Genomic DNA, 60,948 nt, shown 5'->3' on the forward strand with positions numbered 1-60,948 from the left:
GGGTGGGTGTACGGGGACCTGGATGACTCGTAGAGTGCGATATTTACATACAGAACCAGAGTTCTTCCAAAACCATTCTGCTTTTCCTTTGAGCTAAGCTACCACCTGCCTTCCCAGCTTTGTCCTGGCCCATTCCTCCTGACCCTTGGGTCTCCCAGCCCAACTACGAGGACTGACTGCTCCGTCCTAGCCCACGGCCTGAGTGTGGGTTTGGACTCGCTGAGGCAGAGCATCCCCGGCCCTGGGCGGCAGAGGGGGAGGCTCCGCATTACGGGCGCTCCATGAATATTTACTGAGCTTCTGAGAAGGTGCCTGGAGACACGCCAGCAGGATCGGCTTGCACTGAGTATTGCAGATGCTGATAATGGAAGCCAGGCCCCTCGGTCTGGGGAAATTGGAGCAGGAACTCCTGGATTGATTCTCGGCCCACCTACGCATTTGGATCCGTGAAAAGTCCAGGCTGGGGTTTGACTTCAAACCAGAAGATCCATTTCCTCCTCCCCCCCCTCCTCCTCCTTCTCCATCCTCCCCCCCCCCCCCCCCCCCCCCCCCGCTCGGCCTCCATGCCTAATGGCCCGGCTGGCCACGGCTCTGAGCACCGAGCACCGAGCACCAACCAAGAACACTGCCCATCAACTGCTTGCTGGGGCCAAGTAGACCAGATGGTCAGGAGCACGGGAGGAGGCGTGCGAGGAGAGCCTGGCCTGACGTCCAGCCCGCCACCCCACGCCCCTACCTTCCCTCCTTTTCCTCTCAGCATCCCAAATCTCTTAAGCCTGCGGACCCGATCTCAGCACAATGAACTGGTTTGGGAGGTTTTGCTTTTGTGCTGAAGTGCTGAGGTTTGAACTCGGGGCCTCATACTTGCTTTACCCCTTGAGGCATGCCTCTAGCCCTCTGGTTCTTTTTGAGAGAGCTCACATCTTGCCCAGTCCTGTGCCTGGACTGTGATCTGCCTGTTTTATGTCTCCTGTGGTAGCTGGGATGCCAGGCGCACACTACAATACCCAGCCATTTCTGATGAGATGGGTCTCATGGACTTTTCCTCCCAGGCTTGCCTGGAATGGTGATCCTCAATCTCGGCCTCCCAGGTGGCCAGGATTACAGGCATGAACTGCCAGCACTGGCCTCTAATACAAAGCTCTTCAATGCATAAGATAAACTCTGTAAGAATACAGAGGAGCCGGGCGCCTGTGGCTCACACCTGTAATCCTATCTATTCAGGAGGCTGAGATCTGAGGATCTCAGTTCAAAGCCAGCCCAGGCAGGAAAGACCATGAAACTCCTATCTCCAATAAACCACTAGAAAACCAAAAGTGGTGCTGTGGCTCAAGTGGTAGAGCGCTCGCCTGAAGCTGAAGAGCTGAGGGACAGCGCCCAGGCCCAGAGTTCAAGCCCCATGATCGACCAAATAAAAAGAATATAGAGGAAACAAATTTCATAGAAACCCAAGTGAAAGCATGTCAAAACTTCTCAAATCCTGCCAGCTGCCCGGACTCACCCCTGTAACCTCACTCCTCAGAAGGCTGGGCTGCAAAGGATCCCAGTTTCAAACTATTCTGTGCAGCAAAGCTCTCAAGATTCCATATTTAAAATAACCAGCAAAATCAAGGCTGGAGGTGTGGCTCATGTGGTACACACCAGTCAAGCAAGTAAGGTGAGGAAGCCTTTAGTTTAAGCCCTCCAACCAACCAAAACAGTCTCAAATGTAAAACCTGTGCTGCGTAATATTCCTGCTTCTTTATGAGAAGAAGTGTGTGTAGATTGCATCTGCACACAGACTTATTTTTTGGGAGAGGGGGTCCGGGCGTGGGGCCTGAGCTCTGGGCCTGGGCACTGTCCCTCAGCTCCTCAGCTCAAGGCTAGCACTCTACCACTTGAGCCACAGCGCCACTTCCAGCTTTTTTCTTTTTGCTTATGCGGTGCTGAGGAATCGAACCCAGGGCCTCATGCATGCAAGGCAAGTGCTCTACCACAGAGCCACCTTCCCCTACACACAGACTTTATAAACACTTTTTTTTGTTGGTCATGGGTCTTGAACTCTGGGCCTGGGCACTGTCCTTCAGCTCCTCAGCTCAAGGCTGGCACTCTACCACTTGAGCCACTGTGCCACTTCCTGTTTTCTGGTGGTACATTGGAGATAAGAGTCTCACGGTTTTTCCTGCCCAGGCTGGCTTTGAACCGTGATCCTCAGATCTCAGCCTCCTGAGTAGCTAGGATGACAGGTGTGAGCCACCAGTGCCTGGCAAGCACCACATTTTTATAAGTACCACATACTTTATAAGTACCACAATTTTTCCTAATGAAAAACTTTGTGGGGGGGAAATAGTACAACTGTCACGTGACAAAATGGCTGTGATTTCTCTTGGTGACAGACGTGGGGGGGGGGGCTAGAGTTCACGCGTGAGGGAAATGTCAGATTTCACATGGGCGCACTCTGACGGTGAGAGGCTGAGGCGGGGGGCGTGGAGACAGAGGCGGATGGACACAGGGATGCAGCCAGCCTTCCGTCCTGCCAGTCGGCCTCGGCCTCTGCAGACCATCCACCGGGGAGACAGCGCCGGCCAGGAGAAAACATGGTGCTCTAAGATTCCTTATAAGATAGCATGTAAGGAGTAGATGGAGGAGGTGTCGATGGGGAGAGAAAACCCATGTAGGCCTTCTCTTCTGAGATTTTCACTTCAGAATCATCAAAAAAGTAACTACTTCTCATATTCCTTTCAGTTTTGCACTCTATAGCAAATTTGTTCTCAAATCCACTAATATTAACCCCTGTTTGGGCATTGGATCCCTTGTTTCTATCAGATTCATGGGTCCCATTCTTCTTCGCATTTTCCTTGTGTATAAAACAGACCTGGACACACATTGGTAAAGTTGATGATGACAAAGTCTTTAGCTATCTTTTGAAGCTATTGGATATTGTTGGTCTCTCTTGGTTTGTATTTAATGAAATTTGAAATACTGAAGACCATGTTAATTTTTAGAATTCGTTTTCCTTAGTAGAGACTATTGATGCGTTCATTAGCTTCAGGGAACAGACTTGTATAGGTTCTTAATTACCCAGGATGGAATGAAGCATTTGAACACTTTTGGATTTACGCCGTTCTTTCGTGTTTGCTTTTTAAAAGTGCTGTGTTTGTATTCTCCATATTCTGCAGCCGTTACCTACATGATGTTCACAGGTCTGCGGTTTTCCACTCACACAGAACCTCACACGGTACATTTAGTTTTTATAAGTCATGAAGCCAAATCTTCAATCGGAGGCACAAAGTCTGGAATGTGTATATTCACCATGACGTACATTTTGTGCCTTGAATCACATTGGAAAGTGTCTTGGAAAACCTGGACAGTCCCTCTATCTTTATAAGCATGTATATATGTATTTATGAAGAAGATGATTCTGTGCTCTAATAAACATTTTTGGACATGGGGAAAAAAAGAAAATATGGTGTTGAAATGTGGGGGGAGGGGGAGAGACAGTGAAGATGAGGAAGATGGAGAGGGATGGGAAGGAGGGGGGAGAGGGAAGGAAGGAGGGAGGGAAGGGGGGGGACACCCACTGTCACCAATCTGTCCCCTCGGCCATGTCCCAGGGTCACTTTAAGAACATGAATTGCCAGAAGCTTTTCCCAAGCTCAGTCTGCTCGGACCTGTGTGGTGGCTGACTCTCCGGGGCTGGCCGTCTCCGCCATCTCTCTGCTGCTCGGGTAACCATGACAACACAGATGGCTGGACCTCAGGGACCCTGCCGGCCAGGGAGCCGGCCTGGAAGGAGCACTTCTAATGAGTCCTAGCTTACCTTACCCCCATGGGCCCAGGGCCAACACGTGACACACACATTCTGGATTATTGAGCAGATTAGAAGAAGGTGATGAACACACTGGATATGCTAACTCTGAGGTACCTATAAGACAATGAACAAGAATGTGCTAGAAAAATCCTGAACCATGCCAGGTTCCAGGGGCTCACGCCTGTCATTCTAGCTACTCAGGAGGCTGAGGTCTGACGATCATGGTTCAAAGCCAGACTGGGCAGAAAAGTCCGTGAGACTCTTATCTCCAATAAACCACCAGAAAACAGGAAGTGGTGCTGTAGCTAAAGTGGTAGAATGCTCACCTTGAGCTGAAGAGCTGAGGGACAGTGCCTAGGCCCAGAGTTCAAGCCCCACGACCAACAAAAGAAAAAGAAAAAGAAAGAAAAAAGAAATCCTGAAACACAAAGTCCTAGCTCATGAGAGGAAAATGGAAGTTAAGCAAAAGGAGTTGAAGAAACAGCCCAGAGGAGAAAGCTCTAAAGACACAGAAGAATCTGGCAACATTCTACAGCTCCTCTAGAGCTCAAGTCCAGTTTAACAACAGTGGGGCAGGGGGCTCCCTGGCACCAGCACTCATGTCTATAATCCCAGCTACTCAGGAGGCTGAGATCTGAGGATCATAGTTTGAAGCTAAACCAGGCAGGAAAGCCTCTGTGAGACTCTTACCTTCAATTAGCCAGCAAAATTAAACAGTAGTGGTGGTCCAAGCAGGAGAGTGCCGGCTTTGAGCCAAACAAGAATACACACACACACACACACACACACACACACAGAGAGAGAGAGAGAGAGAGAGAGAGAGAGAGAGAGAGAGAGAGAGAGAGAGAGAGAGAGAGAGAGAGAGAGAGAGAAAAGAACGAAAAGACAACAAAGAAAGATGTAGAAACGGCGCCTGCTCCCTGCCCCTATGGTTTCTGTGAGAACAACTGAGAGGCTACCCGGATCTCCACTCTCCACCTCCTCTCCTCACCCCGGGGCCAGCAGCTCAGCGTGGGGGGCGGGAGGACTTGCTGCCCCAACCTGGCCCTGCTCCAGGGACAGCTCCTCTCCAGGAAGTTGTGCATGTGTGCTCTGAATGTGTCATGGCTCAGAAATTGTCCCCAGAGAGAGAGGAGAGAGACACCGCGACCCATGAGTCACCGCCAGAAGTCACCATATCCACCTTTATCCTGCTCCGGGCAAGTGGGACGCCAGTGCACATCTCATTCCAGAACACGGCCCTGCTGTCCCGGGCCTGCCCAAACCACCCCAAGCAAGCAGGATCCGGACCGGGCAGCCAGAGCCCTTGCCTTTCCTTCCGGAGGCTGCCTTGTAGATGATTGTTTGTGTCGGTCCTGGAGCTTGAACTCTGGGCCTGGGTGCTGCCCATGAGTTTTTTTCCTTTAGGGCTGGTTCTCTACAACTGAGGCACAGCTCCACTTCTAGGGATTTTTTTTTTTTTTTTTGCTGGTTAATTAGACACAAGTCTCACAGGTTTTCCTGCCTACACTGGCTTTGAACCGTGATCCTCAGATCTCAGCCTCCTGAGTAGCTGGGATGACAGGTGTGAGCCACCAGGCTTGGCCCTGGATTTTTGCATAGTCCAACCCACAGGAGAGCAGTGTTAAGGGTGACCAGGGTGAGGTGTGGGCCGGTGGGGAGTTAGGAAGGCGTCTGGGCTCTACAGTGCAGACCCAGACCCCCCACCTGTGTATGGAAATCAGGGGGATACAGGCAAGGAACCCCTTTGGGGAAGTGCACAGTTCATACAGAGCCAACCCGAAGATAAATTAGAAAGCAATGTCCATGTCTTTCCCTCCCCTGAGGAAGGAATCCAAGCCTGCGCCCCTGATTTCAAATCCTCCCTCATTTTGGACAATATGCTATGTAAAGGTGAAGTGCACCCCCCATACCTGGTGCTCAGGCTTTGGCCCCCTCGAAAGGATTTCCTTAGGCAGAGAACATGGGCTCCAATGTATGTGTGGCTCAGTGAGGCCTGGGGCCGGGCACGCAGGGGCTATGCCCAGCTGAGGAAGGGACACGAGGCATACAGATGGACGGATGGAAATCTGAACCGGGCAGGGGGGACAGGTCTCCGCCCAGCCGACAGGCACGGGCCAGGCCTACCCAGACACGGCTGCCCGGGCTGGCCCAGCACTGTGGAATTCCAGCTCCTAAGTCCCTGCAGCTAGAACATACTCTTCCCACCCAGGCAGCCCCTGTGAACGCTCTAGAAGAATGTGTCCTCATTTTGATTACTCGTAGGAATGTGGAAGCTTTCAGACCTGGGCCCAAGCGCCCCATGTCTCCCCAGCCAGTGTTCCATAAAAAGGGAGCGGCAGGAACTGGACCGGGGCTGCCGAGACCTGGGGACAGGAGGTGGTGGCCTAGCACTCAGGCCAGGTCTTGGCTTCTCCTTGGCAGAAGTTGTGTTCTGGGGCTGGGAAGGTGGCTCAGTGGTAGAGCGCTTGCCTTGCATGCCTGAGGCTCTGGGTTCGATTCCTCAGCACCACATAAGCAAAAAGAAAAAAGCCGGAAGTGGTGCTGTGGCTCAAGTGGTAGAGCGCTAGCCTTGAGCTGAAGAGCTGAGGGACAGCACCCAGGCCCAGAGTTCAGGCCCCATGACCGGACCCAAAAAAAAAAAAAAAAAGAAGTTATGTTCTGGCCCTTTAAAAGCCCAGGGGGCGTGGCCCTCATCTGTCAATCTGCAGCCTAACCTGGAGACCCAGACCCTTCCCAGGTGGGTAGGTTGGGGTCTCCTAGAAGGGGTAAATCCCCCTTTCCCTGGGACATGGAAAAGCCTTGGGCACGCAGAGCCAGTGTTCTACCACCCAGCAATACCCCAAGCCCAATAGTCTAAGCTTTTATTTATTTATTATTTATCTGTTTTTGCTGGTACCAGAACTCAGGATCCCACCCTTGCTCAGCTTGCTTGCTCAGCTGGTGCTCTACCACCTGAGCCAAGCATCCAGCCCTACTTTTTGCTGCTTGTTTTGGAGATGGAGTCTCATGGGCTTTTCTGCTGGTCTTGCACTGTGAGCCTCTAGATCTCAGCCTCCTGAGTACTGAGACTACAGGCGCAAGCCATCAGGACCTGCTGTCTAGAGCATTTAAATAGGCAATATGGCTCCCTGTTCCCCCTGGGCCTTTCCCCAGCACCCAGCAAGCACATGAGCCATCCAAGTGTGCACCTATTTTTACTAAAGTGTGAAGGTCTCTGAAGACACAAATTATATTTAACAGAAGCTAGATTTTTTTTTTGTTTTGTTTTTTTTTGGTCTGTTGTGGGGCTTGAACTCTGGGCCTGGGCAATTCAGCTCTTCAGCTCAAGGCGAGTGCTCTACCACTTGAGCCACAGCACCACTTCCAGTTTTCTGGTGGTTCATTGGAGATAGGAGTCTCACAGACTTTCCTGCCTGGGATGGCTTTGAATCGTGATCCTCAGATCTTAGCCTCCTGAGTAGGTGGGATTACAGGTGTGAACCACCAGCGCCCGACCAGAAGTTAGATTTCACATAGCTAATTATTAAAGCCTTAAACTGTGATCCTCTTGATCTCAGAGTCCTGAGTAGCTGAGATTATGGCCTTGCACAACACACCCAGCCCATGACTGAGGATTTTCCAGGAGTTATGAATATGCCAACATAAATTGCAATTTTTTGCCTATAAAATTAGCAATCAAGCTGAGCACCCGTGGCTCACACGTATAATACTAGCTACTCAGAAGGCTGAGATCTGAGGATCACAGTTTGAAGCTAATCAGAGCAGAAAAGTTCATGAAACTCTTATCTTCAATGAACTATTCAGAAAAAAACACAAGTGATGTTGTGGCTCAAGTGGTAGAGCACTAGCATTGAACACAAAGAGACTCAGGAACAACGCCCCAGCCCTGAGTTCAAGCCCCAGGACCAGAAAAAAAAAGTTAGTAATCAAAAGGTCATCACCATCTGACATTAGATTTAACATGTTAGTTGAAAAGGAGGGAGAAGTTTGGTGAAGGATAATTAGGCACTGTCTATCCAAATTTTAAAGTTACGCTCCAATTAAAGGGTTCTCCTACAGAAATATTTATGTAGAAATGCCCACAGATCTGGAATAATGAATAAGTGCACTAATTAGTAAAATAGCATGCGTTATTTGCTGATGGAATTACGAACACCACGTGTGGACAAAGCAAAGCATGCCTTCCAAAGCAAAGCCCCTGGGGCAGAGTCTGCTGTTGAGGTCCACCATGCAAGTATCATCCTGTGATAAACAGAATTGTCAAACAGCACACACAGGTAAGCTGGGGTGACAACACCATGTTCCTGATAGTCAACCAATAAGAGAACAAAAGCTGGGTGCCAGTGGCTCATGCCTGCAACCAATCAGTCATAGTTCCTCCTTCCTCCTCCTCCTCCTCCTCTTCCTCCTTTTTCTTCTTCTTTCTTTTTTGATTCTTCCTCCAGCCTCATTGCTCTGGCTGGCAATTCCAGCACGACATCACATAAGAGAAGGGAGGGTGCACAGCTTTGTCTCCTTCCTCCTGACTGTAAGGAAAATGGTTTCAAGTTGTTATCTATAGTGTTCATTAAGTACAGATATAATCCCTTCCAGCCCAAGTTTCTTCAGAGATTTTGTCAATTGAGATAATCAGATGAGGTTGTTTTTTTTTTTTTGTTGTTTTTAATTTTTGGTCCTGGTAATGCAAGGTCTTACATGTATTGATTGGTGTGTGTTGAACCATCCTTGCATTCCTGAGATGAAACCAACTTAATCATGGTTTATGATTTTTTTTTAGAAGTCATTTAATTTTATTTGCAAGGATTTTACTGAGAATTTTTGCATCAGTGTTCATTGGTGAGATTTGTGGTCTATTGTTCTCTCTCTTTTAATTGCATCTGTTTGGTTTGGAATGAGTACAAGGCTTGCTTCATAGAGTAAGCTCAGTAAGCAGCATTCCGTCCTTTTCTGTTTCATGGGAGAATTTGAGGAGCAGGGGGAGGGGAGGGGCGGGGCGGGGAGCTACAGCCAGCCTTTAATCCGTACAAGTCAGCGCAAGCTCCTCACTGCGGTGGAAACCACCTTGGCTGTGCAGATCAGGAGGAGGAAGTGCCTGTGTGCTGCCCACCAGCAGTCTCGGCTCCTTGCATGACCTGGTACCTGGGGCAATGGAAAAGACAACAGGGCTCCCGCACTTCTGTGTCTCTGCACTCATGCAGCAGGAGAGACTGCGGGCCAGAGCACTCCAGCCTCCCAGCATCCAGAGGGACCTCATCGCAAATGATATGGATGGAGAAGCTACACGCTATCAAATGGGATGGGGATTCATTAAGTCTTTCATAACAACCTTGTTGAAATAGGAAGAAGTAAAAGTAAGAGTTGATTCAGCACAGATTGTGCAATCCCTATATAAAGCGCCGAGTGACTCATCCTTGGCAACTTGAGGGAGGTGAGGTATCCAGGGGCTTTGCGGCCGTCTGCCCCTTCCGGGTTCTTTAAGGGCTACTGGGAGAAAGACAAAGACCATGGATGGGTGACATTTTCCAAGACTGCCTCTTCAGAGGTGAAAACAAAGAAACTGAATTATAAAATCAGACCTTCCTGACCGTCCCCAGACAGCTGGAGGGGGGTGGGGTCAGGACCCCCAACAAGGAGGAAGAAACACCATGAGATCCCGCCCAGGCCCCACCCAGAGGCCCTGTGCAATCAAGCTGCCTGTGGAAAAGCTCAGGACAAATCTGGAATGAGCCAGCCTTTTACCACCGTAGCCAGGAAAGCGATACAGGAAAGCTAGTTGTGATGAACATGGTGCTGGGGGTGCTGGAGATCAGGTCTGGAGAGTCTGTTCTGTAAAGCAGAGGTGGTAGGTGGTAGGGGAGCCTTCTTTAGGCCTAAGATAACACTGGTCTCTGCTTTGGACATCTTTCTTAGAGAACAATCTAGTAATCCTATCCAGGAAGAAAGGCACAGAGCAGGGTGTTAGTGGCATCTGTGATTGTAGCTGCATGGGAGGCTGGGCTCAGGGGGACGGTGGGTGGAGGCCAGCCTGGGTAGAAAAATCCCAAAACCTCGTCCCATGGAGAAAGGCTGGAGATGGTGGTGTCTGTGACCCCAGCAATGTCATGGAGCCTAAAACGGACACACAGGACCTGGGTAGGGAGCCGATGCCGCACGACCCATGCCCAGTGACATCAGGTACCCTGGCTCACGCCTGTAACCCCAGCTACTCTGGTGCTGACAGCTGAGGATTCTAGTTCAAAGCCAGCCTGGGCAGACACATCCAAGGCACTCTTACCTCGAATTAACCAGCAAAAAGTTGGAAGTGGAGCTGTGGCTCACATGCAGAGTGCCAGCCTTGGACAAAAATAGCTAATCAAGAGCACAAGGTTCCCAAGTTCAAACCCCAGTACTACCAAAAAGAGGGGGGGGGTTAGGGAGAGGAAAGAAAACACAACAAGAATTTTGTCTTTTTTTTTTAGTTCCCACAGTATTTATTAGGAGGAAGCGCTGGCCAGGCATTCTGCTGGTAGCGTGGCATGTGGGAGCGATCGATGCCGGGTCCAGACACTGCGGCAGGGATCTAGGCAGTGATAGGCTGTCTGTGTCCATACCTCAGATCTTTTCGAGGGCCGTACCAGTGAATCAGCTCCCCTGGCTAAGGCCCACAGGGGTTTGTCGGTTTATTCTTTTCGCAGCGAGGAGGCTGGGCAGGAAGGAGCCATCTATGAGGTCAGGAGCGAGGCCCCTCGACGCCAGTCTGCGGGAGCCTTGCCTAGGAAGGTTGGGACCTCCTGGCGTCCACAGCTGAGGACTAGAAACCTGAGGGGTATAAACCACCCAGCCTCAGGCATTTCCTGAGAGCCGGGGCGGCCGCAGGCAGGGCCTTCCCAGTGGCCCTCCTCCCAGTCCTGAGCTTCCTCCCAGGCACCAGTGTCACCACTTCTGCAAATGGATTTTGTCGGTGGCACTGGGGTTTGATATCAGCTGACCGTAAGCTAGAGAAGGGAAGCCAGCTGCCAGTGGCTCCCGCCTGTAGCCCCAGCTACTCAGTTACTCCCCTCAGCTGAGACCTGGGGGAATCAAGGTTCCAAGATAGCCAAGGCAGAAAAGTCTGCAAGATTGCGTCTCTAAGAAGCCAGCAAAAACCAGACTGGAGGCGTGGTTCATGTGCAAAGTGCCAGCCATAAGTAAAAACAAAAAACTAAGGGAGTATGCAAGGGTCCTGGGTTCAAACCTCAGTACTGAACCAAAGCATGAGGAAAGAGACAGAGAGACAGAGAAGGAAAGAGGGAGAGAGGAGACAGGGAGGGAAAGATCCCAGGCCCTGTTTCACAGACTTGGGGGAGGAGAGGGTCCGGGGTAGTGGGGGAGTCCCGGGGCGGGGGCTGCGGGCACAGCTGAGCTCAGGCCGCTACCCGAGGCCCTGCCAGGAAGCCCAGCCCTTGGCCCACAACCATAAGGAAAGTAATCCCCCAGTTACACTAGTGAGCCTGGAATTGAACCCAGCGCCTCAGGTGAGATCGGCAACCCCAGCCTGTTATCCAGACCCATCGTTTGCAGCAAGGAGGCGCCTAGTTACACCAGGGTGTGCGTACACACACACCCTCCAGTAGCTGCAAGAGTTTACAGTCACAAAGTTCCTGGAAGAACCAAGATTCCACTGGAGCTCCTGGTTGGCCACAGAACGGAAGTCTGTGGAACGCTGTGGAACACCACCTTGGGCAAGCCGACCTGTCCCCCCATTCGCTGTGGTGTGTACACACTGAGCCCCGTGGGTGCTTCCAAGGAGCTGCTGACACGGACCAGGCCTTACTACGCGCCACATGCCGTTTTGAACCTTTGTTTTGTGTGTGGCAGGAATGGGGCTTGAACTCAGCTCTGGTGCTAACCCTGGGCATATTTTGCTCAAGCCAGGCAGTCTACCACTTGAACCACACCTCCACTTCCAGCTTTTTGGTGTTTAATTGGGTTTCATTGCTAGGACTGGCTTTGGACCGTGATCCTCAGATCTCAGCCTCCTGAGTGGCTAGAGTTTCAGGCGTGAGCTACCAGCGCCCAGTTTAGGCCCAGTTTTATGACTGCAGATCTTGAGCGTCAGAACGCTGGAGTAAAGCATTCTCCTTCCACAGCGCTCCTCTGAGATCTGTGCTGCCCTCCCAGATGCCAGGGCTCTCCACACCGCGCCCTCCTCTGCCCTCCCTGGGACCCCAGGGTGAGGAGGAAGGGCTCCTGCGCAGGTCAGTATTCTGGACAAAGAGGAGAGGGAGGAAGAGGATAGGAAAAGATGGCTTCAAACAAAACACTTCCACATGTGCAAAGGGGTGGGTTCTGGTTTGAGTTGTCATATTCTTGAAAGGTTAAAAAAAATGACAGGGGATTTACACCAGGCACCGGTGGCTCACACCTGTCATCCTAGCTACTCAGGAGACTGAGATCTGAGGATCGCGGTTCAAAGCCAGCCTAGGTAAGAAAGTTATGACTCTTATCTCCAATGAACCAGCAAAAAGCCAAAAGTGGAGCCGTGGTTCAAGTGGGAAAGCACTGCCCTGGATTGAAAAAGGTAAGGGACAATGCCCAGGTCTGAGTTCAAGTCTCAACACGGGCACAAGGGTTTTACTTTCCCCATATGTCGTGTGCTTTAAATAGTTCTTTGGAATAACCGTGTGATTGGAGTGGAATGAAAGCAGACGCTGCATCCAGAGACCTCTTATCTTCCCTGTTTGAAGTTTCAGCCTCCTAAATGGAAACCTATCTTTAGTTCCACACGCCAGAAAGACCTTGGGGCTATTCTTGTCAGAGTCTCTGAGAGACGCCAGACAGGACTGGAGAGGAATGGTGCCCGAGTTCTTCAGACATAGATAAAAGGGTCAGCAGCCATGGGGACCCTAGTAAGTCCAGGCTCTGATTCCCAGGGAGAGGCAGATGCTATGTGGATGTTCAGGGCTGCAGCGCCATTTCCACAACTCTGGGCATTTTTACCTTCATGATCCACTTCTTCTACAAAGAAAGAAAAAAGTCCTATTCTAGGATCATGCTGATATGCATACACATGTAATCCAGGTTGCGTCCATATCTGCTTGCATTATTTTATTGTGTTATGGTCGGGTGTGTGTGTGTGTGTGTGTGTGTGTGTGTGTGTGTGTGTGTGTGTGTGTGTGTGTGTGTGTGTGTGTGTGTGTGTGTGTGTGTGTGTGTCCTGTGTGCGCGCACGCACTGCTACAGGGGCTTGAATCCAGGGCCTGGGTATTGGCCCTTCACTTTTTCTCTCCAAGCAGTATTCTTCTACTTGAGCCACAGCTCCATTTCCAGCTTTTTGGTATTTAATGAGAGATATGGGACCCACAGACTTTCCTGCCCAGGCTGGCTTCAAACTGTGATCCTCAGATCTCAGCCTCCTGAGTAGCTAGGATGACAGGCATGAGCCAGCAGCACTTAGCTTTCTCACTTTAATTTTTGGTGAGGAGGACAGAATTGGAAAGGTGGCAGAGTTCTAATGAAATCATGATTTAAAAAATAATAAAATAAAATGATAAATCTCCTAAAACCAAAAGGCAAACCAGTAGGGGGTGATCAATATAAAATCCCCGCTTATAAGTCAGTGGAAATGTAATTACCTGCAATTATGCCATGTTCTCTGTTTCCCTTGTAAGTGAATTGACCTTTAAAAAGAAAATTGCTCTTGATTGGTTTTCAGGTCTCATTTTCTGTGCTTCTAAGATTGTTTCCAACTCTTGTCTGTACACTTTAAAAAAAAATCTCCAGCTGTATCATCATAAATAATATGAAACAAAATTTTTTGCATGATTGACTGCCCTATGTATTTTAAATATTTGTATTTATGGTATTCCTTACCACGAATAAACAAGTCATAATAGCATCGAGTTGAATATCAGGCAGTCCTGACATAGTGTGTTTTAAAGGATGCTTAAAAATAGGTGGAGCATGGGCTGGGAAGTTGGCTCAGTGGTAAAGCGCTTGCCTTGCATGCTTGAGGCCCTGAGTTCGATTCCTCAGCACCACATAGGCAAAAAGAAAAAAGCCAGAAGTGGCGCTGTGGCTCAAGTGGTAGAGTGCTAGCCTTGAGCTGAAGAGCTGAGGGACAGCGCTCAGGCCCAGAGTTCAGGCCCCACGTCTGGACCCAAAAAAAAAATAGGTGGAGCTGTTCATTATCTGATTTGTTTTTTCTTTTTGTGCCAGTACCAAGACTTGAATTCAGGGCCTTGTGTTCTTTTTTTTTTTTGGTGGAGGGGTCCGGTCATGGGGCCTGAACTCTGGGCCTGGGCGCTGTCCCTCAGCTCTTCAGCTCAAGGCGAGCGCTCTACCACTTGAGCCACAGTGCCACATATGCAGTGCGGAGGAATTGAACCCAGGGACTCATGCATGCAAGATAAGCGCTCTACCACTGAGCCACCTTCCCATGGGCCTTGTGTTCTTACTTGGCTTTTTCCTCTCAAGGCTGGCACACTACCACTTGAACCACACCTCTACTTTCAGCTTTTTGCTGGCAAATTGGAGAAAAGAGTCAGATGTTTCTGCCCGGGCTCTCTTTGAGCTATGAGCCTCAGATCTCAGCCTACAGGCGTGAGCCACGTCACCCACTCATGATAGGATTTTATGTATACATAAAAGCCAGGATGTAAACGACATAAGAAGAAGGTTGTTCGTGTCTGTTATGTTTAAAATAAGGATTATAGGATTGCAAATATGATTATGGCTGAGTTTTATTTTCTTCCTTACGTTGTAGAATGATTCCTCTGTGAATTCTGAATCCTTTGCAACAAATATATGGCTCTTAAGTCAAGAATAAAATCCCTAAAAAGTGTCTTTTCAAGAGGGCTGAATTTGCCCTCAAGTACCTTAGCAAAGTAGGCTGGGAATCAACATTGTTTTTACTTTCTAATTTAAGATAGAATCGCTGGGCTATCATGAAATGTGTAAAGTGCCCTGTCCCTGCTCACACCCCTGCCTCTGCTCACGCACCCCTGTTCACACACCCCTGCCCCTGCTCATGTGCCCCTGCCTCTGCTGACACACCCCTGCCTCTGCTCACTCACCACTGCCTCTGCTCATGCGCTTCTGTTCACACACCCCTGCCCCTGCTCACACAGCCCTGCCCCTGCTCTCGCTCTCTCTCTCTCTCTCTCTCTCTCTCTCTCTCTCTCTCACACACACACACACACACACACACACACACGTCCCTGCCCCTGCTCCCGCACCCCTGCCTCTGCTCCTGCACCCCTGCCTCTGCTCACATGGTCCTCAGCACAGAATGGAGTCATAGGGCAGCACACCCTCTTGGGCTGAGAGTGCTGTCTGCACACACCTGGGATGGGCTCAGCAGATCTAGTCCCCGGTGGCCGATTTCTGGGACAGCCCCCGGGAGGCAGAGCCTGTGGCTGGGAACTCTCAGCTAGGCCACGCTGCCAGGGAAGAAGGGATCCTGACATGTTTCTGCATCATCCTAATTGCCGAGTACTGACATCAATCGTGTGACCATTCACGCACAAACACTGCTGTTCACGTACAAACACTGCTGTTGCAGTAGATTTCTAGAAGTCTCTCTTTTGCATCATCAGGCTCTTCTCTCCTTGAATGCTTTTTTATCCTAGTAGCACTAGGATTTGAACTCAGAACCTGGTCCTTGCTAGGCAGGCCCTGTACTGCCTCACCCCGCCCCACCGCACCTCACCCTGCTGCAGCCCTTCTTTGAAGGAGTCCTGAGAACAGAACCATGCCCGTTCTTTTCCTGATGCTGCCTAAGGAACACTCACGAGCCCCCTGGTCCTGATCTCCAGTCATCAGCAAGTTCAAATCCAGACACGGCGCACAGGGTGGGGACCAAGCCACATCTCCCTACCTGGTAGGATGACTGTGCATCACAGCGGGTGTCTCGAAACTTCCATCGGAAGGATCAAAATGTCTTCCATAGAATCACCAGTGGATCTTCCAAGTTTTCCAAGTGCTAGGAGACAATTGATCTTGGTTTATGATAAACTACAGCATTAGATGGAAAGAAGATGGAGGGAAAGAGAGAGAGAAGGAAAGGAAAGAAAGGGAGGGGAGGGAAGGAAAAGGAGGAGAAGGAAGGAAGGAAGGAAGGAAGGAAGGAAGGCCGGCCCCAGGCCTATCCATTTTGTAACATTCCTCTTGGACAGTGCTCTCTGCTCAGCAAGTTTCATTGTGAATCTTTGCCTCTAGGACATATTTAGTGTATGTGAGTTTTCTGGTGCCAAGTCTCCAGTCAGGAATGCAACATCCAATTATAATGTGGCTCCCACGGGGAAGGTCAGTTTTAGATTTTTCCATGTGGTTTCCAGAAATGCACGCCAGAGCGCATCAGGGCATGTTGGACATTATATTTTCCAAACTCCCAATGCCCCAAGAAGTACCTAGGAGAAAGCTGTTTTCCTGGGTTTTTAGGGACAGTTACAGAATCTAACCTTTTCTTATTGGTGGTGCTAAAGCAAGACATCCTTAAGAAGACCAGATGCTGGCACTGGTACTCATGCCTGTAATCCCAGCTGCACAGGAGTCTGAGATCCGAGGATTATGCATTGATATCAGCCAGGGAAGAGAAGCCCATGAGACTCTTGTCTCCAATTAACCAGCAAAAAGCCAGAAGTGGAGGTGTGGCTCAAGTGGTAGAGTACCAGCCTTGATTAGAAAAAAAAAGTGAGAATGTGAGGACTGAGTTCCAGCACTACTGCCATCACCCCAATAAAGACCCCACCTGTTGCTGGGGGGAGGGGAAGCATGCTGAGGCCTGTCCCCTCAGGCCCCGCTGGACTTTGAGCATCTCGACCCCACTTCAGAGTGCCAGGATCTGATTTTGTGCACTGAGCAGAGCTGCCCTGTCCACTCAGAGCCAGAGCAGGGGGCTGGCTTCACAGGTTGGGGGGGGGGGGGTCAGGGGGAGGCTGGGCATACAGAGAAAGGAGGACAGCATGGGAAGGGAGAGTGGAAGCAAGTGGAAGGGTGGCGAAGAGACCTCGGTGTCTCCAAGACCAGAAAAGGGAGCCATTCTAGATCCGCAGGAAAGAGCTCTACTGGCCAGGAGTTCGTTTTGAGAAGGGAATTCATGAACTTCAAGGCTTGAGGACAGGATGTTGGGGGTGAATAATACGGTGGCATGTGTTCAAACTGCAGCCATTTAGTGGATTGGAGAAAGAGATCTTGAGGCTCTCATTTTTCTAAGTGAGCTGCAGGGAGCCAGCACTGACCATGAGGAGGTCATTGGCCAGGCCCAGCACTCCACCCTGCCCAATGCCACCCTCCCCCCAGCTTCCCCACCCTATCCCAGCTCCTCCACCCTCCCCCAGCTTCTCCACCTCCCCCAGCTCCTCCACCCTCCCACAGCCACTCCACCCTCCCCCAGCTCCTCCACCCTCCCCCAGCTCCCCCACCTCCCCCAGCTCCTCCACCTCCTCCAGCTCCTCCACCTCCCCCAGCTCCCCCACCTCCCCCAGCTCCTCCACCTCCCCCAGCTCCCCCACCCTCCCCCAGCTCCCCCACCTCCCCCAGCTCCCCCACCTCCCCCAGCTCCCCCACCCTCCCCCAGCTCCCCCACCTCCCCCAGCTCCTCCATCCTCCCCCAGCTCCTCCACCTCCCCCAGCCCCTCCCCCCTCCCCCAGCTCTCCCACTTCCCCCAGCTCTTCCATCGCAGCTCCTCCACCTCCCCCAGCTCCTTCACCCTCCCCCAGCTCCTCTACCCAGCTCCAGGAGCTTCCATGCCTCCATGGCCTGCCTGCCCACACTCCCATTTTCCACGTTCTCCTGGCGGGGGGGGGGGGGGGGGGGGGGCTTCTGGTGCTCCTCCTAAAAAAGCATGATGAGCCCTGAATCCTCAAATGTTGAAAACAGTAATGAGGCCAGGCACCAGTGCACAGGCCTGTAATCCTAGCTATTCTGGAAGCTGAGATCTGAGGATCTCAGCTCAAAACCACCCTAGGCAGGAAAGTCCACGATGTAAAGTTCACCAAAAAGAGACTGCCATGAGGCTTAAAGAGTTTGTTGTGGGAGGGGGGAGCAAAATGCCAGCCTGCACCAGATGGAGGGGTGTCAGGGGGCAGGGAGACCAATTATGTAGGGGGAGAGGGAGGAAGTGTGGCCACAGTGAAGGGCAGGGAGGAGGTGTGGCCACCGTAATGGCCTCCGATGGGGCCCTTCCCAAGGCCCCTCTCCTGGTTAGGGATGCTGGGCAGGGACTTCTAGGGAAGGGGTCACGGGTACCTGGGGGGTGAGAGAAATAAAGGGAAGGGCCATTTTTCCCAGGCAGACTTAACACGTGAGACTTATCTCCAATCAACCAGCAAAAAGCCAGAAGTGGAGCTGTGTCTCACATGGTAGAGCGCCATCTTTGAGCAATAAAGCTCAGGGACAGCACCTATTTCTGTTCTTGGGGGTGATTCTTTTCTAGTTGCCTGAAGTTGGGGAGAGCCTCGTGGCCCAGGAGGAAGAGAAGGAGTAGGACCTGGCCGCAGCCGCCGCCAGGACCCTAGGAAAGCCTTTGCTCTCTCAGCCTCCACTCCATCTGTGCAGCGGGGTGGCGGGGCGTGGCTCCGTGTTCTGTGTACAATCCAGGCTGCGTGGAGCAAGAGAAGCTCCCCGTGAGCGGAGCTCTGCACACCCACCCCGCCCCAGTGTCAGGAGCATGTCCCTCAGTGCCAGCTCCTGTTGGGAGAGTTTCCAACATGGAGAAAATGAACCCAAAGGAAGCAGACCACCAGACTCAGAGCACCTCTGTTCCTGGCTCCTCTTTTCATTTTTCCATTCATTTTAACTAGCATTTATGAACCGTATGGCTATCACAACCTCTGACCTTCACCCTTTCCTGCCCCTCCTCCCCCCTCTGTCCCCTTCCCACTCTCCAGTAGCCCCTCCCCCTTGCATCTTTTCTTCTTAAATCTAGATTCTGCATATGAGAGATGGTGGGCCGCGTGTCTTTCTGCTTCTGGCTTCTGCCACTGACCATGAGAATCTCCAGCTCCTCTGTTTCCTGTAAATGACATAATTTCTTTCTTTTCTTTCCTTCTTTTTTTTTTTTTTTTTTTTTAACAAGCCTGAGTGGTATTCCACTGTGTGGGTTTATAACACTTTATTTATCCATTCCACCTTTGGTGGACTTTGAGGCTGCTTCCGTGCTGCTGGGAGGTGGGGGTGTCTCTGTGGGGGACCACCCCCACACACACCCCTACCCCGTTCCGGAGCACCCAGCAATGGTATAGCCACATCATCTAGTTTTCCTTTTATGAGAAATCTCCACGCGGATTTCCGTAGTGGCTGCACTCATTTACACCAACAGTGTGTAAGGGTTCTCTCCCTCCCCCCTCCTTACCAGCATCTACTTGTTTTCTTGGTGATAACCATTCCACGGGGGTGAAGAAAAACCTCAGTGTAGTTATTTTGTTTTTGTGCCAGTCCTGGGGCTTGAACTCAGGACCTGACACTCTCACTTGGCTTTTTTTGCTTACGGCTGGTGCTCTTACCACTTCAGCCACACTTCCACCTCTGGCTTTGTGGTGCTTAATTGTTAATAAGAGTCTCCCAGATTTTCCTGCCCCAGCCGGCTTTGAACTGAGATCCTCAGATCTCTACCTCCTGAGTAGTTGGGATGACAGGCATTTGCATTCTCCTGCAGAGTAATGATGGATCCAGGGGCTAATCAAACCCTTCCTCCTAACATCAGCTCCGGCTGTTCTCCAGGGATGTGGAGGTCTGAGGCTGGGAACAGCATGCCCTTCACACCGTGCGCTGAGCCAGGAGGCCCACAAGTGGCTGGCCCCTGGCTGCAAATCCTCAACCTGCTAGTTCTTGTAGCACAAGGTGATTCAAGTCTCGCATATTTCCTTGACAGGGATGTCTAAACAGGAAGCCAAGGAGAACGGGCTTTGGGGGTTTGTGTGGAAGGCAGTTGGTGCTCAGGAATGGATCAGACTTGCTGGAATTCTTAGCAGCCTAAGAAATGCCCGTGCGCACTTGGGGGCGTTGTGTGATGGCTCAGGACAGAGGTTTCCCCAGGGCTCATGGTGGGTGCGAGCCTGCGTGGAGAGGTCAACTCAGGACCTCAGCTGACACTCTTGTGACGACAGAGAGCCACTGACAGGGACCAGGTGCCCGTCCCGGACACAATTCAATTACCCAGATGACAGAACTTGAATGGCATCTTTCTTTTCCATTATGAGAAATGAGAGGGGAGAAGAGAATACCCGGAGGTGGAGGATGTCTGTTTGATGAGATTAGTGTCAGGGGCGGGAGGTGGCTCCTTGAGGCTCCAGCCCCCGGCGCCAGGCCCAGGCCTGCCCCAAGCCCAGCCACCAGGCTGCTTTTCCAGGAATAGAGCTGATCAGCAAGAGAACTCAGTATCCTCTTGGGTCTGTCCTTAGCAAGCCTGCATAGCTCTCCCCAGCCACTTAGCAAATGCATTCGAAGAGAGCGTCCCCCCTCCCAAGAAAAAGAGGAAAAAAATAAGAAGTGGCATTTTCAATGGCACTAGGAGACAAGGCTTCTCCTTTTCCTCTCTAGGTAGTTCGGCACCAGCCTGCAGGCCACACCTGAAATTTTCAGCTTTCTTATCCTGAAGGAGATTTAATGAGTGCTTATCTCAGTCCTCTCCTGGGGCTGGGTAATAACTGGGCCAGTTCAGGCAGGTAGAGTGTTCCCTGACAGCTCCCCTGAGCTTGGCACGCAGCAGCTGGCTGTGCTTCCCAACATGGGGCTCTGTGGTGGGTGAGAAATGGGGGGAGGGAGAGGAGAGGCAGCATTCCCCTCCTTCATCTTCTTTTTGTTGTTGTTGGTGGTGGTCATGGGGCCTGAACTCTGGGCCTGGGTGCTGTCCCTCAGCTTTTCAGCTCAAGGCTAGCACTCTACCACTTGAGCCACAGCGCCACTTCTGGCTTTTTCTGCTTATGTGGTGCTGAGGAATCAAACCTAGGGCCTCATGCATGCAAGGCAAGCACTCTACCATGGAGCCACCTTCCCGGCCCATCCTTCATCTTCTAAACCACAGTTTGTGGGCATCTTCATCCTTCCTACTCCGTGTCCCCCCTTCACCCCCCCCCCACCATGGCAGGATTTGGAATCAAGATAATTCTTAGATGGGCTGTACTTGTTCTTGAACTCAGTCCTCCTAGCACAACTGTGATCTAATGACTGAACCATACCATGTTTGTTTTTAGAGACAAAAAGCTTCAGCCAGGCATCCTTAGGGGCTCATGCCTATAATCCTAGCTACTCAGGAGGCTGAGATCTGAGGATCAAGGTTCAAAGCCAGCCAGCGGAGACAAATTCAAAAGAATCTTATCTCTGATTAATCAGCAAGATGCTGGAAATGGAACTGTGGCTCAAGTGGTAGAACACTAGCCTTGAGCATGAAAGCTAAGCCAGAGCATTAGCCACTGAGTTCAAGCTCCAGTACACACACAGACGCAGACACACAGACACACAGACCAATACCAACACCCCATTTATGCCAGAGGGTGAGCTCTGACGCCTGCCATGGTCCTCGTGGATGATTACCAGGACAGCATGGTGGTCGGTAAGGGTGAACAAACCGGATGGGACGAGTCCTGGAGTTCGGGGCCTCGGGAGTTTTATGAGACAAGAGAACCAGTAGCCTCTTCTCAGGCATCAATGTAAGAAGAGTTCAGATGAGGTCGGCCATCACTGAGATGGCAGATCCTGAGTAAAAACACGACTGTTAACAAATGAATTGACTGGTTATATTTTTGTACTTGGCCTGCTTTTTGGTTACTTGTGTGGTGGTTGCAAAAAAAGAAAAAAAAACTTTCAGGCTTTTCTAAATGAACCAAGCCGCTTGTCTCTGGCCGACCGTTCTCTCCGGAGCTGACTCTTCCCTGGGTGAAGGAGATCGGGTGGGCTGAGGGAAGCACACAGGGGGAGCAAGGCCCTCTCATAGGGCCTTTCTACAGAACATTCTCCAGTGTCTCCATGGAAGAGGGGCCGGCCTCTGCTCCCTCTTGGCCCTGGGCATACCATGCTGCATTGTAGGCCTGCCTGAAGCCTGGTCTCTGGACGGATGGGGAAGAGCTGAGCATTTTCCATCCAAACTCCTTTTTTATTGCCATTTGATTTTTGCTGGCCGCATGCCCAAGACCATTGATTTGTTGAAAGTAGTGAGTTTCTTAAGGCTAGGATATTATAACATCTTATAGGGCTTTAAGCTGGAATGAGGGGAATCAAATAGGAGTAGAGTGCTAGAAGAATCCTGATTTTTTGCTTTCTGTTTTGGCTTTTTTTTTTTTTTTTTTTTTGCCAGTCCTGGGGTTTGAACTCAGGGTCTGAACACTGTCCCTGAGCTTCTTTTGCTCAAAGCTAGCACTCTACCACTTCAGCCACAGCACCACTTCTGGCTTTTTCTGTGTATGTGGTACTGAGGAATTGAACCAAGGGCTTCACACATGCTAGGCAAGCACTCTACCACTAAGCCACCTTCCCAGCCCTTTATTTTGTTTTGCCAGTATTAGGGTGTGAACTCAGGATCTTGAGCTTCCTCAACTTATTTGCTCATGGCTGGGGCTCTGTCACTTGAACCACATCCCCAGCCTTGCTTTTTGATGGTTAATTAGAGACAGAGTGTCTCAGATTATTCTGCACAGACTGGCTTTAAACAGAGAGCCTCCAGATATGAGACTCGGGATTACAAGCATGAGCGTTGCTGCCCAGCTATGAATCTTCTTAGTTTCAGGATCTAGTATAAAAATGCATTGTAAACAACCATAGAATCCTTTATTAGTTATTTATAAACACCTCTCTTAGCAGGAGCAAATTATTTAGGCAACCTTTGCATTAAGGGGATGTTGAATAAGAGACCTAGGACTTGAGTCTACCATGGTTGATAATTAACATGTGACAATGGGGACTATAATTTCCAGAGGCTACACTTCAGTAACCATTAACAGGAAGAAATACATTGCAAAGAATATCAAATAGCTTTCAAAGTGAATTAGGAGCTGACCAGAAAATGGAATTTGAATTATTGAGTGGATGATTAGGCATTAAGCTGTGAGCCAAGAACTGTATTTCAGAGCCAGAGGCGACATTTTTAAGCTGGACAGGAGAGACAGGAGAGAGATTGCCAGAAATGGGCAGAAATGGTCCAGGAAGATCTTTGAGCTGAGGAGCAAGTGGGTTTTAAGGTAGAAGGGAGGCTTTTGAGAGGTCTTGGGGGACAAGTACAAGATAAAGAGGGGTACACTTAGGATTGCCCCTGTACTGTCTGGGTCAAGCTGGGCCAAGAGAAGCCTTGGTTCTAGATTCCAAACTCATCAATCTTCCCAATTTTTGCTTCCTATGGAAAATACAAATTTGCTGTGGGTTCCAACTCATATTCGGGTCGTGCCTTTCCAGTTGTACAAGGGAGCACTTACTCTAAGTGCTAAGGTTTTTGGCTTCCAACACCAACCTGAGTCACATTTCTCAGACATCTGCTGACTCCTCACTGGGCTGGGTCCCCAGCTCTCCAGCACCCCCTCCTCACTGGGTTGTACACTCTCCCAGTCCACTCACTCAGCTGGGGGCCTAGGCATCAGGCAGCTCTGGCCTGTCAGCCTACTCCAGAGGCTGAGAGCTGAGGATAGAGGTTCAAAACCAGCCTAGGCAGAAAAGTCCATGAGATTCTTTTCTCCAATTAATCACCAAAAGGCTGGAAGTGGAGCCATGACTCAAGTGGTAGAACACTAGCCTTGTGTGAAGAAAGCTAAGGGACAGTGCGTAGGCCCAGCACGCATGCACGCGCGTACACACGCGTATACACACACACACACACACACACAATTTGAGGATGCAGAGCAGGAAGGAGGCAGGGGTGTCTGGATTGCATACCTGCATTTGTCCCCTGCGCAAATATGGGGGTTTGAAAAAGGGGCCTGAAAATCCTCTAGTGCTGATCACTTTCTAGCTCTTAGTCTCTCCGCCTTACTTTTTTTCTGGTATGTCTGTACTGGACCCAGGACCTCGGAGCTGTCCCTTAGCTTTTCCCTAACGGTTGGCACTGCACCCCTTGAACCACACATCCACTTCTGGCTTTTTGTTGGCTTATTGGCGATAAGGATCTCAGGAACCTAGATCAGCCTCCTGAGAAGCAGGGGTTACAGGCCAGAGCCACGGACACCTGGGGTAATCCATCTTCCACTCCGGTCTTGGGGAGCAAACTCGTCAGCCCTGCACCCACTCTGTTCTGGACGCAGGAGGTTCGTTCCCCGCAGTCAGGAGTTGGAGTTGTGCTCACGGTTCCTCGTGCTCACGGTTCCTCTGCTTTGCGCCGCCTGGCCGGGCGATCTGTCCGTCTGTCTGTCCCTGCTCCACACAGACCTGGGGCAGGGAGGACGGGCCTTGTGCACCATCTGGCTCCCCTATCATTATTACCAGTCACCGTCCTCGGGCGGACACCTGGCCTCAGGGCACAGACCCCCAGGCATAGATCCCGGGCCTCCACACCAGACCCCGGGCACAGACCCCCGGGCATAGATCCCGGGCCTCCACACCAGGCCCGGCCCTGGCGGGTTCCTCCTCAGCGCGGCCGGGCTCTGCTTCTCCGGCCGGCTTTGAACCCTCGGCCCAGGCGCCGGCCCTCGGTGGAGACCTGGGCTTATTGGGTACAACCCCGGTCCCCCGGCCTCGGCCTCCAGCCCCAGACGAGGGGTGACGGTGGCCGGCCGGCCCGAGGGTCTGGGGGGAGCTGGGGTGCGGGGCGCTCGGTGCCCCAGGCCCGGCGCACCTGTAGGGCCCAGGGGCCAAGGCCGGCGGGCGGCGTGGTTCGGGGGCCCGGCCTGGGCGAGCGCCGCCCAGCGCCGGCCCCCGGGGCCGAAGGCCCTCGACTCCGCGGGGTCCGCCGCCGCCTCCCGCACGCGCGCACACCAGCGGCGGGAGGAGAGCGCGGACGCCGAAGGCTCCCGGGACCCGGCCACCGGTGGCCCGCTCTGCGCGCGCGCGGTCGCGGTGGGCGGGGCCTGGCGTGGGGCCGCGGCGGGGGCGGGGCCCGGCGGGGGCGGGCCCCGGCCCGGCCCGGGTTGCCGGGGTAACCGTGACGCGCGCGGTGGGGGCGGGGCCAGCGCGCAGGTTGCATATTTCAGGGAGCGAGCGGGCGGCGCGGGCCGAGCTGAGCTGCGGCGGGCCGGGCGCGGAGCGGACACGTGGCAGCAGCGGTGGTAGCAGACCGGGCAGCCGCGGGCCGCCCTCCTCCTCTCCCTCCGTGCCTGCCTCCCGGCGGCGGCCCCCGCGCCCGCTCCTCGGCCCCGCGGGCCCCCGGCCGGCCGGGCGCCGCTCCTCGCGTCTCTCCCTCCTGTAGCCGACCGGCCGGGCGCGCGGGCGCCGCGCTGCGCCGCCATGGGGAAGGGGGTGAGTGTCGGGCTGCGGCGGGCGGGAAGGAAGTCGGCGGCAGCCTGGCGGGCGGGCGGGCCCGGCGGCGGGGGAGGAGGAGGGCGGGGGACGCGGGCCGCCCCGCCGGGAGCGGCCCGAGCGCAGCCCCGCTCCCCCTTCCGGGCCCCGGGCCCCGGGCCCCGCCCCGCGCCCGCCCTGCCCCGAGCGGCCGGTCCTGCCGCGGCCGGCGCCGGCGGGCGGCCCCGGGGGCTCTGGGGCGCCGCGGGCCCCGGAGGCAGCGCGGGCCCCGCCGACGGCGGGCGGGCGGGCGTGACGTCCCCGCCCCGCGCGGGGCCCGCCTCGCGGCCCCGGGCCTTCCGGACGTGCGGGCCTCCGGCGCCCTGGCGGGGCCGGCGGGGACCCGAGGCCGGGCGCAGGCGGCGGCGACCGGCGCCTCCCCGGCCCCGACCCCCGGGCGGCCCGAGGCTCCCGTGGAAGGGCGCGGGGTGGGGACCTCTTCGTGTGCGCCCCGGAGAGTGAGTGTGCGCGCGTGTGAGTTGTTCCCGGGACTTGAACTCGGGACTCAGAGGCCGTTCTCGGCTGGTTCCTGCGCCTCGGTCGTTCGTTGGAGCTGAGCCACCTCGCTCTCTGCCCCCTCCTGAGGAGCACAGGTGTGATCCCGAGCGGGTGGCTGGGGCTTCTTGGCGAGGTGTAGGCCTGGGCGGTGCGTGGGGACCCCAGGGGCGCGCCGCGTGGTGGGTGGGGCGGGGGGCCCGCTGTGGAGGGCCGGTCTGCAACCCAGGACCTGCTCCCACCCTGGAACCGGGCCCCACCCCTCGAACATGGGACGGGCCTGGTAATCCGTTCTTGATTCACAACTCCTTTTGTCCCTTCTTTAAAAAAAAGAAAAATCTTCCGAAAGTTAATTTCCTTGGAGAAGGGAGCGTTGTCGGGGAGGAAGGGCAAAGATCTCTGGCGAGCAGGAGCCGTGGAAAGGTCACACTTTGCCCAAGGTCAAGTAGAGATTTCCTCAAGGTCAAATGGTTGGCGAGTGGCCACCGAGCCCGAGGTACCTGTGGTTCTCTGCCTAAACTTACCGGGTCACTCCTTGTCTGTGATCATGGAGTTCTCAGGTGGTTCTTTGGATGAACCTGGTGTATTTGTGATCTAGCCTCAGTGGTCAGTTAAGCAGAGGAGAAGCTGAAGTTACTCGAGGATGTCTAGCCCCCCCCCTCTTCCAGTGAGGTACATGGTGCTTCAGTCACACCCAGATGGGCCCGGGCAGGGTCACCCCAGCAGCCTGATGGGATCCTGACCAAATGTCCAGGGGCCAGCAGGCTCCCGGTTGTGTTTGGCACAAGATGGCACGGCGCCCTCACTCTTGGGGGGGGGGGTTGTGCTGCACTGAATGTTCAGTTGCTATGGGGGGTGGGGGCTTGCTGGTGACTGACTGTAATCCAAGTGCTCCAGAGAATATTGCATACTAAAGGGTTGGGATTTTTCCACATGGGGTTACAGTGTGGGTGGGGTATGACCAAACCGCTGAGAATCGTTAGCCAGGAAGCCTGTTGGCAGCTAATTTTTAAAGTCATTGTTATTTTTCTCTTGCCTCCCCTCCCTTTTCTCAATGCCCTTTAGGACTGGGGTTTTGGTGGGGTTTCAGGTGTTTGTCCTTAAATAATCTAGGTTCCCAAGCTCCTGGAAAGAAAATAAAGGAACAAATGCTGAATCATTGCTTGGTGAAATAGGATTTGCTCCCCCCCCCTTATTTTCCCCTCATTGGGTAGTTTTGTTGTTTTTATTGCCAATGACTTGGCTTAAGGCCTCAGGCCTACCACCCACAGCATAACTGTTCAGGAGCCCCAAGATGGTTTTCTTAGGTTCATAGAAGATGGTTGGGGAGCTAGCTATTCACTGCTCTTCCCAGCTTGAGTTTGAAGATTAACTTGGGTACCTGGAAAATAAGTCATAGCTTCTGGGTTGTGATGTACAGAGGTTCAGGTACGGAGTGTACAGAGATGGACTCAGCAGAACTCCTGCTTGGATGTAACAATAGCAGCTGCCCTTTGGAAGCTCAGCTTGACTGAGTGTGACTAAATATCCTCTGGCTGCTATAAAGCTAGTGCTTTAGACTGAAAAACACTGTAAGGCGGTCTTCCCAGTGGGGAGTTGCCAGAGCTGGCCAGGGCGGATGGACCAATGGGCCAGTCACAGGAGGCAAGGGTGACCAGCTGGGTGGGGCGAGGAGAGAGGTACCGGTGCTGGCTCAGCAGGAGTGTATTGGGGTCTCTTGTACCCTGTTAAAGCTTCAACCTCTCTTGGTAACTATTTGTTGATTTATGGTGTCTCTGCTAGTAAGTTTGTAGCACTTGAGTGAGTCACCTTCAAGTGGGAGAGTAGGAAAGGGGGAGGCCTGCAACCTAAACTGGAGGAGATGTGGAAATCAGCCCCAAAGATAACTTAGAAAACCCACTCCCAGAGGGAGACTTGTGTTTGTCATCCCAGCCACTCAAAAAGTGAGATCTGAGGAGTTCAGAGCCAGCCTATGTAACCCACGAGAGTCTTATCACCAGTTAGCCAGCAGTGTCCAAAGGGAATGAAGGTATGGCTCAAGTGGTAGAGAACCAGCCCTCAGCCTGGAGCAAAAAGGCCTAGCTAGGGACGACCAGCCCCCAGGCCCTGAGTTCAAGGTCCAGTTACTGGGACATTTTTTTTTTTAATACTATAGTGTCTATCCAGGTGAGGACTAAACCTTCTATCCAGGTGAGGACTAAACCTTAAAATAAAAAGTTCCCTAGGATTGTTATTTTGTGATCACGTTTAAAAATAAAAAGTGGGTTCAACATTGTAAGCATGGGAGACTTGGTTGTGCTTCCTACCTGCCCCATTGTATGCCCGTACAGGTCATTGCTATTGATTAGTAACAAGTACACAAGACAGACTGACTTCTCAATTCTAGCTTTTGTTTATCTTTTTTTTTTTTTTTTTGGAGATATGGAAAAGTAATAAAATGGTTGCATCCTTTGAGAGCAAAGAGATTTATAAAAAGAAAAGCCCAAAGCCCTGCCCAGGCCCAGGATCTAGTGGAGTAATCTGGGCTCTGTTTATAAAGCGATTCAAAATCCCCTTTGCAAAGTCACCATTGTGTCTGAGCTTACCAGGTAATCAGGCCTGAGAGCTGAGCTCTCCTCTTGAACGGAACAGCCCCTCCCGAAAAAGATTAAAAATCATTAAGGATGGAAAATAATGGGAGATAGCACTAATTGCCTCTCAGAGGAGAGGAGAGCTGGCAGTGTGTGAACAGCCAGCGTCCAGCCGTCCGGTGCGCTCTGCTTTCTACTTTCACTTTTCCACTTTTCAAAGGAAGGATGAACCAGAACCCACCGTCCGTTTTTAGTTCTGTTTTACACAAAGCAGAGGGAGCTTTTCTCAGCTCCCCCTCCCCCCTTTCTGTGTGTGTGTGTGGGGGGGGGGGGGAGGACAGGACGGAGGGAGCTGGCCAGGCCGCAGGCCAGGGGTGAAGCTCAAGTGTCAGATCAGATGGGCTCCTGCTCCCTCCTAGTAATCAGAGCGGCTGGGTTTGGATAGCAAAACACTGGCAAAATGTTTCCTTAGCCCTGCCAGCCCTGTGCAGTTTTGCATTACACCAGGAGAACGGTCCAGTTAAGTACAGGAAACAGTGTTCAAATCCACGGATGCTTTCTATGGAGAGGGGGAGGGTGGGTGTCCTAGGGCTTGAATTCTGCCTGGGAGCTGTTCCTGAGCTGTTTTTCTCAAGGCTGGTTCTCTATCACTTGAGCTACAGCTCCACTTTCAGCTTTTCTTTTTCTTTTTGGTGGTTAATTGGAGATCAGAGTGTCACAGGCTTTCCTGCCCAGGCTGGCTTCAAGCCCAGATCCCCAGATCTCAACCTCCTGAGCAGCTAGGATTACAGGCGTGAGCCACCAGCACCTGGCTCTGCTTAGATTCCTTTTTTGTGCGTTTCTGGGGTAGGCTATGAATTGAGGGGAGTGTGAGGGGAGTGTGGTCTCTGTCTGGGGAGAGACGTGTTCTCTGTGTGTGACTCGTGGGAGTGCACGGGTTCCTGGCATTTATTTGATGTGTGGAGGCGAGGGCTGCCCTCAGCCTTCATGTCTCTGTTTTGGTTTCATTTGGTTCTTGAGCTGAGGAATTTTCTCTTATCTAGTAGAAGACTGGGTCCCTTCTTGACTAAGCAATGACATGTATCTGGGCATTGTCTATTTGGCTGAACTCAACCCTGAGAGCTCTGTGGCTCAGCTTTGTCTTCATGTGGGTGCTTGGGTCCTGTGAGCTGCCCCCTGGGTGTTGACTCTGCAGTCTGAAGTCTTGGTGTTGTCGGTGGCCCTAGGGCACTTTCCAGCTTTCCCTCTGGTGTTTTTTTTTTCCTTTATCCTCCAATGCCATGCTTTCCTGGCACTGTGTTTGTTTTACCATTCCAACTAAACATTATGTTTCTTTAGGCCTGGATGCCTTTGTTCCCTGCAGCCCAGCCATCATTTTCCTAGTTTGAGCTTCAGGATAGCAGTTAAAGAAGCCCTCAGAAGCCGGGCACTGATGGCTCACGTTTGTCATCCTAGCTACTCAGGAGGCTGAGGTCTGAGGATCGAGGTTCAAAGCCAGCCGGGGTAGGAAAGTCCATGAGACTTGTACCCCTTGAACTTTTCTGCTCAAGAATAGCACTCTACCACTTGAGCCACAGCCCCACCTTTGGATTTTTGCTGGTTAATCAGAGATAAGAATCTTGAACCCTGATCCTCCACCAAATTCCAGCCTTCTGAGGATTACAGGCACGGGCGGCCTCCAGTAGGGGGCTTTGCAGCATAGATGGGGGGTGTGGGCTGGTGATAGACTGCATGCAGGACAGTAGGTCGAGGGAGCAAACCCCAGGTGGGGTCTGAGCTCTGTTCTTTGTTCCTGCTGGCTGCATCCCAAGTTTAGAGATACTGACCCAGGCACACGGCAGGGCCGGGCCGGGCCAGTCTGTCCTCCAGCAGCCAGTGCATCTGGGAGAGGAGAGGAGAGGAGCGCCAGACCCGGTGCTCCCTGGGCTTCTACCCCCTCCCCTGGGCTGGAGCACAGTTACAGCTCTGCCCAGGTCGCTGCAGCCCACAGATCCCTGGCTGGAAACCACCTGGCTCATAAACGGTGTTTTAGGAGCAATTGGAAATGGAATATTTTATTACTGTCATAAACTGTATACAGCTGTATCTTTTCTCAATTGGCATTGTTTCGTTTCATTTTCAGTTGATTTTTTTTTGCAGGGAGGAGGGAACAGGGATCTCAGTGCCTTGGCACTGTCCTTTAGCTTTTTTGCTGAAGGCTGGTGCTCTACCCTTTGAGCCATAGCTCGACTTCCAGCTTTTTGCTAGCTAGTTGTAGATAAGAGTGTCCGACTTTTCTGCGCAGGCTGGATTTGAGCCTCAAGTATCTGGGATTACATGAGTGAGCACCAGTGCCTGGCTTGTTTGTTTTCTGTGGTGCTGGAGATTGGGGATTGGGCTGTGCTCTGTCACTGAGCCAGTAGAAAATACCCACCCTTAGGGGTTTTTGTTTTGTTTGGTTTTGTGTGTTGCTTTAAGGGTGAAAGGCTTTCTTTCCACTGGCAGTAGGAATGGCAGTGTTGCAAATGTTCAATAGGAGGAATGAGGGCTTTGCCCGCACTCCTGCCTTGGGTGCTGGGACTGTGCAGAACTCCCGGGCCCCATGGCTTTGCTGACAGCACCCAGAACAGGCTCCTAGGCAACCTGCGAGCCCAGCTTCCTGCCGGGTGGCGCTTGCCAAATTGAGTTCCGAGATGCTCTTGGCTGTCGTGCGCTGCTGCCTCATGGGGCAGTTCTTCCACCCACCCCTCACCCGAGCCAGCTAGCCTAAAGCTTTGGTTTTAGGTTTTTGCACACTGTCGGTTTTTTTGACAACCAGACTCTCACAGGGCCTCTGGGGGTGCTTTGGTGATTGTGCCAGGAGTGGATGCGGTATTAGGAAGGGGAGACTGAGGCAGAGGCATGCCAGCTGCCTTAGCGCCATCCCCAGGGTTGGATTTGAGCAGGCGTGGTAAGGAGGGGTGAGGATACGCTCCTCCCTCCCTGAGGGCCCCAACCCCTTCCAAGCCTGCCCCCTGCCCCACCAAGGCCAGGGGTGCGTTGATCCATGGGTCTCAGGCGGTTGACAAGACTCCATCCAGGGTGGCGTGGAAGCTCTTCTCCCCACAAAGCCCGTGTGCCCACCATCTTAGCTGCTGTTTTGGGGGAACTTTTCTTAGCTGTCACTCACCATTCCTCTTGTAGGGGACTCATTACCAAGGAAGAGGAAGCAGTGAGTTCCCCTCTGGATGCTCTCAGGAACATTTGAAAGTGGGCCTTAACATGTCTTTCCTTTCCTCCTGCCCAGAACTTTCCATCTGTGGGGCCTCTTGCCTCACTCCAGTGCAGCGATAGCAGAGTTCTAGGCTGTGGAATCCCCAGGAAGCCCAATGAGGTCACGGTGGGGGCCTGAGTGGAGCGGCCACCCAGGACCAGCCACCGCCCTGCCGCCGGGCTGTGACTTCCCTGTTCTTAAATTAGAATGGAAAATCCGGTGATGACCCAGGACCAGGCCTCCTGCGACTTCACCCCTGGTGCTGTGGAGGGTGGGATCCTGGCCCCCTGGTCGCTCCTACTGGCCAGCGCAGGCGTGACGGGCACCAATGAGTGGGAAGGTCACTGGAGGTCATGGAAATCAAGGAAGCCCCATTTTTGGTGTCATTTCGCCATGGATGGACATCCCTGAGTGTCTTTAAAGCAAATAGAAACAGTTGTATGACCCAATCTTACCAGCTCCCGGTCCTGCACCCTGTTCTCTCCTCACACAGACGCAAGACTTGCACCAGGGAGTCTAGTAGAATCTGATGGGAACTTAAATATCACTGCACCGCCCCCACCCCACGTACATCCAGATAAATTAGTATGATGTTACCGTTTTATTAGTGGAGGACTGAGCCGCGTGAGCAGCCTATTTCTGGACAAACATTGCCTAGTGAGAAAACTGATGTGAAGAAAAGGAAGTCTCTCTCACGGTGATGCCTCCTGTATCCCTCTCGTCCGCCTTCCCTAGCAGGAGTTACTGAAGAGTTTGTTAGGGGCCCTGGATTCCCAGCTAACCTGACCAGTGGTAGCTGCAAAGCCACCAGGCACATATTTAACAAGTGGTGATAATGTTTGACTGTGCAAGGCCTAGCTGCTCGGTAATACTGTCTGTCCTGTCTGTCTCTCTCCCTCCCTATCTCCCTTTACCCTTCTCCCTCTCTCCTCCCCCCTTTCTGAACAAAAGCATTCAGAATGTACAGGTGGAAAAACAGAGGTCTTACCTCTGATTTTCATTTAACAGTCACCTTACTTAAAAACTTGTGAAGCTATATTTTAACGAAGCACTGGTGGTTCACCCACATACTCTTACATACTCTTAGCTACTCAGGAGGTTGAAATCGGAGACTCACTGTTTGAAGCTAGTCTGCACAGAAAAGTCCTTGAGACTCTTAATTAACCAGCCAAAAAACTGGAAGTGGAGGTGTGGCTCACGTGGTAGAATACCATCCTTGAGCGAAAAAACCTGAATCCTGAGTTCAAGCCCCAATACTAGTACAAAGAAAAATCAATAGAAACTGGCGCGTGTTTTTATATCGATTCTAAGTAATCGTGCTTCCCCACGAAGTGTGTGGAAGACATCCCACAGGAGACGGTGGTTCCTCTTTAGGAGGAGCCCTGTTTAGCTTGGGTTTTTTTCTAATTCTCCTTGCTTTTATTGTGTTGCATATTGATTGCTTTTCATTTTCACTTGAACCCCAAGAGCGGCACAGTTAGGACGTTTGCCAGTGCGGTTGCACCATGGCGAGGAGAACATCAGGAATGTGGACTATCTTTAGGCCTGCTCCTTTCTGGAGATAAGAGGAAAACCCCCACCTCACTCTCCCACGAGACAGTACCTGTCCCAGCGCCAGCAGCCACAGAGCTTAGTGATACGGTCAATGCTTACCTCCAACACGAATAGCATCCCATCTCCAAGTGACCAGTGAGAGGAGGGTTTTCTCTGGGAGTCTTGAGTTCAAATCAATGTTGTCTCGCAGCTGTAGGGGTTGTGACTGTTGCATGTCGCTTTGGGGGCGGGTTTGCACGTCAGCACCACACAGTGCTGTCTGGATACGCGTTCCTAAGCGTTGCTATAGGCACTCTTGATGTACCTCAGGAAGCCAGAAATGGCTGAGAGGCCACATGTGAAGACAATTGCTGATGCCACCTTGTATCCCTCCAAGCTAGCTGGGGGAGGAGCCTGGTCCCCCAACTTGAATTTGGGACCGAGTTCGACTTCATGGAGATAAGCTCAGGCGTCTTAAATCAGGCTGGGGGAGTGGAGTTATCTAAATTTAAAGTAAGGAGGCAACATTTGCTCTAAAAATGCTCTCAAAATTCTTGTGGCTCTGGAGAGGCGTGGGTGGATCCTGTGAATTGCACAGCGAGGCACATGCTCTTCTGACATCTTGCCTAAGTCAAAACATTTCCAGCAACTTTCATTTGGAAAGATTTTAGGGACTTCCATTTTTTGCGTGGTGTGTGTGTGGCGGGGGGGGGGGTGGTTCTTGAAGAATTTTAGGGTCTCTAAGCTCATCCAAGAAGATGAACTGGTCAGTGTCATTACAACAACACATGATGTGCTTGCAATGAGCATTTACTCCTTCCCCAAAGTGCAGAGTTTGTGTCTGTGTGCTTCTGAAGGGAAAACAAACTTGAGAGTTACTGACTTACTGGAGGAATGCTGGACTGTGTTGGAGACAAGATGTGCAAGCTGTGTGAGCAGGGGGCACACGGGAAGAGCAAGTCTGCGCCTGGCAAGGATGGTTTGATCCTCTCGGTGTGAACATGGGAGGGTACCGGACAGGGATCTGTGCCCACAGGGCTTGTCCCGTGCTCTGCTCATGGGAGTGAGGCCAGCTGAGGCCTGCCTCGACCCAGGGCAGGATCTATGCTCACAGCTTGGTGTGGTGTGTGGCATAAATGTGAACATGTGCATAAGGGCTGTCCCTGTATTACACTCTGTGACCCTTCCAGATAGCTGCTGTCCCTAAAGCCACCTTGACCCCAGAAAACCTTCAGTTTCTGTAGCTGTGCAGAGCTCATGGCCTTTGTTTCCCATGTTCTCTCATAGGCTGGACGTGATAAATATGAACCCGCTGCCATTTCTGAACATGGAGACAAAAAGGGGAAAAAGGCCAAGAAAGACAGGGACATGGATGAACTTAAGAAGGAAGTTTCTATGGTACGTACTGCAGTGTGTGTGTGTGTGTGTGTGTGTGTGTGTGTGAAATTTTGCTTTAAAAAAATAATTGCAGAAAACCCAAGAGATTCTTTAATTCCAAATAACAAGCAACATGCAGAAGTGAGCTGTGGTTCAAGTGGTAGAGCACCAGCGTTGAGCGAAAAAGCCAAGCAAGATCCCAAGGCCCAGAGTTCAAGTCCCAGGATTGACACACAGTGGTGCTAGAGAGTTGTTAGTTTTTTGTTTGCACTGGCTTCACCAGAAGCTTGCAGAAAGAGCTGAGGCTGATGTTCTCTGGATTAAAATCACCTGGGCAAGCCAGGTGCTGGCGGCTCCCATCTGACATCCTAGCTACACAGGAGGTTGAGATTTGAGGATTGAAATTCAAAGCCAGCAGGGCAGAAAAGTCTGTGACTCTTATCTCCAGTTAACCACTCAAAAAACAGAAGTGGTAGAGCACCAACCTTGAGCAAAAAGAGTTCAGGGACAGTGCCCAGTCCCTGAGTTCAAGCCCCATAACCAAAAAGCCTACCTGGGCAGAGAGGCCCCTCCCTCCTGACTGAGGTCACTAAGTGCCTGGGGTTTCTATGACTTAGTGTGGCAGCACCCGTTAGCCACCCCTGACAGAAAACTCCAGGAGATGGTGTGAGCTGTTGGACAACTGTGGAGAACAGACCAGTCAGGACACCTGGTGTGGATGGAGTTTTTGTTCTTTTTAATGTTACAGTATTTCATTGTTTCTGTTGCCCCTTAGGATGACCATAAACTTAGCCTGGATGAGCTCCACCGGAAGTATGGAACAGACTTGAGCCGAGTATGTTCTCCTTTGAAACTCTGCACCCGATCTCACGTTGCCTCCATGCCCCCTCAGATCTGCTCTGGGGGCCTCTGGGGAGCCCTAGAGACAGCCACCATCTGAGTGTCTTACCAGGGACAGTGCACCTGGCCTGCGCTTTCATGGGGGCTCCCGAGCAGGCGTCTCCCTGTCACGTCTCTGAGGCGGCCAAGTTGTCTCCAAGATCACCTGTCTCCCCTGGGGATAATGGAGGCGCTCCCTTTAGTCGGTTGAGTCTTCAGCAGTCATTTCTTCATATGTTTCCCGGCCTGGCTCACTGCTGTGTGTTGGAACCTTGGTGGTTAAATCATCTACTTAAAACCTTTGTGTAAAATCCAGAGGTGCTGGATGCTGGCGGCTCACACCTATAACTCTAGCAACCTGGGAGAGATGGGGGATAGGCTTCAAAGCCAAGCCCGGACAGGAGAGTCTGAGATGCCAACTAACCACCAGATATCCACAAGTGGTGCCTGTGGCTCAAAGCGGTAGAGCGTTAGCCTTGAACAGAAAAGCTCAGGGACAGCACCCAGGCCCTGAGTTTATTTGTGGGGGAGTTCGAGCTTATCGGACCTGTGGAGGCAGAGCATCATGGGAGTTGTGTACCTAGGAACCCACTGGTGCTTCCTTGGCTCTACAGCTCAGGACACCCTTTATTACTGGTTTTGTTTGGTTTTAATTGCTGAGTAGTAGCTTGTGAACACAGCCACCCTCGGCCTTGTGTATTTTCCTCAGGGCTTAACAACTGCACGCGCCGCTGAGATTCTGGCCAGGGACGGCCCCAACGCCCTCACCCCCCCGCCCACCACCCCCGAGTGGGTTAAGTTTTGCCGGCAGCTCTTTGGGGGCTTCTCCATGTTGCTGTGGATCGGGGCGATCCTTTGTTTCTTGGCTTACGGCATCCAGGCTGCTACGGAAGAGGAGCCTCAGAATGATAACGTGAGCCACGTCGTGGTGGCATGGGCTGGCGGGCGCATAGGGCCCTTCAGCCTCTGCCCCTGCTTCTCCTCCACACGGGGTGTCTTCTCCTCTTCTCTTCCCCTCAATCTCCTTTTTGGAAGCTTTGGTCTTGCTTGCATACCTGGTTTTTCTCAGCCAGGAAGCACCTGAATGCTCGGTCTCTGTCCTGAGTCCTGAGGCCTAGCTCTCCCCTCCCCCAGCTCTGTCTCTGTGTAACTCCCCCTCACACACACACACACCCCGCCTTTCCTCCCCCATCCCCCAGCTATATCACTAACTCTCCCTTCCCCCGGCTGTATTCTAACTGTCCTTCCCCCACAGCTGTATCTTGGTGTGGTACTCTCCGCGGTGGTCATTATAACCGGTTGCTTCTCCTACTACCAAGAAGCCAAAAGCTCAAAGATCATGGAGTCCTTCAAAAACATGGTCCCTCAGGTACTTGTCACAGTGGTCCTCCTTCCTTCCCACTCTCAAAATGGGAAATAATGTGGGGTTGCAGTTTTCTAAATTTTAGTCTGGGCACCAATGTAATCTCAGCTACTCAGGGCACTAAGATCTGGAGGATTGTGGTTCAGAGCTAACCTGGGCAGGGAAGTCTGTGAGACTCCAGTTGACCAGCAAAAGGCTAGAAGTGGTAGAGCTCCAGCCTTGAGCTTTTGAAAAGCCAAGTGAGCATGAGGCCCTGAGGTCAAGAACCGGTACCGCACTGGAAAAGAAATGTGCCAGCCACAGAGCAAGCACAGTAAGAAAAGTAACTTAAGTAAGTTGAGCAGCCTTTTATGTCTGGTCAGAAGCTGAGCGCTGTCTTATCTGTGCACTCTTTATAACTAGTAGGTCACCGGTCCTCTAGTTCTCTTGAGCTGCATGCTTTCCTCGGCACCCATTGAACGGTGTAAAGCGCTTCTCCTTCCACAGCAAGCCCTGGTGATTCGCAATGGGGAGAAAATGAGCATCAATGCGGAGGAGGTTGTCGTTGGGGACCTGGTGGAGGTGAAGGGCGGAGACCGCATCCCTGCAGACCTCAGAATCATATCTGCAAACGGCTGCAAGGTAGATTTTGAGCAGAGCTGCTCGAGGCCCAGGCAGTGCTGGAGGTGCCACAGCCTTACGTCCCTGCTGGTCCCCACAGGTGGACAACTCCTCCCTCACCGGCGAGTCAGAGCCGCAGACGAGGTCTCCAGACTTCACCAACGAGAACCCCCTGGAGACGAGGAACATCGCCTTCTTTTCCACCAACTGCGTGGAAGGTAGGCCACTCGAGGGCACTCCCAGCGGGGTCTGGCCCTTCTCGTGGGCCATGTGGCTGTTCCCTCTGCGCAGCATGGAGGTGGGCACAGCCCGGCTGTCCATCCACTCTCCCCTCCCACGCCAGGCCTGCCCAGCATTGTGGGGCTGGCCTGCCACTGCACACACTTGCGGGCGTCCCTTTGCCGGTATGAGACTGCACATGACAGCCATGCCCTGCTGTGCCCCCAGGCACCGCCCGCGGCATTGTGGTATATACCGGGGACCGCACGGTGATGGGGAGGATCGCCACACTGGCTTCGGGGCTGGAAGGCGGCCAGACCCCCATCGCCGCTGAAATCGAGCACTTCATCCACCTTATTACGGGCGTGGCCGTGTTCCTGGGGGTATCCTTCTTCATCCTGTCCCTCATCCTCGAGTACACCTGGCTGGAGGCCGTCATCTTCCTCATCGGCATCATCGTGGCCAATGTGCCGGAAGGCCTGCTGGCTACTGTCACGGTGAGCGGCTTGGGAGGAGCTGGGCGCAGTGGCTCACACCTGTGATCCTAGCTGCTTGGGAGGCTGAGGTGGGAGGCTCCAAGTTGGAAGCCAGCTCAGCAGGTATGTCTGGGAGACTACCTGCAATCAACCACAAGCTGGACTTAGAGCTGTGACTCAAATGGTAGAGCACTCAAACCTCAGGATGGACACCAAATAAAGGCCTGGCTCAGAAGGTGGCGGGTCATGCAGCAGAATGGGCAGGGGATAGAATGGGCAGAGTCATGGCTAGTGTTATTTTTCTTGGTAGCACCCACTGGAGGTGCAGGAGCCCCATGTCTGTGGCCCTCATGTGTACTCAGATCTCAGAGAAGGCTGGACAGAGGGAGAGTTAGGGTCAGATTTAGCAGGAGTTGGGGGAATGGCAATCTGGCTGAGTGGCACCATGGGGTTCCAGGTCTGTCTGACGCTGACCGCCAAGCGCATGGCTCGAAAGAACTGCTTAGTGAAGAACCTGGAGGCCGTGGAGACTCTGGGCTCCACCTCCACCATCTGCTCCGACAAGACTGGAACCCTGACCCAGAACCGGATGACAGTGGCCCACATGTGGTTCGACAATCAGATCCACGAGGCTGACACAACTGAGAACCAGAGTGGTGAGCACCACCTACCCGCCCGCCTCAGAGGCTCTCTTAATTTCCACCATTTGTTAAGAAATGCTGAGGTTAATAGAGAAATCCATCTTGCGCATATGGACTGGAATTAGTTTTATTAAGCAAGATACCAGCGGGTGCTGGTGGCTCACACCTGTAATCCTAGCTGCTCAGGAGGCTGATCTCTGAGGATCATGATTCAAATTCAGGCTGGGTAAAGACAGTAGAGCTGTGGTTTAAGTAGTAGTAGAGTACTAGTCTTGAACAGAAAGCTAAGGGGACAGTACCCAGGCCCTGAGTTCAAGACTTGGTACTGTCACAATAAATTAAACGAACAAATACATGAATAACGTTGGAGCTTGTGGTGGGACTAGAAGAACTAGGAACGCAGCGTCATGCTGAGTTAATGCGTCCTTGTCTGTCTCGTTCTGTCGCCTCCAGGTGTCTCTTTCGACAAGACCTCAGCTACCTGGCTTGCTCTGTCCAGAATTGCAGGTCTTTGTAACAGAGCTGTGTTCCAGGCTAACCAGGAAAACCTCCCCATCCTTAAGGTACGCTCCAGAGCCCCTCAAACACTGCCATCAGGACTGGGATTTGAACTCAGGATCTCTCCACTTAGGCCACACTGCCCCCTCTACCCCCAGCCCCACTGAGCTTTGCTTCATATAGCACCCTGCTCAGGTGACAGGTTCCCTGTGTGTAGAATTGTCTTGCCTACATCTTTCAGTGTGCCATGGGAGATGAAGGAGAAATTTGTCCCAAGCCAGGTCCAGGCCAGAGAAATGACAGTTCTTGTGTGGGGGACAGACTGGTTAGACTGGTTTTACTCAGCTGCCTTCCTAAGCATCAATAAACACAGTGGCCAGACAGGGCTGCTTGGCTGCATGATCAAATTTGCATGTCAGGCTACACTCTCAGGCCACTGGTTTTCTTAAAACAGCCCAGCAGTTTCTCTTATTTGTCTCTAGCTTGTTTATTAATGATGCGAAAATAAGATTGTAGCAGAAAGCATCACAGCCTCTTGGAATCCTCCCACAGTCTGAAATGACTGTGATTTGGCTGCGTTGCCCAAGTGGAGTGGTCCTTCCAGATGAAACTAGAACGTTCCAGAAGGACAGAAAGTAATGTAGGCCCACTGAGCTCTGAGCCCCTATTGGGCCCCACTCCCGCCCTGCCAGGCCTACTGACCTGGTACTCGGCTCATACCAAATTACCAGGGCACGTGCAGACGTGGTGGTCATGGAGATGCCAACTTGCTTGATCTCACACATGGTTGTCTTGGCCTCAGATCAGTGTTGATTTAAAGATGATGTCTATCTTGGGGGGGGAGGGGGTTAGATATGACGTGTCTGCTCCATGTTTCTCCTTACCTCAAAATGGAAGATTTCCAATCTTTGAGACTTTACCAGGCACTGGGAGCTCACGCCTGTAACCCTCACAGCTCGGGAGCCTGGTATCTGAGGATCATGGTTCAAAGCCGAGCTAGGCAGGAAAATCCATGTGACTTTTCTCGCCAATTAACTACCAAAAATCCAGAGTTGTGGCTCAAGTTTTAGGAGCCCCAGCCTTGAACTAAAAGACTATAAACAGGACGGTGCCCTGGCCCTGGGTTCAAGTCCTAATACTGGCTTACACAACTCCATTTATCTCGTGGGTTGCTGTCTGGTGTGTGTCCTTGCAGGGGTGACCTAGTATGCAGACTGCACGCATGTGTGTGCACCGGCCGCGATCTCAGGCTGTCCCCGCTTCACACCAATGACGTCCTCAGTCCCGGCTGCTTTGTCTAGTAGCTGCTCTGCTTTGCCCAGTCCCGGGGCCCTGAGCCGCTCTCTTCCCATTCTTAGGCAGTGAGCTCAGGAGACTACAGAGTTTACTCTGTGGTGGGGTCTCAGCCAGCCAAGTGTGCAGCCGAGAATCCCCTTTGGTTTGGGAAGTGATTCTGGGGGGAGAGCGGCCGGAGGACGTGGGTGGGAGGTGGGCACAGCCTGGGGCCGAGGGGACCGGAGGAAGCTGGGCTGTCTGGTGATGTTGGAATGGATTCTTCGCTCGGCAGTACCTGGGGTGGGGTGTCCATGACCAACAGCTGGTGTGTCTGTCCCCAGCGTGCGGTGGCAGGGGACGCCTCAGAGTCGGCGCTCCTCAAGTGCATCGAGGTGTGCTGCGGCTCGGTGAAGGAGATGCGGGAGAGGTACACCAAGATTGTGGAGATCCCCTTCAACTCCACCAACAAGTACCAGGTGTGTGGCGCCTTCCCCCACGGTGGCGGCTGCCGTTCTCAAGATGAGTCTCTACTGAACAGTGCTCAGCCCTTGTAAATGGTTTGGGGGTGAGGGACACACATGCACAAGTGTGAGCCCATCCCTTGTTCACACATTTCCTGCGGGACCCACTGCACGCACAGCTATATGGGAAGGCCGGCGCTGGTGGCTCCTGCCTGTCGTCCTAGCTACATAGGAAGCTGAGATCTGAGGATCACGGTTCAGACAGAAAAGTCTGAGATGAGACTCATCTCCAATTAACCTGCACATGAAAACAGCTCCAAGTGGAGCAGTGGCTCAAGTGGTAGAGCACCGGGGCTTGAGTGAGAAAGCTAAAGGACAATGTCTAGGCCCCAAGTTCAAGCCCCAGTAACTGGCACCCAAAAATAAATCGTTGGGGTTCACTGGGGAGCTTCGAGGGTACGTTCCCAGGCCTCTCCATGTGTTTTGTCAGCTCATCGTAGCATTTACGTCCAGCAAGGCAGGCAGTCCTGGCATGTGCGGTGCCAGGTGACCAGTGGGTGCAGCCGCCCAGTGACCCCCTCCCATGACTCTTCCAGCTGTCCATCCACAAGAACGCCAACACAGCTGAGCCACGTCACCTGCTGGTGATGAAGGGTGCCCCGGAAAGGATCCTGGACCGCTGCAGCACCATCCTCCTCCAGGGCAAGGAGCAGCCCCTGGATGAGGAGCTGAAGGATGCCTTCCAGAACGCCTACCTGGAGCTGGGCGGCCTCGGGGAGCGCGTGCTGGGTACGCTGGGCCCCGCGGTGGGGTCGCGCCCGGTCCCATGGGCCTTCCTCTCGCCTGCAGGGGAAATGCTTTCTTTGCTGCCTATTTTGAAATCAGTGCTGGAGAAATGTTTGGGCCCTGGGCCCTGGGAAGCCATCCTGGAGATTTTGATTCAGACTTCTTAGACCCAGGGTCCTCCATGGGGGGGCACCAGTGGGATCATGGTTCAGAGTCACTTCAGGAAGAAGAGTCTGAGACTTACCTGCAGTTAACCAGCAGGAAGCTATATCAGGGTTGTGTTTCATGTGCTCAAGTACTAGTCTTGAGGGGGAAAAGCCCAAGTACAAGGCCTTGAGTTCCAGCCCCTGCAGACACCTGTTGTTCAGGCCACAGCCTGCCCTGCCTCTTAACCTAGCTAACTCTTGGTGTGTCTGGAGCCACGCCTTTCCTCTGCTGTCCTTAGCAGAGCCAGAGCTCTGCTCACCCAGCCTCGAGGGAGGAGCGCGCCTCCTCTCCACCACTTCACCTACTTGAAAGTTCATCTTCCACTGTCCAGTGCACTTGGGAATTTGGCCTTTGTGTAATACGTTGTGGGTTGAATACAAATCATGGATGATTCTTATTCCCGTTAGCTGAAGGCAGTCAGAACCGGTTGTTCCCAGACTGAGTCACAGCCTTCCCCAACATCTGACCCCAAGCGTCTGTCTGTCCATCCATCCGTCTGTCTGTCCGTCCGTCCGCCAGAGGCTGCTGCCCCCCTGCAGTCATGCTGCCCACTCCACCCATGTTAAAGCGGCCTCTTTGCAGATGTTAATAGCTCGTGCCTGTAACATCTGAGGGTCATGGTTCAAAGCCAGCTCAGGCAGTCAAATCTGTAGGACACTTCGTCTCCAGTGAGCCAGTGAAAAGCCAGAAATAGACCTGGCTCAACTGGTTGAGCATCGCCCTTGAGTGAGGGCTAAGGGAGAGCACCCAGCCAGGCCTTGAGTGACCTCAGGGCACATGGAAGGAGTGGCCTGACCATCCTGAGTGTTGGGTAGTGGGGGGGGTGGGGAGGGCAGTGACAGGCGCTCCACAGAGCGTCTGTGGTCTGCGCTTGCCTCTGAGGAGGCATTTACTCATAGAAAATGCAGAATTGCAGAGGCCTGGCCTGGCATGAGGTGCAGCTCCGGGCAGACGCGCCTGGCAGGCACTGCTCCGGCCACATCGCGGTTACACTGCACACTTCTTGCTCCTTGGTCAGGCGAGGAAATGAATTCTGTCTTTCAGATGCCACTTACCTTGAGACCCAGGGTCTTGTTAGGACCAAGGCTGGCCTAGAACTGGACAATCCTTGAGCCTCAGCCTCCTGGAGGCTGGATCACATCCTGTTCACAAAACTAGACTTGTGAGACATGTGTTAGTACTCAGGCTTGAACTCGGGGCCTCATGCTCTTGCTTGACTTTACCCGGAGGCCAGCACTCTACCGCTTGAACCACACCTCCATCTCTAGCTTTTGGCTGCTTAATTGGAAATGAGAGTTTCACTCACTTTGCTGCCCTAGCTAGCTGGCTTGGAACCATGATCCTCAGATCTCAGCCTCCCCAGTAACTAGGATTATTAGGCATGAGCCACCAGTGCCTGACTGTCAAAACTACACACTTGTAAAAGAATATTCCAGATGAAAGTGGCAGGTGGAGCCGGGTGGCGAGCGGGCTCTGCCCACCTCACGTGGCCCCACCCTCCTCCTCCCAGGTTTCTGCCACCTTCTTCTGCCAGATGAGCAGTTTCCCGAGGGGTTCCAGTTTGACACGGATGAAGTGAATTTCCCCGTGGATAATCTCTGCTTTGTGGGGCTCATCTCTATGATCGACCCTCCCCGGGCAGCTGTTCCTGATGCCGTGGGCAAGTGCCGGAGCGCTGGGATTAAGGTAAGGCGCCCGCAGTCTCCATTGCTGGATTCATCTTGCAGGGATATGGGGTGGCACCCAGTCCGGGTTCTGGCTCACTCTCATTTCTTGCTTTAGTTGATCAGTTAGTACTAGGAGTTGAATAGCTAATGGGGAAGGAGCATCTCTACTTTTTTTTGGGGGGGGAGGCGGTCATGGGGTCTGAACTCTGGGCCTGGGCACTGTCCCTCAGCTCTTCAGCTCAAGGCTAGCACTCTACCACTTGAGCCACAGCAGTATTTCCGGCTTTTTTCTTTTTGCTTATGTGGTGCTGAGGAATCGAACCTAGGGCCTCATGCATGCAAGGCAAGCACTCTACCACTGAGCCACCTTCCCAGCCCCGCATCTCTACTTTTTAACTAAAGAAATATAAAGTACGGCTGGGAATGTGGGCTCAGTGGCAGAGTACTTGCCTAGCATGCATGAAGCCCTGGGTTCGATTCCTTAGCACCATATACACAGAAAAAGGCAGAAGTGGTGCCGTAGCTCAAGTGGTAGAACACTAGCCTTGAGCACAGAGAGGTTCAAGGGTCAGTGCCCATGCCCTGAGTTCAAACCCCATGACCAGTGACCAGCACCAAAAAAATCTTGTGTAAAAGATTTGCGTTTTTCCTTCACATTACAGTCCCTAAAGATCAGGCCAGTATAGAAAAACCACAGTTTGAAATGCCCATACAGTCCACCATAATCAGACCTTTTTTTTCTTTGTCAATTTTACAAAGTATATGTATTGATAAAAGAAAAATAGACACTATGTGTGCCACTTACTGTCCTCATGAATAAGGATAAAATCTGAGTGTTGATGGTATGGGCATTTGATTTCACAAGCGGATGCTTCTTATTACTACTAGTGTTCTTTTCCTCTGGTGTTCCGGGCTGGAGAGCCCGGTATGTGCATGTGATCGTCTTGTGTGTGGCCATTGGCTTGGAGGCCGCCTCAATATCATCCCTCCCAACAGGTCATCATGGTGACAGGAGACCATCCAATCACAGCCAAAGCCATCGCCAAAGGTGTGGGCATCATTTCAGAGGGCAACGAGACGGTAGAAGACATCGCTGCGCGCCTCAACATCCCAGTGAACCAGGTGAACCCCAGGTACGACCGGCTGGGAACTCTGGTGGCAGAGTCACAGGTTCTGGGATGGATTTGTTCTGAGCCTACTCCCCAGGCCAGAACACACCTGCCTTGTGGGCTTGTGGAGGAGCAGAAATGGGGGTGATTCTGGTTTGCTTCTGGGAAGCTGGGGTTCACAGAGGCTCAGGTCCCCCAGAGCCAGTGAAAGTCAGGAGGCACTCTTGAGGCAGTGATCTGGGGGTCTTCTGTGTGTGTGTGTGCTGCTACTGGGGCTTGCACTCAGGTCTGGCAGCTGCCCTTGAACTTTTTCACTCAATGTTGTACTCTGCCACTTGAGCCACACCTCCACATGCGGCTTTTTGCTGATTAATTGGAGATAAGACTCTCACCAACTTTTCTTGCCCAGGCTGGCTTTGAACTGCTGTTCTTAGCTCTCAGCCTCCTGAGTAGCTGAGATGGTGGGTGTGAGCCACGGCCCCCAGCTTCCAGTGTCCTGTGTCGCGCACCCCCTTAAAGTGACAGCATGCTGGTGGCGTGGCGGATGGCCGCCTGTACATTTTCTTCTTGGTTCCTGACTTCAGAGACGCCAAGGCCTGCGTGGTTCATGGCAGCGATCTGAAGGACATGACCTCTGAGCAGCTGGACGACATCTTGAAGTACCACACGGAGATCGTGTTTGCCAGGACCTCGCCCCAACAGAAGCTCATCATCGTGGAAGGTTGCCAGCGCCAGGTCAGTGAGCAAGAGGCGAGGAGGCTGTCTCTAGTGGCGCTGTAGCTCAAGTGGTAGAGCACTTGCCTTGAGCTGAAGAGCTGAGGGACAGCGCCCAGGCCCAGAGTTCAAGCCCCACGACTGACCAAAAAAAAAAAAAAAGAGAAAGAGGAGGCTGTCTCCACTGGAAGTGGAGGTGTGGCTCACCCGGTAGAGCACCATCAGCCTTAGGGTGAAAAACCTGAGAGCTTGACCCTGAGCTCAAGCCCCAGTACCAACCAAAGGGGAAAAGGCAAGGTTATGAGAGCCCGCCTCCCTCCTTCCCCATAGGGTGCCATTGTGGCCGTGACGGGAGACGGCGTCAACGATTCTCCGGCTTTGAAGAAAGCAGACATTGGTGTAGCCATGGGCATTGCCGGCTCTGACGTGTCCAAGCAGGCCGCGGACATGATCCTGCTGGACGACAACTTTGCGTCCATCGTGACGGGGGTGGAGGAAGGTGAGCGCCATGTGGGGAGGCGTCCTTGCCGCTGGCAGTCCATCCGTGGCGGCTCTGCTGTGTCGGGGGTGCCTGTCTCCACACCCAGCAGCCAAATCTTGCTTTCCTAGGTCGTCTGATCTTTGATAACTTGAAGAAATCCATCGCGTACACCCTGACCAGCAACATTCCAGAAATCACCCCCTTCCTGATATTTATTATTGCCAACATTCCACTGCCGCTGGGAACGGTCACCATCCTGTGCATCGACTTGGGCACCGACATGGTGAGCAGACCCCTCGGGCCAGGCCGGGCTGGTCTCCCAGGGTCACAGTTCAAAGCCAGCCCAGGTAGAAAAGTCTGTGAGACTCTTATCTCCCATTAACGACCAAAACACAAGAAGTAGAAGTGTAGCTCAAGCGGTAGAGCACCAGCCTTGAGTAGAGGAGCTAAGGGACAGGGCCCAGGCCCCGAGTTCCAGCCTGGGACTGACACACAACACAAACATGCTGGCATGAGGCTGGGAAGGTGGCTCAGTGGTAGAGTGCTTGCCTTGCATGAGGCCCTAGGTTCGATTCCTCAGCATCACATAAGCAAAAAGAAGCTGGAAGTGGCGCTGTGGCTCAAGTGGTAGAGCGCTAGCCTTGAGCTGAAGAGCTGAGGGACAGCACCCAGGCCCAGAGTTCAGGCCTCACAACTGGACCAAAAAAAAAAAAAAAAGCATGCCAGGCAGCAGAGCATGCTCGCTTACCATCTCCGAATCGCACGTTCTGCAGTTCTTCTTTTTAAATGCTGTCTATAACAGTCTCATGAGATAAAACCAGTTTAAAGGGGGAGAGGTGGGAATTACATTATCAGAAGGTTCATTCACACAAGTAATCCTCCCTACTCAGGCTGAGATCTCAGGATTGTAGTTCAAAGCCAGCCTGGACAGGAAAGTCCATTACTGAACAACTACCAAAAAAAATCTCAATAAATACCATTTCCTCCCCGCCCCCAGGTTCCCGCCATCTCCCTTGCTTACGAGCAAGCCGAGAGCGACATCATGAAGAGACAGCCCAGAAATCCCAAGACTGACAAGCTTGTGAACGAGCGGCTGATCAGCATGGCCTACGGGCAGATCGGTGAGCCACAGCCCCGTGCAGGCAGCTTCAAGGGGACGCGCGTGGACATGCCTGGCTTGGAGGGGGAGGGGGGGTGCTGCTGGCACAGATCCAAGTTCTGGCTTTTGCGCGCAGCTCCGCATCTTTAGTCTCACGCTGACCTGCCGAACCCCAGGATTAGAGCACTAGGAAACTTGAGGCTTTAACAATTGGCATGTGGTGCCCACCAAAGCGCAGTACTGCATGCAGCCTTGCCCACGCCTGGGTTCTGGGCCAGACTCCTGCCGGGAGCAGTGCGGTGGGCAGATAAGGTACTGCTGCTGTGGCAGCGAGGGGCAGCCGCAGTTGCGGAGGTGACTCAGCACAGGGTTGCCGTCTGCAGTCATCGCTGGTGGCCTCGGGTGACCTCCAGGGAGACCTCTCGGTTATGTAGATGAGATCTTGTCTCTGGGAACTCGGGGTGTTCCCCTCACATTGGATGCCGGAGGGGCAGGGATCCTGAAACTGGGGGGGAAGCACCAGTGCCTTGGGGAGGAGCAAGATGGCAGCATGCGAAAACTCTGAGACCAGAGCTTGGAGTTTTTTAGATTAAAAGGAGAGAAGGTAGCCCACTGCTGGAGGCGTGCAGCCCACGCCTCCGTCATAGCTGCTTAGGAGGCTGAGATCTGAGGATTCAAGTTCAAAGGTAGCTGGGGCAGAAAAGCCTTTGTTGTCTCCGACGAATCAGCAAAGAGCTGGAAATGGAGCTGTGCTGAGGCTCAGGGGTGGAGCACCAGCCTTGAACAAAATGCCAGGCCACAAGTGTGAGGCGCTGACTGGGTTCAAGCCCCAGGACCAGCACAGACACAAAATCAGGCAGGCCGATTTCTCAGAAGGCTCGTGGCCTGATGAAGTATGGGAAACGCTGTGTTCTAAGAGCAAGGTGCCTCTGTCTTCTTTTAAGCTCTTAAAAAGGAACTCAAGAAGTAGAGCCTGCCTGGGGGTCTCCACGCCTCCCTCCCCTCCCCCCATCCCCCAGCCTTCCCCAGCCAGCGCCAGCGCCGCAGCCACCAATCAGGTGACAGGGCTTGGCAGGCCTTGCCAGGTCCCACTCAGGAAGCCCCCATCTTTCCAGGCATGATCCAGGCCCTGGGCGGCTTCTTCACCTACTTCGTGATTTTGGCTGAGAACGGGTTTCTCCCGATTCACCTGCTGGGCATCCGGGTGGACTGGGATGACCGATGGATCAACGACGTGGAGGACAGCTACGGGCAGCAGTGGGTGAGTGATGGCCTGACCCCATGACCTGTGACCCAGGCCCAAGCTGCCCCTCCAGCCCCTCCCACCCCAAGACCTTGGCCACCCCGCCCCCAGCCACGTCTGCCTTGCCCTTCAGACCTACGAGCAGAGAAAGATCGTGGAGTTCACCTGCCACACGGCGTTCTTCGTGAGCATTGTGGTGGTGCAGTGGGCTGACCTGGTCATCTGCAAGACGCGGAGGAACTCCGTCTTCCAGCAGGGCATGAAGTAAGGACCGGCGCCGCGCCCAGGGAGCTGCAGAGATGGTTAAGCAACACTCTGCCACACACACACCCCCCAAAAAAATGTCACACACAAGGCCAAGTTTCCATAATTAGAAATTCAATTGGAAAAAATAGCATTCGCAGTCAGGTGTTGGTCTTGCCTGTCATCCTGACTACTCAGGAGGCTGAGATCTGAGGATCGAGGCTCAAAACCAGTTGGGGCAGGAAAGTCTGTGAGACTCTTAGCTCCAGTGAATCCACCAAAAATCTGGAAGTGGTGTTGTGGCTCAGGTGGTTGAGCGCTAGCTTTGAGCAGAAAGCTCAGGAACAGTGCCAGGCCTGGAGTTCAAGCTCCATGACCGGCACAAAAGAAGAAAAGCTAAACCTCTATTCGTGCGTTGTAAGCTCCTTTCCCCGTTGTGTTTCAGGAACAAGATCTTGATATTCGGCCTCTTTGAGGAGACGGCCCTGGCAGCCTTCCTGTCCTACTGTCCCGGCATGGGTGTGGCGCTCAGGATGTACCCCCTCAAGTGAGTGGTCCTCGGGCTGTGGCGTGGGCGCACACGCTGTGCTTTCTGGGTGGTGTGTGCAGGGATCCTGCGGCCGGGAACGGGAGGGAAGCTGGCTTGTGAGGGAGGCGGCCGGGCGAGCCCTGGCACTCACAGCCAGCGCCCAGCTGCCCTGGAGTCAGAGTCTGGCTCAGACCAGACTGCGTGTTTGGACTGCTGTGTCAGCCTCCACCGTCCCAGGCTCCGATTGCCTTCCCAAAGGAGGAAGGGTATGAGGTTGCTCCGGGGCCCCTTTTCTTTGCTAGTTTAGTGGGACTTACTGGGAGCCCTTGGCTCATTGAGTGTGGTTAGGGTGGCGTCCACACTCCATACCCCAAGTTGTCCACGAGCCTCACCAAGTGCCATCCACACCTGTGTAGGGGTCCAGCAGTATTCCCTGCCTGTGGACGTGAGGACGCATTCCTTTCTGGGTGCCGGACCCCTTCCCGCCCGGCTGTCCTGTCATGCTGCCTGGGCATCTCAGGGCCCTAGACTCCGCACTTCCCTGTCTCCATGGCCGGCCGGCGTGGCATGGCCATGCGTCTCTGTCCCCAGTGCCCCCTGCAGAGCAGGTTTGCACCAGACAGAAGATGTGACCAAGTTGAATATCATTGACCTTGCTTATCAAGGGGTCACAAAGTCGCACAGGGCTCCGCTCCTGACAGAGCTCTGCTCCTCTGCTGTGTGGGGAGGAGGTTGAGTGGGGACATAATGGTATGGAAAGAGGAGGAGCACGGCCAGTCCTCACGGAGCCCTGGGGGCTGTCACCAGGTATGCGCCCGCCCGCCAGGGAGCCTGTCTCCAGGCTGGGGCCTCAGGGCTCATGCAGGCCTCGGCTGATGGGGCTCCGCTTTTTTCAGTTCCCGGGTCTGGGACTTGGAATACACAGCAGGCTGCCCCAAACTCCATTGCCAGAAACTAAGCTCAAGTGCTGCATGGCCAGCCTGGACCCACCCCGGCGGTACTCCCACCGGGAACTGTGCCAGGACGTGAGACAGGCACCGAAAAGCCGAAGCACTTTCAGGCCAAGTGCTGGCACTGCGGCCTGTAATCCTAGCTACTCAGGAAGCTGATAACTGAGGACATGGGTTCGAAGCCAACAGGGGCAGGAAAGGTCACAGAGCTGGAAGTGGAAGTATGGCTCAAGCGGTAGAGCACCAGGCCTGTGGTCAACCCAGTACCAGTCCCAAAAAAGAGACCTTAAGCACTTGAGAAAGGGAAGAAAGGAAATGTCCACAGTTGGCACGTGTAATGTGCCCTCCTCCCTTGCAAGCCAGACAGGATGGATCATCCACCCCAGGCCTGCTAGCCCGAGAGGCAACCATCTGCCCCTAGACCCAGCGTGGACTGTCATGGGTGGTAAGCTCCCCACAGCATGTCTTTCTCTGGGTGGGCTTCGTGGATCTGAATCAGTGCCCGCCTCTCCCTGCAGGCCCACCTGGTGGTTCTGTGCCTTCCCCTACTCCCTCCTCATCTTCGTGTACGACGAAGTCCGGAAGCTCATCATCAGACGTCGCCCCGGGGGTAATTGGGTTGGGACTGGGGAGGGGGGGTGGAACCTGGACTCTCCAGGCTTTGGTTGGCTTTGCTCTTGGTGTCCCAGGCTGGTGTGAGTCAGACTGCCGGCCTTACCCAGGGTGGAGCATTGCACAGGTTGAGTTACAGGTCATATTGAAGATTTTAATATTCAGACCGGACAGTGTTGAGCCTCATCACGGCACCTTAGTCATCTCCGAGAGGCGGCTCTCGCCTGTAATCCTAGCTGCTGGGAGGGCTGTGCTTCCAGGCCAGCCTGGACAAAGAAAAGTCCAGGAGACTCTGATCTCCAGCCGAACGCTGGAAGTGGAGCTGTGGCTCCAGTGGTAGAGCACTGGCCTTGTGTCAGAAGCCTAAGGGACAGTGAGAGGGCTGAGTTCAAGGCCCCACACTGGCACCAAAAAGACAAACACAGACCATCTTCCCAGATAAAAGAGAGGGGTCCCGTGCTGAGTTTGGGGTAGCACCCACCCCACCCTGCCTTCTCCCCATGTTCCCCCCCCCCGTGTGCTGGGACCGGACCCCGATTCATGCCTCTTCTCTGCTGCCTACAGGCTGGGTGGAGAAAGAAACCTACTACTAGTCTTGTCCTGCATGCCCGGAACGCCGGGCCGCCCTCTGCATCTGCGACCCCTGTGCGCTCAGTCTGGGAACTCGGGATCACCCGGTCGGAGCACCGGAGCATGTGGGAGCTGGACGTCCGGGAATGCAGCATGTCACCGCAATGGGGGGCGGGGGGAGGGTGCCTGAAAAACAAATAAAACACCGGAGCCGGGAGCCACGAGAGCAGGGAAGGATCTCACGTGCCTTTTTGTTTTTGTAAAAAAGGAAAACCTGGGAAGGCTGAAAGAATACATTTTATATCTGGATTTTTACAATAAAGATGGTATCAGTGGAGTTGGTCTGTCCTGCGGTGGATTTGTGGGTGGGAGGCCTCTGTCTCCCAGGGTGCGGTTGTTAAGGCAACCCCTCACCCACATCCTCTAGCGGCCTGTTAGGGACGCCAGCCCTGCCCCAAGAGCCTCAGCCCTAAGCTTAATCAGCCCCCAGGGGAGGAACTCACCTGCACACCACCTTCCAGTCCAGTCCCCGGGGCGGGCTGGTGTCCCTCTTCCTTCCCCGCTTCCTACCGTGGGGACCCCGCACCTGCACTGGGAGAGGAGGCCCAGGTTCTAGGTTAGCTCTTGTCCCTCAGCCATCCTTCCTGCACTTCTGCTGGCTTCTTCCAAGAACAGTGCCTACCATGTGCTCCACAGGCACCTGTGTTTTCTCTAAAAATGCCAGCCCTCAGGCACAGTGGGGCCGTCACGCGGCGCCCTCCTCTTCCACCTCCGCCCACTTCCTGTCGTCTCCCTCCGCGCTCTGCTGTGATGGGCACTCGCAGAAGGCAGCAGCCTCCAGTGCTGTGGCGGCCGTGCCAAGGAAGGAGGCGGCAGAAGGAAGACTTCAGGGCTGTGGGGGCCGAGACTGACCTGACCGCAGACAGGTGTGAGGCTGTGTGCTAGAGGCCACAGGCCTCCACCCAGCCCAGCCTCCGCCTCCCACACCTGGAGAGCTGACAAGTGATGTCAGGGTGGTCACAGTTCTGGTGTGAGGTTGAAGCCTGAGGCCTTGAACCCTGGGGGGGACTGTTGAGAGAGCTGCTCTTTTGGAATGTTCTAAGAAGCCCTGGGCTAGGAAACCACAGTGGGGAGATGGATCCTCCAGCCCTTGTCTACCAGGACATTTCTGCCCTTTTCTGTTTGATGATCATTTATCTTGGGGGGAGAGGAGGATTGTAGTCAGGCAGATCCCACGCCTGTAATCCTAGCGATTCAGAAGGCTGCACTCTGAGGATCATGGTTCAAAGCCAGCTTGGGCAGTCAAACCCAAGACTCCAGTTAATCACCAAAAAGCTAGATGTGGAACTGTGCCTTTCAGTGAAAGAGTACCAGCCATGAGCAAAGACTACAGGAAAGCCCCCAGGCCTGAGTTGAAGCCAGTACTGGCGTGCACACCCACACACACAGTGGAGGGGCTTGATGTCCCAGCTCATCAGTGGTAGGGGTGACTGCAGTGCTGCAGAGGCGGGGCGGGCAGGCAGGCAGAGGACGAGAGCTGGGCCAGGACCTGGAGAAGGATGACGGGTTTGTGCTGAACAATGGCAGAGGTTGAGGCTGGTGTTCAGACAGAAGATCATGGAAAGTTTCCTGGAAGCGAAGCACAAGCCATTGGACAGCTATGCAGATGAGTTTGCCCTCCGGAGCCGGGGACTGTCAGGCTGCAACTTGTAGAACAAGGAAGCAAGCCAGCCGGTCCCAGGCTGCAAAGCCAGCACCGTGTCAGCCTAGGGCAGCGGCCACACGCCCATCAGTGCCAGGGCCGCCGGCACAGCTGGCAAGGTGGGCACAGGGAAACCTGCACTGTGCTCAGATGTCTCAGGGCTGTCCTCAGACCTGCCTTCAAACAGCAAAGATACCTCTCACCCTCCCAGCCCCTCTTCCCTTTCCTTCCTCTTCCTCCTCACTCCTCCCCTCCCCTTTCCTCTCCCCTCATCTTCCCTCCTCTTCCTGAATCTAAGGCACCCAATAGAGTTCATTTGTACTAGGAAAGTAGAGCTTGTTGATGATCTTAGGATTTGAACTAACGGCCTAGGCACAGAGCTCTTTTGCTCAGAGCCAGCACTCTCCCGTTTTGACCCACAGTGCCACTGAAAGTAGAATTTTTTTTTAAGAGAATTCAGTAGTGAACGGACTAGAATAGAATCCTCTTTAGTATGCATAATTGCTGGACACTGGACACCAGTGGCTCATTCATGTCATCCTAGTTACCCAGGAGGCTGAGATCTGAGGATCACAGGTCGAAACCAGCCTGGGTGGGAAAGTCTGTGAGACTATCTCCAATCAGCCAGCAAAAAGAAGTGGAAATGTCTTTCAAGTGGTAGACACTATCCTTGAGTGAAAAAGCTCAGGAACAGCGCCCAGGCCCTGAGTTGAAGCCCTAGTAATGGTGTCCAAAAAAAAAAGGCGGTGTGGGGTAGAGTGGCTGCAGAAGCTCTCACCTGAGATGGGAAAGCCTTGGTCTTTCCTCCACGCAGAACTGCCTCCCTCGAAGCCTCAGGGTGCAGAGGTATCTGCACTCCACCCTTGGGCCTCCACCCTGGGGGAGGAATGCATGCGGCTCCCTTGGGGGGGTGCAGGCCATGGGGGCCTGGTGAGCCAGCCTGGGGAGGGGCCCCCCCCTCGGTGTGTGCTGAAATCACAAGGACCCTAGCATCCCCACGCCGCAGACTCCGGAGAAGCGCTGTCCAGCTTGGGATCGGCAGGAGGTCAGCCACCCCCTCAGCGAGGGACACAAGGTTGCCCCGCCACCTGCGAGGAAGGAACCTGCCAGGAAACACTCCCAGGCTGCATCCCAGGCCCTGGGGAGACTGCAGGGACCGTGCGGCACACGAAGTCCGAGGACCCTGTCCCTCGAGGGAAGGGAGCACCCCGGGACGGAAGGGCCTGGGCCGTGAGACTGCATGGAGCAGAGCCAGGGAATCCTGCTGGGACTCCATGCGTGCCACACTGGGGCGTGGCAAGGGGCTCCCCTTGCAGCCTGAGAGGACTAGGAAGGCAGATGCCAGGCCGGGCGGGGCGGCAGTCAGTGCCCGTGTGCCGGCTCCCGGGCTGAATAACGTAGGGATCTTGCAAGCCTGCTAACTCTACTTTGGTAGTGTGAAATTGGGAGGGGCCAGGGAGGCACGCCACGGGAGCCGCCATCCCTCACACACCCGTGGAGAACACCAGGGGGATTGCCAACAGACAGCATGGCGCACAGGGGCAGCGGCCTCAGGTTCACCCCACGATCGCCTCCACAGGCCCCTGATGTTTCGAGCCAGGGGCTAGGGGCAGAGGGAGGGAAGGGGAGGAGGATGGGGAGAGGGGCGGGGGAGGAGTCCTGTGGGTCATGAGGTCCAGAGGATGATTCTTTGTCAGGGTGGATAGAGTCCTATTTGCAGGCTGTGTGGTGGCAGCCCGGGCAGAAGCCCCACATCACTGAATCAACTGAGACAAACACCCCCATGGGAGGAGAGCGGCAGAGGGTCCAGTCTAAGGCAGGCCCCTTCTGTGTGTGGATCTGTGGGGAGGTTGAACATCATGGCGAGAGGAGGTCGCGGAGAAAGCTGCTCCCCTCATGGAGGCCAGGAAGCAGCAGAGCTGCCCTAGGGCTGGCGTGGCCTCCTCGGCCTCCTCCTCCTCTTGCGTCTTCCCTTCTATTCCACTGGCCCCCAGCCTATGAGACGGTGCCATTCACATTCAACGTGGCTCTTCACATGCACATGTGCACACGCATGTGCACACAACAGCTTTAGAGACACACTGAAACCCCACTGTACTGATCCAGCTGCCTCTCACCCAGTCAGGTGGACAACAGAGGAGTTCAGCCCTTCTCCAAGTTGTGACAGTGGACATTGTCCCCAGACATTCCAAAGTTCTAACAGAAAGCAAAATAACCATAGTCCTGTTCCACATGCTCTTGCAGCATGGGTATTGTTTTGTGTTTGAGTGTGTGTGTGTGTGTGTGTGTGTGTGTGTGTGTGTGTGTGTGTGGTTATGCATGTGTGTGCTGGTACTGGGGCTTGCTCAAGTCTGGTGCTCTACCACTTGAGCCACACCTCCACTTCCAGCTTTATTTTAAATTGGAGAGGCGAGGCTCTTGGATTCACATGGGCCTGAACAGCACCTGGCTTTTTTGTACCCACTACATTAATTCCACCAGCTGCTGACAGGAGCACGGTTTAGAAAGTGCTCCTTTAAGTCTGCAATGTGGGAAGCAGGCGGAGGAAGCACCAGCCTTGCTTCAGCCCAGGAAGGAGCAGAGGCCAGCCAGGAGAGGCCGTCTAGGCTGGAAGCGCACAAGGGCCCTGGGTGGTGGGTCTGGGCCCATCAGATACCTCCCTCCCCCGGGGACGAGCACAGAGCAAGCCTTGATAAGCCTTTGTGGCCTCCTCCCACAGCTCTCCCAGGATGCCTTTCTGCTGCCCTGTTCTGTGCCCAGGAGACCAGACCTGTGAGCTCATACCACACGGCCCTGGGGAGGCCATGGGCCTCGAGTCTGCTAATGAGAGATGGCTGGGAGGATTACGTGTCCTGGCCTGGCAGCGAGGCTGGCTCTATACTCAACATCCCACACCTCTCAGGCTGAGGGCTCAACCGGCTGAGCCCCAAGATGGAGTGGGCACCCAGACCCCTTGCTTTCTGGTGCGGTGTCTGTGTGTTAAGGCTTAGCGAGGACCACCCACAGCCTGGCACACCCCAGCTTCTCAAGGTCAGCCTGACCTCAGCATTCATCTTTGGAAAGGTCTCTCCCGCTGCCCCAGGCCTTGGGGCGGTTACATAACGCCAGGAGCCCCTGGAAACGCGGGCATATGGCACCCTGGATTCCAGGCACAGGCAGGCTGCAGCCCGTTTGCAGCTGTGTGTGCACACATGCACACACGCGCGCGCGCACACACACACACACACACACACACACACACACACACACACACACACACACACACACACCAGCTGGTGACCACATTTCTGCTGCACTATTTCACTGCATCTGGAGTCACATAAGGGCCACTGCATGTGATGTTCCCACCCCAGTCACCGGTGAAGGACAGGAGCAGGCATTTCTGCCTCGGCAGTGAGGCTTGCACTGAAGGGAAAATACGCTCCCCAGAAAGGGTGTGTGTGTGTGCACATGCGTGTCAGTCCTGGGGCTTCAACTTGGCCTCACATTCTTGCTTAGTTTTCTCTCTCAAAGCTGGCACTTTACCGCTTGAGCCTCAATTCCACTTTCAGCTTTTGGGTGGTTAATTGGAAGTAAGTCTCTCAGGCTTGTCTGCCAGGCTGGTTTTGAACTGTGATCCTCAGTTCTCAGCCTCCCAAGTAGTTGGGAAGGCAGACACAAGCCACAGGCCTCTGGCTCCAAAAATGTGTCGTTAGAGACTGCAAATCAGTGATTGTCCTCAAAGAAGCAAACACGGGGAGCACACAGGCATCTGTGAGAGCGCGCTGTTCAGTCACATCAACCCGGGGTCACGTGGAGCTGTGCTGCCTCCCGCAGTGCTCCCGCCTCCCAGTCCTCCTCCAAAATGAAGACTGCAGGAGCACTGCAGGAACACTAAGGATGGAGTGAGGGGGCCGAGCACTCAGCACCCGGGCTACCGAGGCAGGCTTGCCCAAGGCTGCTGACGGAATTCTAAGTGCGAAGTCCAGTGACTGGACAGGAGGGACTGGGCCAGCTCAGCGTGGCGGGGGCCCAGGAAGTCCTGACACCTTCACCTGCCAGCAGGCTGGGCATGTGAGGTGCACAGGGCTGCAGGCCCGGCAGGTGGGGTGTGTGGGGTGCATCCGGGCTGTGGGGTGCAGGCGGGGTGTGTGGGGTGCACAGGGCTGCAGGCCAGGCAGGTGGGGTACAGGCAGGGTGTATGGGGTGCAGGTCAGGCAGGTGGGGTGCAGGTGGGGCTGTGGGGTGCAGGTGGGCTGTGGGGTGCAGGTGGGCTGTGGGGTGCAGGCAGGGCTGTGGGGTGCAGGTGGGCTGTGGGGTGCAGGTGGGGTGTGTGTGGTGCAGGTCGGGCTGTGGGGTACAGGCGGGGTGTGTGGGGTGCAGGCCGGGCTGTGGGGTGCAGGCGGAGCGTGTGGGGTGCAGGCCGGGCTGTGGGGTGCAGGCAGGGTGTGTGGGGTGCAGGCGGGGTGTGTGGGGTGCAGGCGGGGTGTGTGGGGTGCAGGTGGGGTGTGTGGGGTGCAGGTGGGGTGTGTGTGGTGCAGGTCGGGCTGTGGGGTACAGGCGGGGTGTGTGGGGTGCAGGCCGGGCTGTGGGGTGCAGGCGGGGCTGTGGGGTGCAGGCGGGGCGTGTGGGGTGCAGGCGGGGTGTGTGGGGTGCAGGCGGGGTGTGTGGGGTGCAGGCGGGGCTGTGGGGTGCAGGCGGGGCGTGTGGGGTGCAGGCGGGGCGTGTGGGGTGCAGGCCGGGCTGTGGGGTGCAGGCCGGGCTGTGGGGTGCAGGCGGGGCGTGTGGGGTGCAGGCGGGGCGTGTGGGGTGCAGGCGGGGCATGTGGGGTGCAGGCGGGCTGTGGGGTGCAGGCCGGGCTGTGGGGTGCAGGCCGGGCTGTGGGGTGCAGGCCGGGCAAGTGGGGTGTGGCCAGGCTGTGGGGTGCAGGCGGGGCGTGTGGGGTGCAGGGGGGCATGTGGGGTGCAGGGGGGCGTGTGGGGTGCAGGGGGGCGTGTGGGGTGCAGGGGGCGTGTGGGGTGCAGGCGGGGCGTGTGGGGTGCAGGCGGGGCGTGTGGGGTGCAGGCGGGCTGTGGGGTGCAGGGGGCGTGTGGGGTGCAGGCGGGGCGTGTGGGGTGCAGGCGGGCTGTGGGGTGCAGGCGGGCTGTGGGGTGCAGGCCGGGCAAGTGGGGTGCAGGCAGGGCTGTGGGGTGCAGGCAGCTGTCTGGGTTGTGCTGCTTTGCTTGGTCAGGTCAGGCTGGCTGTGGACGCGGCCGATCCGCGCCCCTCCCGGTGACTGCACCCGGCCTCGCGGCCCCGGCCTCCCCCGGCCCCGTGATCAAGGACCAGGCGGCCCGCGGGCCGGGCGGCGCGGGCGCGGACGACCCCGGAGCAGGCCGTACCGGGACCCGCGCACGGCCGCCGCCGCCAAGGGTCGCTGGCGGAGCGCCGGGGCGAACCGAGCCCAAGTCTGCGCGTGCGCGGGGGCGCCCCAGGGGTCTGCAGTACGGCGGCCGCCGAGGCCCAGCCGGCGAGGCCCGGGGCTGCGCGGCCCCTGGGTCAGATCCCAGCTGGAGCTGTAAGCCCTGAGCGTGTTTGTTACAGAAGCTGTGCAAACGAGTACATAGCCCCCCCACCCCCAGCGGGGAGGAAGGCCGGGTACAAATGACCTCCACCCCCCCTTCCAGATGCAGGAAAGTCCATGAGACTCTTATCTCCAACAAACCACCAGAAAACCTGAAGTGATGCTGTGGCTCAAGTGGTAGAGCTCTAGCCTTGAGCAAAAGTTCAGGGACAGCGCCCAGGCCCCGAGTTCAACCTCAGGACCACCACCACCAACAACAACAATCTATCACTTGGTGTCCAGTCAAGGCCGCGAGGCCTCCATCTGCTGGGTCATTATTATAACTTTGGGAATATGCTCCTCTGGGAAACAAACTGGGACTGAGAACGTAAGAAAAGTCAGCGTGCAAAGACAACAGAGCTTCCAAGAAGCACACAGGCAGGGCTCCCTGGAGAGATCCCTGCAGCCACTGCATGGCCGCCTCCACGGTGTATGCCTTGCAGGATAGCGCTACCGCCCCAGAGAAGCCCCAGAGAAGCTCCGCTGGTGGCCCTCGGAGCCGGAACGGAGCCGTGCAGCACCCCCTCCCCACCTCCGGGTGCTCCCACCTCCCCCAGGCTGGGCAGGCCTTAATCCCAGGGCCCCAGGGAAGCTGCTGGAACTTAGCAAGGGTCAGGGCTGAGGTGCCCAACTGACCCCCCCCCCTTCCCCTTGCCAGCAAAGTTCCTAGGAGCAGAAAATCTGCAAGCGCACCTCATCCGTGAAAACAGAGCCGTGTACCCTGCGTTACATGAGTTTATACTTTAGGTCGGGCACCCACAGGTGAGGGGAAATGTGTCAGTTGCTTTCAGAGCCTGGCTTCCTTCACTTTGGAGGATGTTTTACAGATCATCTATTTCCCTGCATGGGGCATGGTTTTATTCTTCTTTATGGTTGAGTAATACTCTACCGTGTGTGTGTGTGTGTGTGTGTGTGTGTGTGTGTGTGTGTGTGTGTGTGTGTGTGTGTGTGACATTTTCTTGTCAGGTGTGGGGCCCCTGGGCTGTTTCCAGGTCTTGGTTCTGGGCTAGAGTGCTTCAATGAACCTGGGTGTTCCAGTGCCTTTATTGTATCCTGATTTGCAGTCCTTTGGGAAATTGCCTGAGTATTGCTAGATCATTGGGTCATTCTATTTTTAGGTTGAGGTGTGTGTGTGTGTGTGTGTGTGTGTGTGTGTATGTATGTGTGTTGTGTGCTGGTCCTAGGGCTTGCACTCAGGACCTGATCACTGTCCCTTTTTGCTCAAGGCTGGTGCTCTACCACTTGAGCCACAGCTCCACTTCTGGCTTTTTTGTCACAGACTTTCCTGCCCCGGATGGCTTTGAACCATGATCCTCATATCTCAGCCTCCTGAGTAGCTAGGATTACAGGCAACCACTTCTGGCTTTTTGGTGATTAATCGGAGATAAGAGTCTCACAGGCTTTCCTCTCCCAGCTGGCTTTGAGTCTCGATTCTCAGATCTCAGCTTCCTTAGTAGCTGGGATTACAGACATGAGCCTCCTGTGCCCATTTTTTAGTCTCCTGCATGTAGATAACAAGGTTTCCCAAAACTATTTGTTGAAGAGGCCATCTTTTTTCCCCCCAATTTAATTTTTAAAAATGTATTATTATAAAAGTGATATACAGGGCTGGGAAAGTGGCTCAGTGGTAGAGTGTTTGCTTTGCATGCATGAAGCCCTGAGTTCCATTCCTCAGTACCACATACATAGAAAGTGACACTGTGGCTCAAGCAGTAGAGCACTAGCCTTGAGCAAAAGAAGCTCAGGGACAGTGCTCAGGCCCTGAGTTCAAGCCCCAGGAGTGAGGAGTGACAGTTGCGAGAGTCAGGTTCTGGGTGTGAGTTCCTTCCACCCCTGCCCTCCCTCCAGGCCACCTTCTCTACGGTGTATATGTTTTGGCGGTGGCTGGGTGATTTTATGTCTGCTGCGTTTACTCTTCCATTAAAAGGCCCCTCATTTTCTCAGAAGTGTGGGTTTTAGGGGGAGGTTGTTCCAGAGCATGTTTACACCCCTCTGCCGCATCTTGAAGTCCTCCGGCTCCCTGGCTGGCTGGCCCAGCCCCTCCCTGCAGAGCAGAGCCGAGCAGAGCAGCTCCCCCGCAGCTGCCAGGAGGGAGTTTGTAGGTGAGGCTAGGCGGGGCAGGTCCAGAGGTCAAAGGTGGGGCCAGGGTCCTGCACCTGGGTGCCTGCCCAGTCCCCCCCCCCCCCCCCCCCCGTGAGTGTGCCGCTCCTGCCAGGGCGATTGTGCCTAATCAAGTGCCCGCCGGAACCTGGGCGGGAGGGGTCAGCTGTGCAGCCCTCACCCAAAAGGGCTGAGGCTGGGCGGGGCCGTGTGCCCCTCCCTGGACCTCAGGAGGCTGTGTGGATGCCCTTCCCACCACTTAAGACACGTGTCCTTGGGGCTGGGAAGGTGGCTCAGTGGTAGAGCGCTTGCCTTCCAAGCATGAGGCCCTGGGTTTGATTCCTCAGCACCACATAAGCAAAAAGAAAAAAGCTGGAAGTGGCGCTGTGGCTCAAGTGGTAGAGCGCTAGCCTTGAGCTGAAGAGCTGAGGGACAGCGCCCAGGCCCAGAGTTCAGGCCCCACGACCGGACCCCCCCCCCAAAAAAAATCAAGACATGTGTCCTTCATGTGGATGTCTCCACCCAAAGAGGGCAAGGAAGGCAGCGTGCACAGGGCCGGCAACATCAAAA

At 54.1% G+C, this 60,948-nt stretch overlaps 1 protein-coding gene across 2 annotated transcripts; it reads left to right on the forward strand.

Moving 5' to 3' along the window:
- Positions 1 to 24,897: 24,897 nt before the first annotated feature.
- Atp1a1 (ATPase Na+/K+ transporting subunit alpha 1) lies at positions 24,898 to 51,332 on the forward strand. 2 transcript variants are annotated; one of them, XM_070006424.1, is made up of 23 exons: positions 24,898 to 25,127; positions 34,284 to 34,394; positions 35,149 to 35,208; positions 35,962 to 36,165; positions 36,508 to 36,621; positions 37,102 to 37,236; positions 37,316 to 37,433; positions 37,663 to 37,931; positions 38,368 to 38,566; positions 39,005 to 39,114; positions 40,666 to 40,800; positions 41,382 to 41,574; positions 43,289 to 43,464; positions 44,442 to 44,578; positions 45,139 to 45,289; positions 45,599 to 45,767; positions 45,878 to 46,032; positions 46,747 to 46,870; positions 47,964 to 48,109; positions 48,225 to 48,355; positions 48,780 to 48,881; positions 50,332 to 50,423; positions 50,990 to 51,332. In XM_070006424.1, exons 1-23 carry the CDS (start codon positions 25,116 to 25,118, stop codon positions 51,016 to 51,018), a joined length of 3,072 nt encoding a protein of 1,023 aa, XP_069862525.1. In that variant the 5' UTR covers positions 24,898 to 25,115; the 3' UTR covers positions 51,019 to 51,332. The 2 variants fall into 2 exon arrangements, with proteins under 2 accessions (XP_069862525.1, XP_069862526.1); XM_070006425.1 differs by lacking the exon at positions 24,898 to 25,127 and adding an exon at positions 25,685 to 25,759.
- Positions 51,333 to 60,948: the final 9,616 nt, after the last annotated feature.

This window comes from Dipodomys merriami, unplaced genomic scaffold (assembly GCF_024711535.1).
Source record: "Dipodomys merriami isolate MVZ:Mamm:240054 unplaced genomic scaffold, mDipMer1.0.p SCAF_7, whole genome shotgun sequence".
Classification (NCBI taxonomy): Eukaryota; Metazoa; Chordata; class Mammalia; order Rodentia; family Heteromyidae; genus Dipodomys; species Dipodomys merriami.

Bases quoted from the DNA above. Each gene is read 5' to 3' on its own strand.
- Atp1a1 (XM_070006424.1), top strand. The intron at 35,209-35,961 runs GTATGTTCTCCT...TATTTTCCTCAG, and splicing joins ATGGAACAGACTTGAGCCGA to GGCTTAACAACTGCACGCGC. The intron at 37,434-37,662 runs GTAGGCCACTCG...CTGTGCCCCCAG, and splicing joins TTCCACCAACTGCGTGGAAG to GCACCGCCCGCGGCATTGTG.